General features: G+C 41.0%; 3 protein-coding genes across 3 annotated transcripts; all 3 read right to left on the bottom strand.

Annotated features, from left to right (window-relative positions):
* Nucleotides 1–40,572: 40,572 nt before the first annotated feature.
* Nucleotides 40,573–53,341, bottom strand: LOC138878399 (uncharacterized). The gene is made up of 9 exons (XM_070158076.1): nucleotides 52,933–53,341; nucleotides 51,930–52,564; nucleotides 50,436–50,516; nucleotides 49,683–50,052; nucleotides 49,368–49,613; nucleotides 47,704–47,764; nucleotides 47,092–47,156; nucleotides 40,732–40,922; nucleotides 40,573–40,632 (listed from the first exon to the last, which is right to left on the bottom strand). Exons 1-9 carry the CDS (start codon nucleotides 53,339–53,341, stop codon nucleotides 40,573–40,575), a joined length of 2,118 nt encoding a protein of 705 aa, XP_070014177.1.
* Nucleotides 53,342–53,479: 138 nt separating this feature from the next.
* On the bottom strand, nucleotides 53,480–54,960 carry LOC138878398 (uncharacterized). The gene is made up of 2 exons (XM_070158074.1): nucleotides 54,813–54,960; nucleotides 53,480–54,699 (listed from the first exon to the last, which is right to left on the bottom strand). Exons 1-2 carry the CDS (start codon nucleotides 54,958–54,960, stop codon nucleotides 53,480–53,482), a joined length of 1,368 nt encoding a protein of 455 aa, XP_070014175.1.
* A 371-nt stretch (nucleotides 54,961–55,331) lies between these two features.
* LOC138878397 (uncharacterized) lies at nucleotides 55,332–56,210 on the bottom strand. Its single transcript, XM_070158073.1, has one exon. The coding sequence runs from the start codon at nucleotides 56,208–56,210 to the stop codon at nucleotides 55,332–55,334; it is 879 nt and encodes a 292-aa protein (XP_070014174.1).
* Nucleotides 56,211–72,089: the final 15,879 nt, after the last annotated feature.

Below are 72,089 nucleotides of genomic sequence, written 5' to 3'. Positions count from 1 at the left end.
ACCAGGTATTCACAACTACTAGCACGCTCCATAGTAACCTTTGAATAAATGGTTGATAAGTTCGTAACGGCCCACGCCGGAGCCAAGAAGGTCGAGGCGAGAGTGAACGACATATTTGCTATTAAACAATCTCTGGGATCTAGAGGAACTGAGGGACTTCCTCGCTCGGTTCAACCGAGTAAGAATGACTTTTCCAAACGTATTCGAAGGGATGGCGGTCGTAGCTTTTTAGAATGGGTTGAGTAGGGATGGTTCGAGAGCAACTAGGAAACTATTGAGTCGGCTGATGAAGTACCCCCAACCACTTGGGACGAAATCCATAATGTTTATTATGCCGAGATCCATGTAGATGAGGAAAACCTCACCGGAACAACTAAAGACTAACCTCGGTACAAGCCGAAACAAGAAAAGATCAAAGCGACAATGCCATAAAAGATCATCCAATCCCACCACCTAACATGGAAAAACATCAGCCATATATAAGGGCGGCCACTGCGCCCTCTCCCTGCTATGAAAAAGGGTTCATCTAGGACAAGAACGGGAACTCATCGGAACAACCGAGTAAAGTGGCCGCTGAATATGATATCATACCCGAATACTAGAAAGTCCGACGCCCTCTGTGAGTTCCACCAGGAATGAGAACACAAAACTGAGAATTGCATCGCCCTAAGGCAAGAAGTCATAAACATGTTACGACAAGGTCACCTCAAAGAGTTATTAAGCGATATGGGACGAACCAACTTTTCCAAAGGACGTGAACACCAAGGACCGCTAAAACCGCACTCACCAGCTAGAACCATCAATATGATCATTGGAGGCAGTGATGACGCTTCCATCAACAACGTGAAATTCACTAATACTCACAAACTCAAGCGATCAATCACCCGTGAACGGTAAGACGAACTCGAAGAAAGTATCATCTTCGATAAGTCGGACGCCGATGGTTTGACATTTCCTTATAATGATTCCCTTGTTATTACTTTACGTATTTTGGATACTAATATCAAATGCATTATGATAGATGACAGGAGCAGTGCCTGCATTATCCATCCCCGAGTGCTTGCCCAAATGAGTCTCGAAGATAAGATAGTGACGCGCTGCATTACGCTAACTAGTTTTAATAATGTAGTTGAGCAAACATCCGGAGAAATGACACTCCCCGTTTTGGCCGGCGGCGTGAATCTGGAAACAACATTCCACATCATTGACCAAGAGACCACGTACAATGCCATAGTGGGACGACCGTGGATACACCCCATAAAGGTTGTCCCTTCCACCTTATACCAAGTCGTCAAATTTTCAACTCTATGGGGAATATAGAACATACGAGTGGAATAATGCACATCACAGGAATGCTACCACATTGCTCTAGATAGCACGGACACCCGGTAAAAAAGGGACAAGGAAAAAGAGGCGTAACAATCAACAAGGCCAAGGTCGCAACATGGCAATAGCGGGGACAGCATCACAGACCCCGATATGGTCGAAGTTGTAGGATCAACCATAGAAGACCTCGACCCCGTTCAATTATACCTTAACGACCACACCAAGAAGGCTTACACCGGCTGCAAACTTTAGGAACCAGGTAAGTTCCATCAATTCTTAACAGCTAACGCAGATTTGTTTGCTTTTAGCCATGCAGATATGCTATGCATCCCAAAGGAAATCGCCCCACACAAACTGAACATCAACCCATTCCACCCCCCAGTGAGACAGGTCAGGCATAAGTTCAACCCCGCAATTAATGATATCGTACGCGAAGAGGTGAACAAATTGTTAGAAAATGGTTCCATCAAGGAGTCGAAGTATCCCAAGTGGGTCGCCAACGTGGTCATGGTGGAAAGGAAGAATAGGAAATGGTGGACGTGCATGGATGTCACAGATTTGAGCAAAGCATGCCCCAAGGATTCGTCCCCCTTACTTCATATTGACCAGATCATCGATGGATCGGCTGGGTATGAACTACTGAGCATCTTAGATACTTACTCAGGTTATAACCAAATCCTCATGGAAGAAGAGGTCGGGAGAAAACCACAGCCATCCCCCATCAAGGGACGTACTACTACAGCATCATGCCCTTTGGGCTATAGAACGCGGGGATAACTTATCAAAGGTTGGTGACAAGGATGTTCAAGGACCAGCGTGGAAAAATAATGGAAATCTATATAGACGATATATTAGTCAAGTCCAATAGGAAAGAAGACCACATCTACCATCTAAAAGAAACTTTTGACATACTTAGATTGTACAAAATGAAGCTGAACCTGGAAAAGTGTGCCTTTGACATGGCCTCAGGAACGTTTCTAGGTTTCCTGGTATCTCAGCAAGGGATCCAGGTCAATCCTGACTAAATGAAAGACATCGAAGGGATACCAAAATGCTTAACCACCAAAAAGCAGGTTCAAATGTGGACTGTCCGTATTGCTGCCCTATCAAGGTTCATCTCACGGTCGTCGGACAGGTGCCACAAATTTTTTGGCGTACTTAAGAAAGATAATGGCCTCTAATGGACTTCTGAGTGCGTACATGCCCTAAAGGAACTAAATGTGTACCTGTTGTCGCCACCCTTGATTTCAAAACCGGAGCTGAGAGAGCGCCTCCTTGTTTACTTACCTATATCTGGAGTAGTTGTAAGCGCAGTCCTAGTTCGAGAAAACAAAGGTACATAATCTCCCATCTATTACATTAGCAAAATATTAGTTCATGCCGCGATGAGGTATGCATACCTCAAGAAAACGGCCTTGGCCGTGGTCGTAGCTTCACGAAAGCTTAGATCATATTTCCAATGCCACCCTATCTCGGTCGTCGTAACTTTCCCCTAAGAAGTATTTTGCATAAACCCTGAGCTATTGAGAAGGATGACCAAATAGGCCATCGAGCTGACCGAGCATGATATCACGTACCAGCCACGAAGAGCGATAAAGTTGCAAGTGCTCGCTAACTTTGTCGCCGACTTCATTGCAAAATATAACAAAGGTCAAAAGGGAAGCCGATCCATCTACCACCCAAGCACAAGACCTTTGGGTATTATACGCATTAGGATCTAGCTGGGACTCGTACTCGAACTCCCAATAGGTGAAGTAATTCGCCAGTCCATAAGGTGCCTGGATATAACTAAAAACAAGGCTGAGCATGTGGCCGTAATTGCAGGTTTGAGACTAGCACTCATGTATGGGGAAAAACTACGCAATGATTCCCAACTCATAGTCAACCAAGTCACATGGACTTTCCAAATCAAGAAACAAAGATTGCAAAAATATCAAACCAAAATCTGCAAGTTGCTGCCCAAGTTTGACGAATGCCAGCTCGACCAAATTCCTCTAGCACAAAATGCTAAAGCAGATGGCCTCGCTAAACTAGCCGCCGCCACCAAAAACATCACAATTAGAGACAAAAACGTGGTCCACCTCCTCAACTCATTGCTAGACCAAGTCAAGGTAAGAACCATAAACTTAACTTGGGATTGGCGTAATCGTATTATTACATACTTGTATGACGGTACACTCCCAAATGATAAAAAAGCAAAGAAACTGAGAATGCAAGTGGCCAGATACAATATCCTCCATAACGACCTGTAGAAGAGAACCTATAATGGCCCATTGGCAAAATGCCTGGGCCCAAGTCAAACTCGACCCTTACTTGAAGAAGTCAATGAAGGTCATTGTAGGGCTCATTCCGTCAATCGAGGACTGATCAGATGCCCCATACGAGCGAGGTATTACTCGCCCACCTTGAAAAAAGAGCCGCATACTTCGTGAAAAGATGCGAGCAATGCCAAAATTATGCCCCAATGATTCACCAAGTCGTCGAACACCTCCATTCAATCACCTCACCTTGGTCGTTAATCAAATGGGTAATGGATATCGTGGATCCCCTCCCGGAAGGGCGAGGTAATGTATAATTCCTTTTGGTTTTAACTGCCTATTCTATAAATGGGTAGAAGCAGTAACATTCACCCAAATACGGGAACAATAAGTAATCACCTTTATATGGAGAAACATCATATGCTGGTTCAGCCTTCCCAAAGAGATCAACTGTGACAACGAAGCCCAATTCACGAGAAAGAAAATCGCCGAGTTCTTTGACAAATGTCATATTAAAAGGGTAATCTCGACACCGTACCACCCCGCAGACAACGGGCAAGCAAATGCCACCAATAAGCCGATAGTGAACATTATGAAGAAAAAGCTTGATGACGCCAATGGACTATGCCAGAAATACTACCAGATGTAATATGGGCTTACCGAACAACTCCAAAGATAAGCACAGGAGAGACACCCTTGTCTTTGGTCTATGGGACCAAGGAAGTAATACCAGTCAAGGTCGAAGAATCCAGCCTAAGGTACTTCCATGAGAGCGGTAAAAGCAACGACGAGAGCATAAGGCAAGAGCTCGACGAAGTGGACGAACAAAGAGATATGGCCTATATAAGAATGATCTCCCAAAAACAACAAGAAGAACGCTATTATAATAATAAAGTAAAGGTCAGGCCACTCAATGTCGGGGACTACATACTTAAAGCTAAAACACAAGCTAGCAAAGACCCCAGGGAAGGCAAGCTGGGTACAAATTGGGACGGTCCATACAAAATCATAGCAAAGGAAAATAAAGGGTCATTTCAAATAGAAAATATGGAAGAAAAAACTACTGAGCACTACTATCACGATCTCCTACTCCTCCACCGCCTTGGTCACCAGTACCATCGCTATCACGATCCCGCTTGTCACCATCGCCTTCACCTTCCAGGTAGGAGGTATTGTACCATGCAACCTTCTCAAGTCGATCCACACCTTCATCATCACCTTCTCAATCAGCAAGTGTACTAGGATCATATCCACAAGCGAGTAGGGCTTTGCGGGCCTTCACACGAACACCTTCAAGGGCTTCATCAGAAACAGACCCCGCCGCATGCAAATCTCGAAAGATATCTAGCTGAGCCTCGGCATAGATCTAGTCATAATATAAATCCCGATGAATGTTAGGGAAATTAGAAGTACGGGAAGAGGATGGTTGTGCCAAATATCGGGCCTTCTCGGACTCTAAGACAACCACTCGATCACGAAGAATAGAGGCCTCTCTTTCCAACTCCCCGATCCTTTCGTCAAGTCATTCTTCCTTAACCCTTGCTGTCACTAAGTCATTCTCTCGCTCAGAACGGAGAGTCCAAATCACCACCCCAAGGGACTGCACCATATTCAGAGCCTCCGACCGCACTGCTTCTCCAACTCTTCCACTTTCTCGGCGATGTCGCCATTAAGGACCTCCATATGGAATCAAAATTCCTCCAATTCCTTTTGCAGCTCATCCACTTGCACTTGAAGGTTGCCGCACTGGGCCTCTACAGCTCTGCTACCTTAAGCTCTTCTTCCCTATTCCTCAGTATACCCTCAAGGACGCTACACTTCTCGATGACTCTCACCAGCTCGTCATCCTTCTCCTTCAATTCATCGCGAAGAGCCTGCAAATTTTTGCCCTCGCCAAACCGCCAATGAAACTCCCGGTACTTCCCGCGGTAATCAAAATATTTGTTTTTTAACCACTCAAAAATTTCCCTACGCCTATCCTCCCTTTGGGCACTTTCAATCTCCAAAATCACAGTCTGCAAACACACAATGAAAAAAGAAGTAAGGCAAACATGAAAATGCCCCTGCTAACAACGGAAAAAAGAGGGGCAAAACAGCAAGCAATCACCTAAGAGCAAGACCTACTATACTTCTCGACAAAGTGACATCGTCCAATTCTAGGAGGGTCTTACCCTCTATGTTGGAGCAAAGAGGGCCGATGGCAGGTACCACATTCTCCGTATTCTTCAACAGGTCACGGTCCATGGGGATCGCAATGGTCCTCATAGACCCTACCACCCTTACCTCGAGTTGGGTAAACCCTTCCTCCATCATCCTTAGATCGCCAGCATCCACGTCTGAACCCATTTCATAGCCTTCTTCGGCAATGCCTATTCCTCTCCCATCGCCCGTCAAAGAAGCTTCTTCAGCTGGCCGCGATGTCGATGGCTCCTTCTACCGTGAAGTATCAAACGTTCTAGTGGCCAGTCCTTCGGCCTCCGTCATCACAGAAGGGAGAGACATACCCTCGTCGGCCTCCGCCGATCTCAGAATCTCAGACACCGACCTGACATCATCTTCAATGATAATGGTCGCCATCTCATGCAGCGTAAAATCACCCGCTACTGAGTCCACGGCTCGGGCGACCCCGTCGCTGATATTCATATATCTCCTCTTACGAGGGATCAAGTCCCCATCACCTGGCAACCTCTTCTTCATCTACGAGATGATGCAAAGGAGAAGCCGAAGGCTCCACGGCCGAAGTCTCCAAAGATAAAGAAGGAACATATACCGGAACAACAACAGAAGGGACCGGGGAGTGAGCAGAAGTTGTGGTCACAGAAAAGGTTAGAGTCGAAGAGGCGACAACTTTTCTTTTATGGAACACAGTTGCAGGAGCTCTTGACCTCATCGAGGACCCTCTAGATGAAATTGAGGGAAGTACAAAGGGAAAAGAAAGTCAGCCAGAGTAAACCGCAAAAGAGGAATGATTAAGAGGCTAAATGAAGAACTTACCAGTCAAGGGAGGAGCCGGCCCAAACCTCTTGAAGAAGCATGGCTATCACGACCCAACTCCATGTCAGGCCGTGATGGCGTCCATCACCGTTCCTAGACAAGCCAACAATGAACAACTTAGTGACTTCCCATTTTTAGTAAGTGATTCCAACGACTAACTTTTCCATAATAATTTTAAACATTTGATAAATAACAAATTTTTAAAGCAATCAAAAATGGAAACAAACTAAAGGGAATCATAACTGTAGAAATGCAATCCAAAAATCAAAGTCTACTAATATGTGCCAAGATCTAGCGCCACAAGTGCGTGGGGACCTAGTAGAATATACAAAAGATTACTATCCTACTGCCTGAAATAGAATAGATAAATAGAAGCAAAAGAGACACTCCGGCATGCTACTAAACGGCTCGAAAAAGGGCAGCTCATCGTGAAGTCTCAAACCAAGATCAAGTATGCGCGGTGGGCGGGTAACTAGATGCACCGGCTCAGATCCTGTACAATTAAGTACATAAGCGTAGTAGGAGCACATAGACAACATGTACCCAGTAAGTATCCTGTCTAACCTCGAAGAAGTAGTGACGAGGGGTCAACTTAGACGCTTACTATGGGCTAACAATAATATAATTAAAGTGTTGTGCTAAGCATGGATATCATGAACAATACTAAAAGCTCAATAACAGAAAGTGATAAATTCTTCTTTCACAAATATATTTTCAATTTCAATCATATCATTTAACATCTCATATTTCAAGATATTTAAGCAGTATAAATCACGGAGAGCTTCAAATACTCAACATACACAAATTATGCCAAGGTCATACGGCGCAGTCCATCTTAATATTAAAATGTGCATTACCGGAGGGTCGAACGACGCGAATCATAAATGCATCTATATACTACCAAGGCGCTCGGCGTGATTCACAAATAGCAACTATTTTCAAAGAAAACACCAATATCACATTTATAGTCAAGCATTCCATTAAATCTTCAAATATGTGAATTTAAGCTCTTACACTTCCTTCATGAAATTTCCGATTTGACTCAAGAAATCAAATTAGCAAGTAAGGGCGCAAACATTTCAAATAAGGCATGATAGGTCGTAAACTAGCCGGACAATACCATACTAGTAGCTATGTACGACTCTCATCACCTCATACATATGTAGCCCCCACAAATAGGTACACACATTTTTTTAACTCATCCATGGAGTTAATTCCCTCTTACAAGGTTAGAACGGAGATATACATCGTCTCGAAGCCTACTTCCCAACTCAACAATGCACCCAAACCTCCAAATTAGATGCCAAACGACTCGAAACTAATCAAACATGCATAAACTAATCAATTTATGCTCAAACGTTCATATTTTCACTATTAAAGTGACCACCCAACCCGAACTGCAAGATTCCTAAAATACACCCCCTAGGCCCACATGCTCGGATTCTAGAAATTTTCGAAGAAAGTTGTTACCTATAGCCTTAGGAACACAAATATATAATTTTTACTAAGTTCCATAACCATTTTTGTGGTCAAATCTCTTTTTTCTTTCAAAACCTAGGTTTTCATCTAAACCTTGATTTTCCCTAATATTTACATGTTAATATACCCATAATTAATGTATTTAACTCATTTTTTGTAGAAATTACTTACCTTAAAGTGTTAGGTGAAATCCCACTTCCAACAGTTCTAAAATCTCCTAGGAGAATTAAGTGAAATAAAATAATGGCCTAAGTCCTGCATTAATAAAGCTGGACATAGCCCTTTGATGTCGCATTTGCGACACCAGGTTCACAAATGTGAGGGTCGCAAATGCGACAAAAGACTCGTAAATGCAAAGCCCGGGCTTCAGCGGTTGGGGTTGCAAATGTGACCAAAGAGTCGCAAATGCGATTTCTGCTAGGATCGCAAATGCGAATACTGCCTGGGTTGGGCTTCTTCGCAATTGCGAAGCCCTCATCGCAAATGCGAGGTTCGTATTTGCGAGACCTGCAGCTGTTGCCAAGAACACCAAAAATCTGGTGTGTTTTCAACCCTTTCTACACATGTGAAACTCACCCGAGCCCTCGAGGATCCACCCCGAATACGCACACAAGTCTAACAACATCATTCAAACTTGCTTGCACGACCGAGACATCAAAATAACATCAAAAATCACAAATTGGACGCCAAAACGCATGAATTTACTCATGAACTCTAACAACTTCTAACACACTTTCGTGTGTACGATTCCTATCAAATCAACTCCGAATGATGCCAAACTTTGTTTGCAAGTCTTAAATGACATTACAGACCTACTCCAACTTTCGAAATAGAAATCCAAACCCGATATCAAATAGTCCACCCTCGGTCAAACTTTCCAAAAACTTCAACTTTTAACTTTCGCCAAATGACTCCAAATCGACCTACGAACCTCCGAATCCACTTCCTAACGCACTCCTAAGTCTAGAATACCAATATGGAGCTATTCCCAGGATTGGAATCCCAAATGGATGCCTAGAATGTAAAAATCCATTCTAACCCAAACTTATGGAATTTGCTCAAATTGCCAACTTTCACTATTAGGCGCCGAAATTCCCCTCGATCATCCAAAACCCAATCCGAACATACGCCCAAGTCCAAAATCATCATATGAACCTATTAGAACAGTCAAATCCTGATTATGATGTTGTTTTCTCAAAATATTGACCAAAGTCAAACTTGGCCTTTTAAGCCAACCTTAAGGAACCAAGTGTTCCGATTTCAACCCAAACTCTTCCAAATCCCGAACCAACCATCCCCGAAAGTCATTAATCTGTATAAGCATGTACAGGAAGTCTCATTTAGAGGAACAGGATTCTAGGAAGCAAAACGACCGCTCGGGTCGTTATATACTCCACCTCTTAAACAAACGTTCGTCCTCGTACGGGTTTAGATTCATACCTGAAGTGCTGAATAAGTGTGGATATCTGCTCCACATGTTCCACTCGGACTCCTAAGTCGCGTCCTTGACTGGTTGGCCCTTCCACTAAAACTTTACAGCGGAAATCCTTTTGGACCTCAACTGGAGATCCTGTCTAGCAAAAATGGCAATTGGCTCCTCCTCATAACCTAAGCTCTCATCTAGCTGAATAGTGCTAAAGTCTAACAGATGTGGTAAATAAGCGTGATACCTTCAGAGCATAGAAACATGAAATACCGGATGAACCCCTAATAGGTTGGGAGGTAAAGCAAACTCATACGCAACCTTCCCTACTCGCTTCAACACCTCAAATGGGCCTATAAACCTTGGGCTCAACTTGTCCTTCTTTTCGAATCACATAATCCCCGTCATCGGTGAGACTTTCAAGAGAACCTTCTCTCCTACCATAAATGATACATCACGCGCCTTCTAATCCGTGTAACTCTTTTGTCTGGACTGTGATATGCAATGTCGCTCCTGAATCAACTTTACCTTTTCCAAGTCATTCTTCACCTGATCAGTACCATATAACCTAGCCTCGTCGGGCTCAAACCACCGGATAGGAGAACGATATCGCCGACAATATAAAGCCTCAAATGGAGCCATCTCAATACTGGACTAATAAGTGTTGTTGTAAGAAAACTCGGCTAAGAGCAAGAACTGATCCCACAGCCCTATAAAGTCAATCACATATGCTTTGAGCATGTCCTCCAGGATCTGAACTGTCCGCTCTAACTGCCTGTTAGTCTGTGGATGAAATGCCCTGCAGAGCTCTACACGGGTCCCCAACTCACTCTGCACGGCTCTCCAAAAATGTGAAGTGAACTGAGGGCCTCTATCTAATATGATGGAAATAGGCACACCGTGAAATCGAACTATCTCCTAAATATAAATCTGGGCCAACATCTCTATAGTATAGGTAGTCACAACCGGAATGAAGTTTTCCGACTTAGTCAACCTGTCGACAATGACCCAAACTGCATCAAACTTCCGCAAGGTCCGCGACAATCCAATTACAAAGTCCATAGTGAAGCGCTCCCATTTCCACTTAGTTATAGTCATCTGCTGAAGTAGGCCACCTGGCCTCTAGTGCTCATACTTGACCTACTGGAAATTTAGACACCTAGCTACATACTTCACTATGTCTTTCTTCATCTGCCGCCACCAATAATGTTGTCTCAGATCACAAGACATCTTCGTAGCACCTGGATGAATAGAATACCAAGAACTGTGCACCTCCTCTAGAATCCTCTCCCTCAAACAATCAACATTAGGAATGCATAGACGACCCTGGAGTCGCAGAACGCCATCCTCGCCAATAGAAACCCCTTTGCCACTACCTTGTAGTACTGTCTCTCTGAGAACTGCCAAGTGCGGATCATCAAACTGCTGAGCCTTGATCATCCCCAAAAGTGAAGACTGGGAAACAACACATGCAAGAACTCAGCTAGGCGCTAAAATATCCAACCTCACAAGTCTATTAGCCAAGGAATGAATGTCCAAAGCTAGTGGCCTCTCCTCTGCTGAAATGAATGCCAAGCTACCAACACTCTCTATCTTCCTGCTTAAGGTATTCGCGACCATATTAGCCTTGCTCGGATGATAAAGAATGGTGGCGTCATAATCCTTCAGTAACTCTAGCCATCTACCCTGCCTCAAATTGAGATCTTTTTTCTTGAGCAAATGTTGCAAGCTGCGATGATCAGTATAAACCTCATATGATACCCTATAAAGGTAATGCCTCCAGATCATAAGAGCATAAACAATCACGGCTAACTCTAGGTCATGCACAGGGTAATTCTTATCATGAATCTTCAGCTAACGTGAAGCATATGCGATAACTCGCCCCTCCTACATCAATACACAACCCAAGACAATGCGTGAAGCATTGCAATACACCATATACATCCCCGAATCGGAAGGTAGCACTAGAACCGGTGTTGTAGTCAAAGCTGTCTTGAGCATCTGAAAGCTCGCCCACAATCATCAAACCAATAGAATGGGTCCCCCTTTTGGGTCAATCTAGTCAAAGGTGCTGTAATGGATGAAAGGCCCTGCACAAACTGGCGATAATAACCTGCTAACCCCAGGAAATTCCTGATCTCAGTCACCAAGTGGGACATGGCCAACTCTGAACCTACTCAATCTTCTTGGGATCCACCTTAATACCCTCTCCTGATACAACATGTCCCAAGAATACCACTGACTCTAGCCAAAACTCTCACTTGGAGAACTTAGCATATAACTTATGTTCCCGCAATGTCTGAAGCACCACTCTCCAATGCTGCTCGTGCTCCCCCAGGCTATTTGACTAAATCATGATGTCATGAATGAAGAAAAAAACAAAGGAATCAATATAGGGAATAAACACTCTATTCAGCAAATCCATGAACGCCGATAGGCTATTAGTCAAGCCGAAGGACATCAACAGAAACTCATAATGGTAATATCTAGTACAGAAAGCGGTTTTCGGGACATCTGAGTCCCAAATATTCAGCTGATGATACCCTAATCTCAAGTTGATCTTAGAGAACACCCGATCACCCTGGATCTGGTCAACAAATCATTAATGCATGGAAACGGTACTTGTTCTTGATGGTAACTCTGTTCAACTTCGGCAATCAATGCACATCCGTATAGTCCCATCTTTCTTCTTCACAAATAACACTGGTGCACCCCAAGGTGATACACTTGGTCTCATAAAACCCTTTACTAAAAACTCCTCAAGCTTCTTCTTCAACTCTTTCAGAGCCATACGGTATAGTGGGAAAGACATAGGCTGGGTACCTGGAGCCAAATCAATACGAAAATCAATAACATGATCTGGTGGCATTCCTAGAAGGTCAGAAGGAAACACATTGGCAAATTCCTGGACTACTGGCACTGAATCAATCGTCCGAGACTCTACTGTAGTGTCCCGAACAGAAGCTAGATAAGCCAAAAAACCCTTCTCAACCATGTGTCGAGCCTTTAGAAAAGAGATAACCCGACAAGTTATACTAACGGAGGAACCCTTCCACTCCAATCTCGGCAACTCTGGCATCGCTAAAGTGACAATGTTGGCATGGCAATCAAAGATGGCATGATATGGGGATAACAATTTGCATGTCTAGGATGACCTCAAAGTCGATCATATCAAGTAACAGAAGGTTTGCTATAGTCTCGTAACCACAGAATGTGACCATACATGACCGATTGATCTGATCCACAACCACAGAATTGCCCACAAGAGTGGACACATAAACAGGAGTACCCAAGGACTCATGAGGAATATCCTGGAAATGAACAAACATATATGATACATATGAATAGGTAGACCCTGGATCGAATAATACTAAAGCATCCCTACCATAAACGGAAATAATACATGTGATCACGGAATCTGAGGCCAATGCATCTAGTTTGGCCAGAAAAGCATAGAATATAGCTGAAGTGTCGGCTGGCTGGCCTCTACCTAACTGAATAGTAGTTGGCTGACCTCCTCCTACCTAGCCTCCACCTCTAGGATGGCCCCTATCATCCTACCCTCCGCCTCTGGGCGGCCGGACAGCCAGTGATGTAATCATGGGCTATTGACCATACTGCACTGCATTGCCCTAATGCCTATGGTAAAATCTCCTCATGTGATCGAGATCTCTGCACTCGAAACAGCCCCTCATTGCAGTGATCTGCTTCCCTGATGTCTGACCCTAATGGCCTATAGACCCACTAGAAGAAAATTGAATAGCTGGTGGGTGATATGAACTCGCCAGCATGGCACTAAAATAGGAGTTGGGAGAACCCTGGTGGCCTGAGTACCCAGTGGAAGAACCCTGGATGGCTGGTGGGTGGTAAGAAAACTCTGGCATGTCTTTGAAATAGGGGCATGCTGGAGCACCTCGAGGAGGTGGTGGTGCTGAATATGGGGGCCTGCTTGGCTTACCCCTCCCAAACTGACCTTTGCCCCTAGCTGGGGCACATCTAAACTTTCTAGAGAAATGAGCCCTCTTGTCCTGCTGCATCTGCTCTTTACCTCTATGATGGTAGCCCTCAATCCTCCGAGCAATATCCACTACCAACTGATAAGAAGTCCCCATCTCAACCTCTCGGGCCATATTGGCCATAATACCGGAGTGCAACCACATAACCAACCTATGCACTCTCTTTGCATCAGTAGGAAGTATCATAAGTGCATGGCGAGACAACTCAGAAAACCTCACCTCATAGTCGGTCACTTATATCTAACCCTACTCAAGCTGCTCAAACTGATACCGCAACTCTTCACTCTCATAGGGTGGAATATACCTATCCGAGAAAAGCTGTGTGAACTGGCCCCAAGTCATGGGAGGAGGACCCGTTGGTCTTCCAAGAAGATAAGACTGCCACTATCTATGGGCCCTGCCCTCCAGCTGGAAAGTAGTGAAGTCGACCCCATGACACTCCAATATCCTCATTTCGTGCAGTATGTCCCTGCATCTATCAAGCATCCTTATGACGCTCGCCGTCGAAGACAGGAGGGTGTAGCCTAGTCCATCTGTCCAATAACTTTTGCGAGTTGCCTTACGCAGCTGGTCGAGGCTTCGGTACCACTGCTGCAACTGGCTGGGCCCCGTTCACAGGTAGTGTACTCGGAGCTTGATACATTATAGATGCATTCCCAGAAGCCTGAGCAGTAGGGGTCTGTGCTCCCCCCTGCCTGAGATATGGCTGGGTCTACTAGAAATAAACCAGCCTGGGTCATAGAATCCATGAACTACAGCATACAGGCCATGAACTCCTGAAAGCCTGGTACTGACATGAAATCTACCCAGGCTGGCTCTACTGTGGGCACCTCACCTTGCTCCTCGACGATGGGATCCTCCACTGGATCCGCTGGTTGTGCTACTCGGGGAACTCTGGGGCGCCCTCATCCCCTACCTCGGGTCGGTGCCCTCCCCCGGCCTCTACCTCGGCCTCCAACAACGGGGGGAGAAGCTACTGCCGGGTCTAGAGCGACCGCCGTATGCGTCCTAACCATATGTTAGAGAATAAAAGAAGGAAACTTAGTATACCATCAACTGCACGATAGAAGATAAATAAAGAGTATTTTCCAAACACTCTATAGCCTCTCGAAGATAAGTACAGACGTATCTGCACCAATCTGCAAGACTCTATTAGGCATGCCCATCACTTGTGAGACCTACATGAACCTAGTGCTCTAATACCATGTTGTCACGACCCAACTCCATGCCAGGCCATGATGGCATCCAACACTGTTGCTAGACAAGCCAACAATGAACAACATAGTGACTTCCCATTTTTAGTAAGTGATTCCAACAACTAACTTTTCCTTAAATTTAAAACATTTGATAAATAACGGATTTTTAAAGCAATCAAAAACGGAGATAAACTAAAGGGATTCATAACTGTAGAAATGCAACCCAAAAATCAAAGTCTACTAATATGTGCCAAGATCTAGCATCACAAGTGTGTGGGCAACTAGTAGAATATACAAAAGATGACTATCCTACTGCCTGGATAAGAAAAGGCATATACAAGCAAAAGAGAAACTCTGGCATGCTGTTGAACGGCTCGGAAGGGGGTAGCTCACCATGAAGTCTCGAACCAAGATCAAGTATGCGTGTCGGGAGAGTAACTAGATGCATTTGCCTCATATCATGTACAACTATGTACATAAGCATATTATAAGTACATAAAGAACATGTACCCAGTAAGTATTCAGACAAACATCGAAGAAGCAGTGACGAGGGGTCGACTTAGACACTTACTATGGTTAACAATAATATAATTAAAGTGTTGAGCTAAGCATAGATATCATGAACAATAGTGAAAGCTCAATAACAGAAAGTGATAAATTCTTCTTTCACAATTATATTTTCAATTTCAGTCATATCATTTAACAGTTCACATTTCAAGACATTTAAGTAGTATAAATCACAGAGAGTTTCAAATAATCAACATGTGCAAATTATGCCGAGGTCGTACGACCCGGTCAAACATAATATTAACATGTGCATTGCCGGAGGGTCGAACGGCGCGAACCATAGATGCATCAATTTACTACCGAGGCACTCGGCCTGATCCACAAATAGCAATTATTTTCAAAGAAAACACCAATTTCACATTTATAGTCAAGCATTCCATTAAATCTTCAAATATGTGGATTTAACCTCTTACACTTCTTTCATGAAATTTACAATTTGACTCAAGTAATCAAATTAGCAAGTACGGGCACAAACATTTCAAATAAGGCATGATATGGGTCCTAAACTACCCGGACAATAGCATACTAGTAGCTACGTACGAACTCTCTTCACCTCGTACGTACGTATCCCCCACAAATAGGTACACATATTTGTTTAACTCACATATGGGGTTAATTCCCTCTTACAAGGTTAGAAAGGAGACTTATCTTTTCTCGAAGCCTATTTCCCAAATCAAGAATGTGCATAAACCTCCAAATTTGATGACAAATGACTCAGAACTAATCAAACATTACATAAACTAATCAATTTATGCTCAAAAGTTCATATTTCTACTATTAAAGTGATCACCCAACCCGAATTGTAAGATTCCTAAAATTTACCCCCGGGCCCACATGCTCGGACTCCAAAAATCTTCGAAGAAAGTTGTTACCCATAGCCTTAGGAACACAAATATATAATTTTTACTACGTTCCATAACCAATTTCGTGGTCAAATCTCATTTTATTTATCAAAACCTAGATTTTCATCTAAACCCTTAATTTTTCCTAATTTTTACATGTTAATCTACCCATAATTTATGTATTTAACTCATGTTGTGTAGAAATTACTTACCTCAAAGTGCTAGGTGAAAACCCTATTCCAAAAGCTCCAAAAATCGCCTAAGAGAATGAAGTAAAATGAAATAATGGCCTAAGTCTTCTGATGTCGCATTTGCGGCACCAGGTTCGCAAATGTGAGGGTCGCAAATGTGAAGCCTGGGCTTCAGCGTTGGGGTCGTAAATGTGACCAAAGAGTCACAAATACGACTTTTGCTAGGATCGCAAATGCGACATAAGTGTCGCAAATGCAAACACTGCCTGGGTTGGGCTTCTTCACAATTGTAAATCCCACATCGCAAATGCGAGGTTCGCATTTCCAAACAATCTCTCGCATTTGCGAGACCTGCAGCTATTGCCAAGACACCAGAAATCAAGTGTCTTTTCAACCCCTTCCACACGTCCGAAACTCACCCGAGCCCTGGGGCTCCACACCGAATACTCACATAAGTCTAACAACATTCTATAAACTTGCTTGCGTGATCGGAACACCTAAATAACATCAAAAACCACAAATTGGACGCTAAAACGCATGAATTTACTTATGCACTCTAAGAACTTCTAAAATACATCCGCGCGTCCGATTCCTATCAAATTAACTAGGAATAACGCCAAACTTTGCGTGAAAATATTAAATGACATTATGGACCTACTCCAACGTTCGAAACTGAAATGTGAACCCGATATCAAATAGTCCACCGTCGGTCAAATTTTCCAAAAACTTCAAGTTCTAACTATCGCTAAATGACTCTGAAATGACCTACGGACCTCCGAATCTACTTCTGGACACGCTCCTAAGACAAGAATCCCCATATGGAGCTATTCCCAAGCTCAAAATCCCAAACGGATGCCTGGAATGTAAAAATCCATTCTGACCCAAACTTTTAGAAATTGCTCAAATTTCCAACTTTCACTATTAGGCGTTGAAATGCCCGTGGGTCATCCAAAATCCAATCCGAACATACACCCAAGTCCGAAATCATCATACGAATCCTGATTCCAATGTCGTTTACTCAAAATATTGACCAAGTCAAACTTGTCCTTTTAACCCAACCTTAAGGAACTAAGTGTTCCGATTTCAACCCAAACTCTTCCAAGTCCCAAACCAACCATCCCCGCAAGTCATAAATAAGTAAAAGAAAGTATGGGTAGTCTCATTTATAGGAGCATGGTTCTAAAAAGCAAAATGACCGGTCGGTTCATTACACCGGCCACTCACGAATACCTGCAATGTGGGGGAGGAGTCGGGATGACCCAAAGGAGGAGGCGAGGTCTTGGCTGCATAGGAAAATAACAAGAGATAAGAATACACGATTGACTAGGTACCTTCATGCAAAGAAGTTAGGCACTTGTGAGTGCAATTCCAAGCTTCAGGTAAGCCTTCAACGTTGGCCACCACGTCCTTAGTTTTAACAAAGAAAACATCGAGCCAGAACTAGAGGTTAGCCTTGCCGTCCATCTTCACTATCAGGCACTTGCCTCCTCGGTGGTGAATGTTTAGCATCGTCCCCCTATTGAATCTAGGGGCGAATAGGTGCATGTTGCTTCTAAATGCACACGCAAGTATACGTGATCGTACAAGTAATATAGGATTGTAAGTCCAAATATCATATCCACGTGGACTTGTGATTAACTATTTACTAAATTAAACTAAAACAATTAATCTATTCAAGCAATTTCTGAAGTATTGATATTTAACTAAAACTAATCTAGAGTAGTAAACTAAGAGATTAGGGGAAACAATTTGGAAAATTAGAGATTGATTCAATAAGAGATAATATTCTAGAGCAATGGGTTAGCTAACAATCCCGTTGCATTTTTTACTTAAATATTCTAATTAATTTATCTGGTTTATTGATTAACAGGGTTAACATTGCTCGTAGCTTTTTTCCGAAGTACTACTCGCCTATTCAAACTAACATAACGCCTATATTCCTATGGAATTAGGAATAACAAAAATGCTTTTATAATTCCTGTATAATAACCAAGCAAGGGATTAAGTATATTCCTATCCTAATCGCAAATCCGTTCCCGATGCTCGAGTTCAAGATCTTTCTCTATTCAATCTTATTTGCAATCTAAAATTTCCTCTCCCGAGTTCAATCCTAAAATTCATAGATAGTATTCAATTGGTGATCAAGAAATCAAATAATTAAGAGCAAGATTAAATAAATAAAATAATATGATAAAATAATAAGAACAATTCAAGCTTCAAAGTACAACGTTCATGTACCACCCAAAACACTAGAACTTATAACTATGAGATTAAAGGAAGAGAAGAGAGGAAAAACTAGTTAGAAGCCTCCTCCTAGCGTGGGTTGTGTTTCGTCCATGTATTCTCCTTCAAAGTATGTTATTTCCCCTCTAAATTAGGTTTAGGACCTCTTTTGTAGGAGTTTAGACCGTGTAGGGCTGAAATAACATTGTCCCAGACGAAATAGGAAAAATCCCCACCTCCAGCGTCCAGGGCAGCGCCTTGCGCTGGCCCTGGTGCTAGATCGAGTGAGATTTGCCGTCTCCAATTATTTAGGTATGTTTTATTTTCCTTCTTTAATTCTTTGCTTTGAATGTATTTCCTTTGTTTCTTTGTCTTGCATTTGGGGGAACAAACACCAATCTTTTTTTTCTCCTTTGTTTGCTTTCTTTATTTTTCTCCAAATCTCTTTATCTTCACACCGCTTTTTTCCTACACAATTAAAATATAATATTAAGCATAAAATGATATAATTAATACTCAAAAGACGATTAGAAGTACTAGAATTTCAGACAACAATGGGTGAATATATGCATTTTTGGCCGAATATCACAACCCCACACTTTAACTCTTGCTCATCCTCGAGTAAGCATTGAAATCACTCTCAATAAGTCAAGCCTAGAAACACCACCATTTTGTTTGCTACAAAAAAATAGGCCCTATAGCAACTTAAATCATACGATATGCACTTCCTCATCATCATGCAAGACATACAAGTCACTAACAAACAACAAACTTCTAACCTCCTAACCTCATAGACGAGCTCTAACTTACCAAATTTAAGCTCGCTCTCCTACTCTGTCAAAGAAGCTAATAACATCACCTATCTATCATGAAATAAGTGCCCTCACAAGAATAAATAGTCCATACACTCAAATGAAAGAATGAATATAATTTAAGGACTTAGCATCAAAGAACAACTCTCGCACTCACAAACGAATTCACATGTATGCACAAAGAACCATAGGCTTGCCCATTATATACATATCTACTAATTAAGTATGCTCGAATAGAATCAAATAGCACTTCAACAAGATGTAATGTTGGTTAGGGGACGGGTAGGAGAACTATATAATAGTAACTTACACTTCCCTAAGCACTTTGCACTTTTAGACTTCACCGCCCATTATTTTCCACTCTTCACTTTATTTTTCAGTCCTATCTTCATCTATTATTTCACAAGTATTTCCCTCATATCAAGAACCTTTCATTTTTTTTCAAAAGTTTTTTTTTTTCATGTCACATTCTTTTCAAGAGGAACTTTTCATTGCTTTTCGCTATCGTTGGTTACCATTTTTTACTTAATCATCCCTTTCTTAAAATTTATCAATTAATATCATAGTCTAAACAACAGTGCTCGAGGAAGCAGGATGCAAAAACTAGGGATTCAACAAAAGGATCAAGGCAAAAATACAGCTTCTAAACAAAAGGCTACAGGTTTAAAGGGCTAACTAGTGGTACAATTAAAAAGGCTAAAATTCACAAGACATATCAAAGAAATCCTACTATCATCTTCTAAATAGAGCGACACTTTTATTTCGCTTCAATAACATGCAGGGCAAGTTCTAGACTAAGATGCAAAATATGGAATATATGTAACAAATTTGTAACGATCCGGCTGGTTGTTTTGAGAGTAATATCCCCAATCCCCTATTAACTACTTTTCCTATATCTATTTCTGCTTATGTGACTTACCAGGAGGTCTCATTTTGGTTTTTGGGGTGTTTTGGGATACTTAGTCCCTAAAAAGGAGGCATAAGTCCAAGGATTTGGACTTTAGTCAAAAATTTTGATATTGGTTTCGGAATCCGATTCCAAAAGTTGGAGTAGGTCTGTAATATTGATTTTGACTTGTGTGCAAAATTTGGGATCAATCGGATGTGGTTTGGTTGGTTTCGACATCGATTGTCGAATTTGGAAGTTTCAATTTCTTTAAGTTTGAAATGGAGGATGATTCATTGGTTTATCATTGTTTGATGAGATTTTAGGGATTGAATAAGTTTGTATGGTGTTTTATGATTGGTTGGTATGTGTGGTTGAGGTCCCAAGCGCCTGGGGTGAGTTTCGGGGTGAGTTCTAAATGAGTAGGGGGTTTTCGGCACTCTAATGTTGTTCTGGAGGTCTTTGGAAGTAGGGAGCTCAGGGGTATTTTGCGGACCGCACAATTTTGTGTGTGGCCGCGCTCCAGGTCACAGAAGAATGTGCAGACCGCACAATTTTGTGCGCAGCCGCACTCAGGAATTATTAGATTCGCTGGTCCGACTTCAGAAGCTTATATCTTTTGACTGACAAGGAATTTTGAGATGATTCAAAAACAAAAGTTGTAGCCCCTAGTGTGTAGTTTTCAAAAATTGAAACAATTTATAATTTAGACATCTGTAGAGAAATTTATGGCAAAAATACTAAAGTCTGGCAGTGCAGTCACCAAGAGAGTACGGCCACACAATTTTTGTGTGATCGCAGGAGTTGGGATGTGCGTCCACACGTGGAATTGTGTGGAATGCACATTGAGAGTTTAGAGGATGTACTATATAGCCGAGGTTTAGGTTATTAATTCATTTTTTGACTTTGGGAACTCGATATGAGACGAATTTTAATTTTCAAGAAATTCATCAGGGTAGGTGATTGTAACTCGAAATTGGTTAATATACATGAATATATCACTGATTTCATCATTTAATTAGTACTTTGAGATGGAAATTTGGCAAAAAATTGTAGAAACTTCATAAACTACAAATTGAGGATTTGAAGGGCGAGTTGTGATCGGAATTGGCTAATTTTGGTATGGTTAGACTCGTGAGTGAATGGGTTTTCATATTTTTTGACTTTTATCCAATTCCGAGTCGTGGGCTCGGGGAGGCTTTTTGGGCACTTTTCTAATTTCTTGCTTTAGCTTTGCTTTCATTAGCTAGATTAGTTTCTTGTAGCTATATTTACGTTATGTAATTGATTTGGCTAGATTTGGGCCACTCGGAGCCGAATATTCCTGGGAAAGGCATTGTGACTATTTTACTGAGCTTGGTTCAAGGTAAGTGGCTTGCATAACCTTGTATGGGGGAACTTTCTTTAGGATTTGTTATTGTTTTGATATGTGAGCGTCGCGTAAGTGAGGTGACGAGTACGTACACAGACTAATTGTTGGAAAAACCCAATTTTCACTAAGTAATAACCTGTTCTCCTTCTTATTTGAGTTATATCAGCATGTGTAATATCCTGTTAGCTTAGAATAGCATGTCTACTTGCCATAATTACTTATCTAAACTATGTGCAGCATGTTTAGTGAACTTTCTGTTTTTCCTTGACTTGTACTTAGTCTAAACTGTAGGATTTTGTGCTGAAGCTGTTGTTTCTACTATTTGAACTGCATATTACTTTGGGACTATGGAACGGTATTCCGTGAGATCCCCTGCACTACATATTTACCTTGGGACTATGGAACGGTATTCCGAGAGATCCCTTTTACTGCATATTTACTTTGGGACTATGGAACGATATTCCGGGAGATCCCCTTGTACTGCATATTTACTTTGGGACTACCAAACAGTATTCTGGGAGATCCCTTTGTACTGCAATTACTAGGGCTACGGGACGGTATCCTAGGAGATCCCCTGTTGTTATTTTCTGCGTACCGATCTTTTGACTTCTACGTTTTCATTCCTGTTAATTACAATCTTTATTTTATAATGATATTTCATTTCTGCCTTATTTTTTTATATATTTGCCAGTAGGTCCCTAACATAATCTCGTCACTACTCAATCGAGGTTAGGCTTGGAAGTTACTAGGTACCATTGTCGTGTACTCATTCCCTTTACTACACATGTTACAATGTGCAGATCCAGGTACTAGCTATCAGTCTCGAGTCTAGTTGCGTGGCTACTGCTTCAGGAGACTTCAAGGTACATCTACCCGCCTCAGCAGACCTAGGAGTCCCCTTCTATACCCCATGTTCATTTTTTCCTTCTTTCTGTAGAAATGATGTATAGAACAGTTAAGACTCCTTAGAAGCTTGTGACTTACGATATTTCGGGTTTTGGGAAAGTGATTATTATATATGCCGAGTGGCATTTTTTTTGCTTTTTAAAAATATTTTTTAGTCATTATCTTTGTGTTTTCATTTCATTTCTGCAATATTAAGCTTACCTAGTCGTAGGGACTAGGTGTTGTCACGATAGTTCATGGAGGGAGAATTTGGGGTCATGACAAGTTGGTATTAGAGCTCGAGGTTCATAGGAGTCGTGAGTCACAAGCCGGTTTATTAGAGTCTCGTGGATCGGTATGGAGACATCTGTACTTATCTTCAGGAGGCTATGGAATTGTTAGGAAAATTCCACTTTATTTGATTTCTTGTCTTGCCAACTTATTGACTTCGAAATTCTAAACTTTTGTCTTCTATTCTCTCAAAGATGGTGAGGACACGTATATCCGGAGATGATAAGGAACTCGCACCCCCTATTAGGGCTGTTAGAGACCAGGGCCGGGGTAGAGGCCGAGGATGTCCACGTTGTGTAGCTAGAGCACCTGCACAAACTGCTATAGATGAGCCACCAGTAGCTCCAACCGGAGCACATGCACCTGAGTTGCCTACTACTACTACTACTGCACTAGCTCTTCAGGAGACCCTTGCACAGTTCCTGAGCATGTTCAGCACTCTAGCTTAGGCAGGGTTGATTCCCCTTGCTCCAGCCACATCTCAGGCCGGGAGAGGAGCACAGTCTCCTACCGCCCGCACCTCAAAGCAGCGGGTTAAGGTTGATCAAATTCCAGAGGTTATACTGGTACATCTTGTAGCCCTAGTTTAGCCCGAGGGTAGGGCAGCAGTTTCAGAGGAGGAGCAATGTAGGATTAAGCGGTACCAGAAGTACCACCCTCCTACATTCAGTGGTCTAGCATCAAAGGATGCTCAGGGTTTTCTGGAGGGTTACCACCGTATTCTCCACACGATGGGCATAGCAGAGTCGAGCTGGGTTTCTTTAAGTGCATTTTAGCCTCGAGGAGAAACGTATCAGTGTTGACGTGCTTATGAGTTGGGCAGCCCGGCTGAGGCAGCTTCTCTTACATGGACTCAGTTCTCGGACATCTTTTCGCGGGAGTATGTTCTTCAGAGCCTCAGGCACACATGGTGTGCAAAGTTTTAGTAGTTGTGCCAGGGTGCAATGACTGCTTTAGAGTATGTGGTACGTTTTAGTGACTTGGCTAGACATGCACTGGCCTTGGTATGTACAGTTCGAAAGAGGGTTTATCAGTTTATTGAGGGACTCTATCCCAACATCAGGACTAGCATGGCCCGGGAGCTAGAGATGGATATCTCGTATCAGCAGGTAGTGAGTATTTCTATGAGAGTGGAAGGCATGCTAGCTCGGGATAGGGAGGAGAGAGAGACCAAGAGGTCTCAAGAGTCTAGCCATTATTCTAGTGCACGTGCCCCAACTGCAGTTTGTCATGGTAGGGGCTATGTAAGTCTCCCTGTTCATTCAGCTCTTCCAGCAGCCAATGGTATTCCAGCTATTCCTAGGCCTCAGGACCTTATTATGCACCTCCAGTATCTAGTGTGCCTCTTGCATGGGGTGCTTTCAGTGTTCAGTCCAGTAGAGCTGGCCTAAGTCAGCCACAACAACCATACCCTCCCAGAGCTTGTTTTGACTGTGGAGACACTCTCCATGTGGTGTGGGATTCCCCTAGACTTACAAGGAGTGCACCTTCATAGACTTCTCAGCCACAGCATGCTCCACCGGGTCCTCAGGCCATGATTCCATCACCAGCTATTACTCCACTTGCTCAGCCAGCTCGAGGTGGATGTCTGGGAGGTAGAGGTCGCCTTAGAGAGGAGGCCGGCCCGATATTATGCCCTTTTCTGCTCGTACAAAGGATGTTACTTTCAATTCTGTCATTACAGGTATTGTTCCGATCTGTCATAGACATCGGTTTTGTTTGATCTAGGCTCTACTTATTTCTATGTGTCCTCTTATTTTGCCCCGCATTTGGGCATATCTCGGGATTCTTTAAGTTCCTCTATTTATGTGTCTATTCCTGTGGGAGATTCTCTTTTTATGGAACGTGTGTATCGGTCGTGTTTGATTACTCTTAGTGGTTTTGAGACAAGAGTTGATTTATTATTGCTCCGCATGGTAGATTTTGATGTTATCTTGGGCATGGACTGGTTGTTGCCCTATTATGCTATTCTTGATTGTCACGCCAAGACCGTAACACTGGCTATGCCAGGCTTACCGTGATTAGAGTGGAGGGGTACCTTAGATTAGACTCCCGGTAGAGATATTTCATTTCTTAAAGCTCAACGAATTGTTTATAAGGGGTGTGACATGTAGCTAGCATACGTAAGAGATGTCAGTATTGATACCCCTATAGTCGTGTCAGTCCTAGTAGTAAGGTATTTACCTGATGTGTTTCCAGCTGATCTTCCGAGCATGCCGCCCGATAGAGATATCGATTTTGGTATTGATTTATTGTCGGACACTCAGCCCATCTCTATTTCTCCTTATCGTATGGCCCCTCCTGAGTTGAAGGAACATTTATAGGAATTGCTTGATAAGGGCTTCATTAGGCCCAATGTGTCACCTTGGGGTGCTCCTGTCTTGTTTGTGAAGAAAAAGGATGGTTCTATGCGTATGTGCATTGACTATCGCTAGTTGAACAAAGTTACAGTGAAGAATCAGTATCCTTTTCCTCGTATTGATGACCTATTTGATCAGTTACAAGGTGACAAAGTGTTTTCGAAGATTGAATTATGTTCAGGTTATCAGAAATTGAAGATTCGGGAGCTAGATATCCCGAAGACAGCTTTCAGGACTCGGTATGGTCATTACGAGTTCCTTATGATGTTATTTGGGCTGACCAACTCCCCATCAGTATTTATGAATTTGATGCACAGTGTATTTCGGCCCTATCTTAATTCATTCGTCATTGTGTTCATTGATGACATCCTGGTGTACTCCCCAAGTCGAGAGGATCATGAGCAGCACTTGAGGACATTGCTTCAGACCTTGCGAGAGAAGAAGTTTTACGCAAAATTCTCAAAGTGTGAGTTCTGGTTAGATTCAGTGGCATTCTTGGTTCGTCTAGTGTCGAGTGAGGGGACCAAGGTGGATCCGAAGAAGCTAGAAGCAATACAGAGTTGGCCCAGACCATCCTCAACTATAGAGATCCAGGATTTCTTGGTTTAGCAGGCTATTACCGTTGGTTTGTTGAGGATTCTCATATATTGCAGCACATATGACCAGGTTGACCCATAAGGGTGCTCCATTCAGGTGGACATACGAGTGCGAGGAGAGCTTTCAAAAGCTCAAGACAACTTTGACTACAGTCCTAGTAATGATATTGCCTACAGGTTCGGAGTCTTATACTATTTATTGTAATGCATCGTGAGTTGGCCTTTGTGCGGTGTTGATGCAGGACCGTAGGTTAATTGCCTACACGTCCATATAGCTGAAAGTGAATGAAAAGAAATATCCTGTCCACGACCTTGCGCTAGCATCTATTGTTCATGCCTTGAAGATTTGGCGGCATTATTTGTACGGTGTTCCTTATGAGATCTATATTGATCGCCAGAGTTTGCAGCATATATTCAAGCAGAAAGATCTTAATTTGCATCAGTGGAGGTGCTTAGAGCTCCCTAAGGATTATGATATCACTAATCTGTACCATACTGGGAAGGCCAATGTGGTGGTTGATGCCTTGAGTTGTAGGGCAGAGAGTTTGGGGAGCTTAGCATATTTACCAGTAGTAGAGAGGCCATTGGCACTGGATGTTCAGGTCCTAGCCAACCAATTCTTTAGATCGGATATTTCTGAGCCGAGTCGAGTTGTGGCTTGTGTGGTCTCCCACTCTTCTCTTTATGATCGTATCAGGGCACGTTAGTATGATGACTCATATCTAATTGTCCTTAAGGACACAGTTCAGCACGGTGATGCTAAGGAAGTCACTATTGCTGATAATGGTGCATTGAGGCTGTAGGTCAGGTTATGTGTGCCCAATATGGACGAATTGCGGGAGTTGATTCTTCAGGAGGCTCACAGCTCACGGTACTCCATTCACCCAGGTGCCACGAAGATGTATCAGGAATTGAGACAATATTATTGGTGGCGTAGAATGAAGAAAGACATAGTGGAATTTGTGGCTCGGTGTCAAAATTGTCAGCAGGTGAAGTATAAACATCAGCGGTTGGGTGGGTTTCTTTAGAAGTTGTAGATTCCAGAGTGGAAATGGGAGCTGATCACTATGGATTTTGTTTTTGGACTAACACGTACTCAGCAGAAATTTGATGTAGTTTGGGTGATTGTGGATAGACTGACCAAGTAAGCTCATTTCATTCCTGTGATGACTACTTATTCCTCTGAGCAGCTGGCTCGAGTTTATATCCGCGAGGTTGTTAGGCTTTATGGCATGCCGGTATCTATCATATTTGATCGGGGTACGTAGTTTACATCACGGTTCAGGAGGGCCGTGCATCGTGAGTTAGGTACTCAAGTGGAATTAAGCATAGCATTTCACCCTTAGTCGTACGGATAATCCGAGTGCACTATTCAGATTCTTGAGGTTATGCTTCGTGCATATGTGATGGAGTTTGGAGGTTCTTAGTATAAGTTCTTGCCCTTGTGGAGTTTTCCTACAACAAAAGTTATTAGTCCACCATTCAGATGGCACTGTGTGAGGCTCTGTATGGTAGGCAGTGTCGGTCCCCAGTGGGTTAGTTCGAGCTGGGAGAGGCTAGGTCATTAGGCACAGACTTGGTTCATGATGCTTTGGAGAAGGTTAAGGTGATTCAGGATAGACTTTGCATAGCCTAGCCCAGACAGAAGAGTTATGCAGATCAGAAGGTTGGGGATATGGCATTCATGATTGGAGAGCGAGTCTTTCTCCTTTTCGCCTATGAAGGGCATTATGAGGTTTGGAAAGAAGGGCAAGCTGAGCCCAAGGTTCATTGGTCCATTTGAGTTGTTGCAGCGAGTTGGGGAGGTTGCTTATGAGCTTTTTTTGCCTCCCAGTCTAGCAGGAGTTCATCCGGTATTCCATATTTCTATGCTCTGGAAGTATCACGGTGATCTATCTCATGTGTTGGATTTCAGCTCAGTCCAGTTGGACAAGGATCTAATTATGTTGAGAAGCCAGTGGCTATTTTGAATAGGCAGGTTCGAAAGCTAAGGTCAAAGAATATTGCATTAGTAAAGGTTTAATGGCGAGGTCAGCTGGTCGATGAGGTGACTTGGGAGATCGAGCAGGATATGTGCATCTGTTATCCTCATCTTTTCACCACTTTAGGTATGTCTCAATGCTCGTTCGAGGACGAACGATTGTTTTAAGAGAGGGAGGATGTAACGACCCGACAGGTCATTTTGAGAGTAATATCCCTCATCCCCTATAAACTACTTTCCCTATATCTATTTCTGCTTGTGTTACTTGTCGGGAGGTTTCGTTTTGGTTTTTGGAGTTTTTTGGGACACTCAGTGCATAAAACGGAGGCCTAACTCTTAGGATTTGGACCATAGTCAGAATTTTTGATATCGGGGTCAGAATCAGATTCTAAAAGTTGTAGTAGGTCTGTAATGTTGATTTTGGCTTGTGTGCAAATTTGGTGTCAATCGGATGTTGTTTGGTTGGTTTCGACATCGGTTGTCTAATTTGGAAGTTTCAAGTTCTTTAAGTTCGAATTGGGGGATGATTCATGATTTTAGCATTTTTATGTGATTTGAGTGTTCGACTAAGTTTGTAAGGTGCTTGAGGATTAGTTGGTATGTTTGGTTGAGGTCATGGGGGCCTCGAGTGAGTTTCGGGGTAAGTTCTGAGCGAGTAGGGGGGTTTTCGGCACTCTAATGTTGTTTTGGGGGTCTTTGGAATTGCAGACCGCATATTTTGGGAGTGCTTAGGCAAAAGGGAAGTGCGGACCTCAGGGGAATTGTACGGACCGCACGATTTTGTGTGTGGCCTCACTCTGATCAATACCAACTCCACACTACTAAAACGTAGGAAGAGAGGGTCGCAATAGCTTTTACCCGGTATGAGGGTCGGGATCGATTTCCACAGAGAGCTAGGAATGGAGTCGAGTATCTATCTAGACTAGAGTTGTGTAATTTTTCCAAATGTCACTTCCATACATTTTTAGGTTTTTGATTATAAACTACTATTATCAAACTATTAATTGAAACTAGATTATGCTACGATATAACTGCTAAGTTGTATCTAATGGGAAGAAAGGCACTAGGGTCGTGACATTACCTAGGTAGCTAATTGACGGGTAGATGTTACTAAAGTTCGATTGACATAATTGGGGCTTATGCTATAACCGTTGCACAATTTTACCCACTCTCACACCTCTCGGTAGAGAGAGTGATTTTGCCCAATTGACTCTCTCGAGACCAAACGGGTAGGCAAATTATCTCAAGCAACTAGGGTTCAAGTTGGGTAATTACTCTCTCGAGGTTTAACCCTTTAATTGGGACTATCAATTCTCTTAAGTCCATCCCAATTCCTTGTTGGGTCAATTTTGGAGACCTAGGCTCTCTTTCTCAAGAAGAGCCAAGTCAACTTAGCACAAACCAGTGGTTACAACAACCAATTCATAGATTAAACTATAAAATTGACCCAAATAACAAACACCCATAGTCAATCTAACAATAAATGGCAACACCCATCAATTACTCACACTAGGGCTGAGCCACAATCCTAGCTAATGGGTTTAGCTACTCATGCTTGAAGAAGAAAATAGAGAAATAGATGAAGAACAAGTCATATTAATTAAATGCTAAATGAAAATACAAGAATCTATCGTTAATTTGAATCTAAGATGCAAAAAATGGCTGCAGATGGGGTTCCCACGAGCGCAGCTAAGTTCTGGATATATTTGATGACCTAAAAATGGTAAAATGTTCTATTTATACTAAGCTGGAAAAACTGGAAAAAAATACCAATGCGGGGTCAGCATGGGCCGCATAAAATGGACTGCGACCGCGCTAGGCTCTTGGACTTCAATTCTGGGCTCCTTGACTTGGGCTCCGCGGACCGCGTAGAATGGACCGCGACCGTGGAGGCAGCTGGCGTTGTCCGCACAACCGTGACCGCGGACCGCATGGCTTGAACTTTGGCATTTTCCATCTCTCTAAATCTCCCTTCCGCGGTCCTCACAAAAAGGTAGCGCGGTCGCGGAGCCTTCACCGCGGACCGCGAAATGTGTACTGCATTTGCGTTACCTGAAGCCCATTTTTGCCAACTCTCTGAATCTCTATTCCGCGGACCGCACAAAATGATAGCACGGCCGCAGAGCTTTCACTGCGGACCGCGACATGTGTATTGCGACCGCGTTGCCTGAAGCCTGGTTTTGCCTTCTCTCTGAATCACCTAGTGCAGCCGCATTCGACTTTGTGCAGACCGCACTAGGCTTGTTTGCCCGTTTTCCCTCAGTTTACTTTGTCTTTGATACTTGAGCAGATTTTACTCCTTTTGAGCCCATCTTTGACATTTTGTCACTTTGTCGATCAAACCTGCAATCAAGCAAAACTTATGGGCCTTTTGGGACTAATTTTTAACAATTTATAATCAAAGCATAGGCAAGAAGGAGCATGAAACTCGCTAAAATCCCTACTTATCAACTCCCCCAAACTTAAGCCTTTGCTTGTCCTCAAGCAAACAAAATAAGACTCACCCTTTAAGGGAAAATCCAAGTATTTCCAACTATCCTAAAGTAACCTCAACAAGCATCAATTGGGACTAACAATTGCCCTCAATACGAATGAATCATTAACAACATTTAAATTGTAAAAAACTATGGATCAAGTGTGACACAAGAGCTTCAAGAGTTGACTCATTACATCAAAGAACTCTCTCAATTACTTTGGTCATTGTGTAACCCAAACTCACACGTCCTCAACTCTCCGTAAGCAAACCTCACCTTTTATAGTATTAGCACACAAACGAGGTTAATGGAAATTCACTCATCTCTCTCAAGGAAAGGTCACAAGTCCGGCTCTAAGTACCATATGCTTTCCCCTCATAGTATCCACTAATGTAAGTGTCCTTCAACTCAAGATCATATAGGGCTTTTGCGGAGTCAATGTGAAGGCTTTTGGTTCAGGTTAGGAAAAGTTTTTGGTTTAAATGGGTTTCATCTTCCCTTAAGCACTTCTTTTGATTCATTTGGCACAATTCTCTTGACTCTTTGAGTATCTCACTTCTTTTTAAGGGGTTAGAGAGACATAATGTCACTCTTTTTTATTGCACTTCAAAGCGTTTCTCCTTTTTCAACTTTTTCCACACCTTTTTCTCTTTTGTTTTTCTTGAATCCCTTTTTATTCTTTTTCACATTGGGCTTTATTTTGTCTTTTTCTTTTCTTTTCTTTTTCATTGCCTTCCTTTTCTTCGCTTTAGTAACTCTTGCCACTTTGTTCCCTTTGTCGTCTCTCCCCCCAAACTTAGACTTTTGCCATTGCTCAAGGGAAAAGCGGGTGCCAAAAGAGGGTATATTTTAGAACGGATATAGGCTTATAGTATTGGTTCTTGAAAGAAAAAGGTTTAAGGCTCAAAAGGGTTAACTAGGGAGTATATCATTGGTGGGCCATGGAATTATTCAACTATAATTTGGATCAAGGAGAGCCTATAATCACTTCTCAAGCCAAATTTCACTTAAGATTACGCCTCAACAGACATTCAGGGCAAGTTCTAGACCATTGGCTCGGGACTTGGACTCACAGTTCGATTTCTCACCACATAAGCTCAAGGATTGCTAAAAACATAGAGTAGGGGGACCACAACAACCTTAGATACGATTGAGCACACAATGGTCCCGAAAGACCATATGATGATTGTTTGGTCAACACAAGAGTCTCAAGGTCGCGACTTTCACCATCCTAAACACAACAATTGTCTTTGACCATGGGATCAAAGGCAACTGTGTTAGGCCCAAGTGAAGCTTTGCTTGAGGTAATATTAACTACAAGCTACCAAAAATAAAAATAAAAACGGACTTAAACCCTTAAGAAGGTTGTCACGCCATCCATCATCGGGAAGAGCCACTCGAATCACCAATACTCCACCTTTGGAAAGAATCATGGCATTAAGAAAATCAATGGCTTATTGAGAGCACCAAAAACGAAACAAAAAGGTACGAGCCTATCTAAGAAGCTAAAATGAAAAAAAATTACGAAAATAGAAAATAGAATAAATATGTACAATAGGGGATTTGAATATACAACGGGGGATGAATATATACAATAATGTAACTTTATATACAGACCAAATGAAAGATAAAAAGTGTGATTAAAGTAACAAAACGTAAAATTATATACAGACCAAAGATGAAAATCAAAATGACATAAAATGAAATAATATATACAGTCATCCAAAAATGTAGGGCGCGCCCCCTTAAATAAAAGCTGGCATTATCCCCAATGCAAACTAAACAATTAAGCACCCAAAAAGAATATACGGAAAGGATATGGGAACTCCCTAAGTCCTGTCCGTCTGCATGGGATCATCAGTGGTCCATGTGTCCTCTGTATGCACGGGAACCTCAGACTGGTTCCCAGTCTCCTGCTGCTCAGCTGCTGGGACTAGGGCCTAGACTTGAATGGGCTGAATATCAGGAACATCCTGTGGCTGACTGGAGGGAGCCTCCGGTGGGTCCGCCAACTGGATGATAGCCTCATCTGCACTAGGGAGCTTCCTCTTCTTCTTTGGAAGTATCTGTGTCTACTCCTATTGTGGCTCTGTTGTTGGTACTGCTGCTGGAGCTGGATCCTCAAATAGCAAGTCTAAAGGTAGCTGGTCTACCTTCAATTTGTCCACATCTCTAAGCTCCTTCACAGACTTCTTGGAAGGCTGTGTTTTGCACAGCTTCTTGTGCTCCCTGCAAGCTCCTTCAGGGCCTTGCCATGTGAATCTACTGCCTTACCCAAGGCACCCTGAGTACTGATGATCTTTTCTTGGTTCTCCAGGATCTTCTTCAATGTATCCTCAATGGCCTGTGGAATCTGTGCTGGCTGCGGTGCCGATTGAGTTGCAATGGTATAAGTCAAGGTGGACAACTTGGATGACGCAGCTGACAACCAGTTGTTCAAGCTATGAAGTGTATGGCTTAGCTGGTGGGCAGCGATAGGATGGGCCCGGGAAGATGGAATCCCCGGGCCAGTTGAAGTAGAGGGACCAGCAGTAGTGGAAGGTCTAGGAGGCATGTCAGCAACTGTGGAAGCAGGATTAGTGGAGGGCTTAACCGCAACCGGCTCTTCGAACTGGCCGGTTGGGGCAGAAGCAGGCGGCTTGTAATTTTTGTCCTTGGGGTTGTCTGACCCCTTCAAACTGTACCATGAAAACGAAGACACAGGTTTAACCTTGATGTCAAAAGGTCTCGTCTCTACCTCCAGGTCCCGGAAATACATAGTGAGGGTGCTGGGAAAAGGGTAGTTCCGGTCATGCTCAACCCCCACTGCAGAAATGATGTGGGACATCACATTGTCCATGTTGATAGGGTATCTCGCCAAAATAGATGCAACAAGAACAGCTCGGGCAAGCGGAATAGTCTGATCATGGGTAGTGGGGTCGAGCTGACTGCACACAAAAGTCAACCAGCCCTTAGCCTCAAAGTTAAAGGTCCTCCGAAGTATTTTGACCCCTGCTTGCAACCACTCTGGAACCGTACCCGGGATTGCCAGGTATGAAGCAAACCACGGACGAACCTCCTCGCCCATTGCCAACTTTTTATTGTAAAGGGACTCATCTTCTTCATTGAACCCCAGGTATTCATTTATTTAGTGCCTTTCAGGTAAATACCACATTTTTGTTTTGCACTTTGGTCACTTTAGTGCCCTTCAAGATGTGGGCCACATTGATATAAAACTCCTTGACCATGTGCTCATTCGCCTTCAGACAATTATCTTTAAAGTGCTCCCAACCCACTCGAGCTCGAAACTGTCTATGTACATTGGGGTGTAGGGGTAGAAGGTCTCTGTCAATGAAGCTCCTCTCAAAAATCAACTTTCGTGCCGGCCACTATTCCCTAAACTTGTGGAACGCCACCTGGCTAACGAATATATCTTCCCAAACAGCGGGATTTCTAGTCCATTCAACACCCCCAACCTGAGGCACACCACCCCCAGGTAACTCCCGATCTCCCTCATCACCTCTAGCACCCTCTCCAGATATTGACACTGTGTGAGAGGTAGAGTATTCATCCCCACTACCTGTCGCTGAGCCCTCAGACGACCAAAACAAAATGTTAATTGAAGCTTGAGCATCGGGGGAAGAGGGAGGAGTGTCTCTATGTATGACCCTCTCCGGATACGGGATATATAGTGGGACTGAATCTGAAGAGATCTTCTGGGAGGGCTCGTACTCACTCCCCGAGTTGTCAATGGATCTGTCAGCCGCTTTGATTGAATTCCTCATGTCCTTTATGTTTTTTCTAGCCTGGGGAGTGAGTTTTACCATCCTTTGCTTCCCTCCCTAGGAGGAAGCACCTCGGTCGGGTTGTTTCGAGCCTTTGCCTCTTTGTTTGACCATTGTCTGCAATCACAAACATCTAGCTTTGTTAGTATCAACATAGACAGTGAAAGAGATGTGGAAAATGAATTGCAGAATAGAAGCCACAAGCTACAGAACATGTTGCAGAAATAGTGCACCGTGGCCTTTATGCGGTCCGCAGTGCCCCCTGTGCGGCCGCACTCGACCGCGGTCCACACTGAGTCAAGGTCTATAACACCACCTCTCTGAATCCAACCACCGCGACCCGAACAAAGTAGCATCATGGCCGCGGTGGGCCAGTGTGGACCGCACAGAATGCAATGCAGCCGTGCTGGGCAAGAGCTCAATTCCTGAAAAATCCTCACCGCGGTCCGCACAAAGTGGTACCGCGGACCACGTCGAAGCACCGCGGACCGCATAAAAATGACTGCGGTCCGCGGTGGGTGCTTGGTCAAGGCACTGAGTTAGGGTTCTTGGTTTTGCATTTTTGTTCAATTTTTCACCTAACTTTGTCCATACTCAATTTACCCAGTTAATATTACTCCTCAGGCATACAAAACTTAACAGTTAAACTAAACTAACATCAAAATTGAATAATTACAGGGGGAGCCTACACAGTTAATAGAAAATGACATAAAATGAAATTAAATAATTAAAATAACAAGATGTGGTTGAATTGTTACCAGATATTGAGAAGAAGTGAAGAAACACAATGCAAACAAGCTAGTATGAATAAGAGGGAAGATGAACAGTGATTTTTAGATCTCTGAGAATCAATTTTTTGAAAAGGGTAACTGGTGACCTATGAGGTCTATTTAAAGAAAATCACGTGGGACCCAGCCTCACCTACTAGCGCGGCCGCACAAAATGGACCGCGGACCGCGCTAGGTTTGTTCAGAATAAGGCTAAGAAGGCAACCTTTGCGGACCGCACAAAATAGACCGCGGTCCGCACTAAATGGAATGCGGTCGCGGTGGCAAACTTCAGAGAGTACTTCACTTGGACTTCACCAGTGCGGACCGCACAAAGTGCAATGCGGCCGCACTGGCAACTTCAGAGACTGTTCAAATGTTTCCAAAATGTTTTGCATTGTATTCACATAGTCCCTGCACCATCTCACAACCAATTAGCTCAAAAAAAAATCCTACACTACAAAGAAAATGAAAGAAAACAAGAAGAAAAAGGCATGGGTTACCTCCCAAGAAGCGCCTGATTTAATGTTGCGGCACGACACATGTTACCATCATATCACTTTAGATGAAGAAATGCCACCACGTAGCTGTCATCAAATTTTCCAAGATAATGCTTGACCCATTAACTCTGAAAACTTCACCATTTTTTGTTCCTTAGATCAAGAGCACCAAATGGGGTCACAAACACAACTTCAAATGGCCCACTCCACTTTGATTTGAGCTTACCCGGAAACAGACGTAATCGGGAATTGAACAAAAGAACCATATCTCCAACTGTGAACTCCTTACCCCGAGCATATTTTTCGTGAAGGTACTTTATTTTGTCCTTATACAGGGATGAACTTGTGTAGGCATGGAATCTAAACTCATCGAGCTCATTCAGTTGTTCAACACGAAGATTTGCCGCAACATCCCATTCCAAATTCAACTTCCTCAAAGCCCACATGGACTTGTGCTCTAACTCAACCAGAAGATGACAAGCTTTTCCAAACACCAACCGATACGGAGACATACCAATCGGAGTTTTGTAAGTCGTCTGATAAGTCCATAGAGCGTCATCCAACTTTTTCGACCAATCGGTCCTATTAGCATTGACAGTTTTTGACAAGATGCTCTTAATTTCTCTGTTGGAGACTTCCACTTGACCACTAGCTTGAGGATGATGGGGGGTAGAAACCTTATGATTGACACTGTGCTTGGAAAGCAACGTGTCAAATGCCTTGTTGCAAAAGTGAGACCCTCCATCACTAATAATCGCAAGAGGAGTGCCAAACCTTGTGAAGATGCTCTTTTTAAGAAACGCAACAACACTTCGGGCTTCATTATTAGGCAAAGCCACGGCTTCAACCCATTTTGAGACATAGTCAACCGCTACGAGAATGTAAGTATTCCCACAAGAGCTAACAAATGGACCCATGAAATCGATGCCCAAACATCAAATATATCCACTTCTAGAATCGTATTGAGAGGCATATCATCCCTTTTTGAAATTTTGCCCGCTCTTTGGCACTCATCACACCTCTTCACAAAATCGCCCGCATCTTTAAACAAGGTCGGCAAATAGAATCCACAACAAAGAACTTCTAGGCAGTCCTCACCCCACCATGATGGCCACCATAGGGTGAAGAATGGCAAGCCTCTAAGATACTCAATTGTTCTTCCTCAGGGACACATCTACGAATCACACCATCCGTGCAAATCTTGAACAAGTATGTCTCATCCCAACAGAAATCCAAACTATCCCGCCTGAGCTTCTTCCTTTGGTTAGAAGAGAGCTTACACGGGATTATTCCGGTAACAAGATAATTGGCAACATCGGCAAACCATGGCATTCCATTCATTGACACCGCAAGGAGTTGCTCGTCAGAAAATAAATCATTTATCTCAAGGGCGTCACAAGGCCTCCCCTTCTCCTCCAAACGGGACAAGTGGTCCGCCACTTGATACTCACTACCTTTCTGGTCAATAATTTCTAGATTAAACTCTTGAAGAAGTAACACCCATCTAATCAATCTTGCTTTGGAGTTTTTCTTGGTCATCAAATACCTAAGGGCGGCATGATCGGTGTGCACTATAACTTTGGCCCCCATACGGTAAGGTCAGAATTTTTCCATCGCAAACACAATAGCCAACAATTCTTTCTCGGTGACTGTGTAGTTCCTTTGATCCTCATTCATGGTCTTGCTTTCATAGTACACTGGATGAAACATCTTGTGGATCCTTTGGCCCAAAACAGCCCCAACCGCAACGTCACTCGCATCGCACATAAGCTCGAAAGGCAGGCTCCAATTTGGTGCGGTAATGATGGGGGTAGAAGTCAACTTGAGCTTGAGAAGCTCGAATGCTTGCATACAACTCTCGTCGAACAAGAACTTTGCATCTTTCTCTAGCAACTTGCACAAGGGGTGTACCACTTTAGAAAAATCCTTTATGAACCACCGGTAAAAAGCCGCGTGCCCAAGAAAACTCATCACCCCTTTGACAGAAATAGGGGGAGGAAGCTTTGAAATCACCTCTATCTTGGCTTTGTACACCTCAATTCCTCGCTTCGAGATTTTGTGACCCAACACTATACCCTCTTCAACCATGAAATGAAATTTTTTCCAATTGAGTACGAGGTTTGTGTATTCACACCGGGCCAATACTCTATCCAAATTTTTCAGACACTCATCAAAAGAATCCCCAACCATACTAAAATCATCCATGAAAACCCCCAAGATATCTTCCACCATATCGGTGAAAATAGCCATCATGAAACATTGGAAGGTCGCCGGAGCATTACACAATCCGAATGTCATCCAAGAGAAAGTGAATTTGCCATAGGGACATGTATAAGTTGTCTTCTCTTGGTCCTCCGGGGCAATTAAAATTTTATTGTACCCCGAGTAACCATCCAAGAAGCAATAGAAAGCACGCCCCGCTAGACGATCTAGCATTTGGTCAAGGAATGTCAATGGGAAATGATCTTTTCGGGTAACCTTGTTTAGCTTCCGGTAGTCCATACATACTCTCCACCCAGTGACCATGCGAGTAGGAATGAGTTCATTGTTATCATTGGTCACCACAGTCATACCACCCTTCTTCGGCACACATTGCACCGGAGAAGTCCAAGAACTGTCAGAAATAGGATAAACCACACCGGCGTCTAACCACTTGATAACCTCTTTTTTCACCACTTCTTGCATCGCCTTATTTAATCTTCTTTGATGCTCCAAGGAAGGATTTGCATCCTCCTCCAAGATGATTTTGTGCATGCCAAATGCGGGGCTTATTCCTCGAATGTCAGCTAGAGTCCATCCAATTGCCATTTTTTTCTTTTGAAGCACCGCCAAAGTGGCCTCAACCTGCATGTTAGTAAGGCAAGAAGAAAGAATAACTGGTAAAGTAGAATTTGAACCCAAGAAAACTTACCTGAGGTGACGAGGAAGTGGCTTCAACTTCAACACCAGTGGCTCCTCAATTGATGGCTTTGTGGGTGGAGTTTTCCGATTTTCAAGATCCAAAGATAGCTTCCTCGGCTCATAAGAATAAGATCCCATCCTATGTAGGGCATTGACACCTTCCACTCTACTAGCATCATCATTGACATCTATGTTCAAGAGCATTGCTTCAAGAGGATCTTCCACATTGATCATAGCACTGGTATCATCCACAACCACTGCTGTGACAAGGTCTACAAATGAGCACACCTCGATGCTATTGGGCTGCTTCATAGATTTGCAAACGTGGAAAATGACCTTTTCATCTCCCACTCAAAAAGTGAGCTCACCTGCTTCGACATCAACCAATGTCTTCCCTGTTGCAAGGAAAGGTCTGCCCAAGATAATAGGAACCTTATAGTCCACCTCACAATCCAAAATCACAAAGTCGACTGACAATATGAATTTGTCCACCCGGACAAGCACATCATCAATAATTCCCAAAGGTCACTTCATCGATCTATCTGCCATTTGAAGTCTCATTGAAGTTGGCCTAGGTTGCCCGATACCCAAAGTTTTGAAAACTGCGTAAGGCATCAAATTGATACTACCTCCCAAGTCACAAAGAGCTTTAGCAAAATCCGCACTCCCAATGGTGCAAGGAATGGTGAAAGCACCAGGATCTTCAAGATTTGGGGCCATTGAATGCACTATAGCACTAACTTGATGAGTCATCTTTATAGTTTCACAGTCCATGGAACACTTCTTTGTAACTAAGTCTTTCATGAATTTTGCGTAGCCCGGCATTTGTTCAAGTGCCTCCACCAGAGGCACATTAGTAGATAAGCTCTTCATCATGTCAATGAACTTTTTATACTGATTATCATTCTTCTGCTTCGCGAGCCTTTGAGGATAAGGTGGGGGTTGTCTTGGCAAAGGAGCCATGGCTTTTGGCACAACCGGCTCCGGCATATCAATGATGTGTTCCCTAGACGGGTTCACATCATTTTGGGTTTCCACCTCGACTTCTTCCATATCAATCCTTACTTCATTGTTCACATTTACATCAACCACATCTTCAACTACCAAAGGGACTTCGTCCTCTTGCAACTCAACATCGTCATTCACGACTTGCTTTTGCTTAGAGGCATTCACATCACCGCCTCTCCCACTTCTTGTTGTGACCGCCATAACATGATTGTTCCCACCCTTTGGGTTCACTACCGTATCACTTGGTAGGGCACCCTTCGGGCGAGTATTCAATGACTGAGAGATTTGGCCTAATTGCACCTCCAAGTTTCGGATAGAGGTGTTGTGAGAATCCAACTGTGCATCGGAATCCGCATTCCTCTTCATCATCTTTTCGAACATCATTTCAATTCTGCTCATATCATTACCAGAAGAACTAGGACCTTAAGAAGGGAAAGGGGGTGGATTGTTCTGTTGTTAGTACATAGGGGGCCTTTGAAAGCCTTGCCCCTGGTTGCCTTGGTTTCCATTGTTGTTCCACCCGCCTTGATTATTGTTGTTGCCCCAGTTGTTGTTATTTCCATTCCAATTGCCTTGGTTGTTGTGTTGATTACCCCAATTGTTGTTTTGGTTGTTGTTGTTCCAATTACCACCACCTTGTTGTTGATTGCCCCAATTTCCTTGGGGTCGCCATTGTTGGTTTGAAGAATTGCCTCTATTGCCTTGATAGTTGTTGACATATTATACCTCCTCACTTTGGTAACCATAACCATCATTTTGACACCCATCATATTCATCAACAAACTGCTCAGAATTTCCTTGATTTTGTTGCCTCATTTGCCTTCTCTTGTTAACAAGCATACTAACACCCTCTATGGCATTCACTTGGCGAGGATTCTGAACTTGTTGCAACTGTTCCTTAGCCAATTGATTCATCGTAATGGTAAGTTCAGCTATCGCATGCCCTTGATCATGTAATTCCTTGTGCAAATGGATAATCGTCGGGTCACCTTGAGGTACATTTGCTCTACTCTGCCATGCTGAAGAAGTGTCCGCCATTTCATCACGTACATCACGTGCCTCTTCATAAGAAAGTTTCATAAAATTTCCCCCAGCCAATTGGTTAACAATGCATTGATTTGTAGTATTTATGCCTCGGTAGAAGGTTTGTTGGATCATGGCCTCGGTCATATCATTATTTGGGCACTTCTTCACCATCGTTCTATATCGCTCCCAAATCTCATGCAAAGGTTCCGTTGGCTCTTGTTTGAAGGCTAATATTTCATCTCGAAGTGCCGCCATATGATTAGGAGAGAAGAATTTGGCAATAAAATTATCCGCCAACTCATCCCAAGTTATGATGGAATGGTTGGGGAGTCTCTCAAGCCAATCCAATGCCTTTCCCCGAAGTGAGAACGGGAAAAGTCTCAATCTCAACGCATCCTCGGACACATTCGTCTGTTTGCTCCCCCAGAATGTATCTACGAACCCCTTGAGATGTTTGTAGGCATTTTGATTTGCAGTGCCTGTGAAGTACCCACCTGCTCAAGTATGGTCAACATCACATTGGTTATCTGAAAGTTGCCCGCCCGGATTTGGGGTGGGATAATAGCACTTGCGTAGCCCTAGTTCGGTAATACTCTGGGAGCCACTCTTGGAGGAACCGGAGGAGGGTCTGGAATATTGTCATTTGGATTAGCATTGGCATTCCGGCCTCTCCGTTGACCTTGAGGTCCAAGAGGCACCTTATCTTTCTCAAGATCATCTACCTCCTCCCCCGTTATCACATTTCCAAGACGGTCATTAGCATTATTTAAAGCCATGTTGGTACCTGAGTAATGACACAAACAAGTAAGTAACAAAGAAGGAAAGAAGAACAATACACAAAACTAACTAAATAGATAGCCAAAACTGTTAGCTCCCCGGCAACGGCGCCAAAAAGTGATCAACACCAACTCCACAATACTAAAAAGTAGGAAGAGAGGGTCGCAATAGCTTTTACCCGATATGAGGGTCGGGATCGATTTCCACAGGGAGCTAGGAATGTAGTCGAGTATCTATCTAGAATAGAGTTGTGTAATTGTTCGAAATGTCGCTTCCATACATTTTTAGGTTTTTTGATTATAAACTACTATTATCAAACTATTAATTGAAACTAGATTATGCTACGATATAGCTGGTAAGTTGTATCTAATAGGAAGAAAAGCACTAGGGTCGTGACATTACCTAGGTGGCTAATTGACGGCTAGATGTTACTAAAGTTCGATTGACGTAATTGGGGCTTATGCTATAACCGTTGCACAATTTTACCCACTCTCACACCTCTCAGTAGAGAGAGTGATTTTGCCCAATTGACTCTCTCGAGAACAAACAGGTAGGCAAATTAGCTCAAGCAACTAGGGTTCAAGTTGGGTAATTATTCTCTCGAGGTTTAACCCTTTAATTGGGATTATCAATTCTCTTGAGTCCATCCCAATTTCTTGTTGGGTCAATTTTGGAGACCTAGGCTCACTTTCTCAAGAACAGCCAAGTCAACTTAGCACAAACGAGTGTTTGCAACTACCAATAGATTAAACCAAAATATTGACCCAAATAACAAACACCCATAGTCAATCTAACAATAGATGGCAATACCCATCAATTAGCCACACTAGGGTTGAGACACAACCCTAACTAATGGATTTAGCTACTCATGCTTGAAGAAGAAAATAGAGAAATAAATGAAGAACAAGGCATATTAATTAAATGCTAAATGAAAATATAAGAATCTATCGGTAATTTGCAGCTAAGATGCCAAACAATGGCTACAGATGGGGTTCCCACGAGCACAGCTAAGTTCTGGATATATCTGATGACCTAAAAATGGTAAAATGTTCTATTTATACTGTCACACCTCCTTTTTCGCTATACCCCCGGAAGATAGTATATAAGGGAGTTTTTTCCAACTTAAAGTGACAATCGAAATGGGATCATTTTATTAAAAGTTCAGAGTCTCCACTTGGGATAATTTACTGTGTCCCAAGTCACCGGTTTAAATCCCGAATCGAGGAAAGATTGACTCTGTATTACAGTCCGCGAACACAGAAATTCGGGTAAGGAATTTTGTTAACCCGGGAGAAGGTATTAGGCATTCCCGAGTTCCGTGGTTCTAGCACGGTCGCTCAACTGTTATAATTGGCTTATTACTTGATTTTAATACACTTTTAAACCTATGTGAATTTTAACCTTAAAACCGCTTTTAGCTAATTAATTTTTTAAGAAAGATTCAACGTCACCTAAAATACGTCTCTAACCACGTCGCATAAATGTACACGCAGTCCGCAACATATTTTATCTAACATTGTTGAGATTAGGATTTGGGTCACATAAATGCGCACCCGAGTTTAGGAAAGTAAATTATTAAAATAACGCGCCTAAAGCAACTCCGCACATTCAACTTTGCGAGGGCCATTGAAATTCAGCTAAATGGCACGTCTCGATTTCTAAAGGATTGAAAATCACTACACGAGGGCCATGAGTTATGGATTGAACTTATTTGATGAAAAGAGTATTTTTGAGGAATTAAAATTACTATAATCTTTCAGAACATGTATAAGCACCTATTAAAACAAATTAAAAATTATTAAAATCTTTCAGAATATGTATAAGCACACTTATTAAGACAAATATTTAGATAACAACGATCCAAACAGGAGGAACAAAATGCAAAATAACCACCTACAAGTAACGAAACTAAAGGGAAAAATTATTATAAACAACAAGTTAATGATGACGAAACTAAAGGAAAAATTATTATAACGAAACAAAAGCACATTTAGTTAGTTTTTTAGCAAGTTAATCCATGGCAAGTATTATTATGAACAGCAACTGGAAAAATAACCATGAAACTAAGGAAAATTTTTATCGTTTCTTCCTATTCATAAACCAACATCCCAATTTCACACTTCAATTACTAAAATCCAGCGCTACTTAATCAACCAGCTATTTTCGGTACTCTGTTTTATACTCAAACAAGAAAAGGCATGAATATTCATAACAAACACAAACTAACATGTAACCCTGATTTTCGATTAATATCTTTAAAAAAATTCAAATGTATAGTCACATACCTAATAACTTGAAATAAAACAGAAAATCCACGACCAAATAAAGGTCAAAGAGAAACTAGGTATGAAGAATCAACTATTAGTCCAGACAATGTTCAGCAACAGCAAACCCAGCAAGAACAGCTTCAATTCCCAGCCTAAAAGACAGATCGAAACCTCAGAAATCGCGAGGTATTGCAATAGAAATTGAGACCACTCTTATCGTGAGGTATCACAGCAAAATTGAGAGAGATCTGGCCGTTCCCTTATTTGGAAATGAGAGTGAGTTGTTGCTTCTCTTATGAAAAGAAGTAGCTACCCAAGCTCCTTGGATTTTTATGAAGAAGAAGCCGTTTGGGGGGGTCTGTTCTTTGATTTTTGACGGAAAATGGAGGAGAAACTCCTTAACTTCAAAATGCGTCGTTTTTCTCTATCTCCATCTGAAGAGGGAGGTCTCTAGGGTCTAGGAGTGAGGAGTCTATGACCAGCTGGAAGTAAAAGAAGGAAGCAGAAAAGTGAGGTATCAGCAGGAATCACAGCAGAGCAACACCAATTTCAACAAAGCAACTCAAACTCAAGAAGATTGATATGAAGCAGTAGATGAAACAGTCCCAATCGAGTTGGGAATATGACCATTTCAAACCAAGCTTTTGAAAACAAGATTTAATCCATTTTAGCTACCAGAATCAGCAATTACTTTAGAAATCAAAACTTCAAGAAATCTCAGAAAATGTTCAATAGAACAGTAATTATTTGAACCAGTCAGCCAACTTTTTTTTAAAATTTTTTATCTCTTCAATCTCTGTTTTTTCTTCCCTACACTCTATATTCTCTTCTTTTCTCCTCCCCCTTCCTTCTTTCAATTCTGATCTCTATATAGGCAGTAGAAAATTCCTCCTTGGATTCACAAATGCCCTTTCAACAATTTTTAATTAACTCCACTTAACTTAGTTCTTTAAATTAGTCAGTAGTGCATTCTTAAACCCTACCACTTATTGGAAGCTTCCTAATTCAATTATTGACAGTTTCTTTAGGCTAGACTACCCAAATTACCCTCAAAGCTTCTGTTATTTATCACTCTTAAACTCTGAATTCGTATAAACAGGAAACAAACGAACTAATACAAATGCACTTCAAAATTAAGAAAAAATCTAACAACTGAATCATATCAATTCATTGAATTAATCTGCTATAAGACTCTGAATGGAACTAACGACTTCCAAAACATATTCAAAGAAGTCTCGACCAATTCAATTAAACCTAGAGCTTTCTTATATAATTATAAATTCAGAAAAATGCTATTGAAATAAGATTAATGCAGATGAAGGACTAACAGACTTCTGAACGGAAGGACTACTTAGAAGAATACTGGAGAAAGAAAACAAGAAGGAAAGAAGAAGAGTAAAAGGTGAAACAAATTTAAACATGAACAGAAAACAATAAAGGGAACTCACCGGCTAAACTTGAAATTACCCTTGATACTCTGACTCACCCGAAACTGATGCTAATCATTTGTTCTCTATCAAGAACAAATGAACAGCATCGGTTTTGTAGTGAATCGACCTTCTAATCATGAAAAACTAGAGGCTTGGATCGATGCATGTTATCAGGTTCAACGAAAACTGATTTTGAACTTTTAGGGTTCGAACTTAGATTTAAAATTAGACGAGATCCGGTCAGATTCGAAGGAAACCAATGATGGATTTGGTATGAGGGATTTATGGGGGTTATGTGGTGTTGATTTGGGGTCCATTGGGTAATCTAGGGTTCGGGGATTTTGTGACTGGACTGCTTCGATTGAAGATTCGAGAAGTCCTAGGGTGATTCGAGGAAAACTAGCTACAGATTGGGGAAGAGGGTACGGAGAGGGTCTTGGGGTGTTATTTTCAGGTGGGTAGGGGTGGTATAAGGCTGCGCCGCTACCGGAAACGATGGAGGTTTCAGGGGCGCCGTCTCTAGCGTTTGGGTGTTTGGGAGGGATGAGAGTAAAGTGGAGGGGGGATCTGAGGGGTTTGGGTATATTAAAATGGGATGATTAATTGGAGCCGTCGGATGATTGGAATCCAACAGCTCCGATTGAATCCTTATTCGAAACGGGGTCGTTTTGACTAAGTAGGGGCGGTTTGGTTCTGGATCGGGTCGGGGTTGGGTTAATGGGCGACGTAGTGCACCGTTTGATCAAATGATATCGACGGCCCTTATCAAAACTTGTCAAACGACGTCGTTTGGATGGCAATGGGGCTGGACCGGGTAGGGGGACGGGTTGGGTTGGGTCTATCCGGGTTTTGGGAGGGTTATTTGATTTGTGCTTGGGATTTTAATTAAATTGGCCCAACTTCTGATTTCTTTTTCATTCCTTTCCTTTTCTTTTTATTTCAAAAGTATTTTTCTTCTCAAAATAAAAAATAAAACCTTAATTAATCCCTAAACCAAATTATTCTACTAAATTAACTTAATTATCTCTAAATAATAATAACCACAAATAATTGAATACCAAAAAAGAAATTGCCAAAAATTCGAAATTAAAATGCAACATGACTATTTTTTATGATTTTTTTCTATTTTTGTTAAACAAATTAATGTACTAATTGATCTAAAAATATAAAAATTAAATCCTAAACGCAGATGCAATATTTTTGTATTTTTTATGATTTAAACAAAAATGCAAACAATAATAGGAAATGCCACAAAAATAAACAAAATTGCGAGCAATGGAAAAAATTGTTTTGTTTTGAATTTATGGGAATAATTCATATATGGCAAAAATCACGTGCTCACAGCTACCCCTCTTTGCTCGGAAACACGAAGAGTTTTCGTGCAAAGATCAAGTGAGCGGATACGAGCGATTTTTGCCCATTTGAATACTCCGTGGAAAGCATCTTTGAAAGAATCTGACCGAACCTCTGCTTCAAAGGTTTCCTACATATCCTTGGCTATAAAGGAATCAGGTCAGTATAGTTCGGGAAGTTTCGGTAGCTGGGACTACCATGAAGCTGTGATTTCACTGTTGTTGTTGCTGCTGCTACTTACTGACCTCCTTATTACACCGTGACAAAATAAAAGAAGCTAAACTAAGCTATGAACTATGCATTACAAAGATTTATTTTCAAACTTGATCTTGTGATTGTTGTTGCCTTGTTGACTTGTGTTTTCCTACAGAAGTTCTTTTGTTGCTGACTTGAATCGTACTTTTGTGATGCTTTCCCTTTACTTCAATTACTTTCCCTTGTTTTCCAGGTGGATACCCGATTGCCGAACTTTAACCGTCTTCCTTTGATTGTTATTGCCTTTCCTTGAATTGCTTCCTTCTATTCTTATTCCTTTCATTTTTTAGGCGGTTTCTTGATTGCCAATACTTGAATTGTGTTTCCTTCCTATGAAACTCAAATTGCTTTCCCCTTTCAACTTGAATTGTCTTCTTTTGACCATTGTTGTCTTCCCTCTGTTCTCCAGGCGGGCTCCTGATTATTGAAACTTGAATCGTACTCCTTTCATTCGTTCTCCAGGCGGGCTCCTGATTATTGAAGTTTGATTTGTACTTCTTCCCTTCGTTCTCCAGGCGGGCTCCTGATTTCAAAAAAAATTGAACTTGTACTTCTTCCCTTCGTTCTTCAGGCGGACTCCTGATTTCCAACATTTGAATTGTACTTTTTCCCTTTGTTCTCTAGGCGGGCTCCTAATTACTGAAACTTGAACTGTATTCCCTTGCTCTTTAGGTGGGCGCCTGACTGCTGAAACTTGAATTGTATTCCCTTGCTCTATAGGTGGGCGCCTGATTGCTGAAACTTTAACTGTTTTTTCCTTGACTTGTTCTCCATTGTTCCTCCAGATAGGTGCCTCATTACCAATACTTGTGTCAATCTTCCTTGAAACTTGATTTGTTTTACCTTGTTCTCCAGGTGGGCTCCTGATTACTTGATCCTGAACTGCTTTTTATCTTTAACATTCGTGTTGTTCTTCCCTGTTCTTCAGACGAGCACCTGAATTCAACAAAATAGACAAAACAAAGAAAATTTTCTACCCCAATTTGGTAGTCGGGAACCTTTGTGAGTGTTAACTGAATCATGTTACTTAATATCTCGAACAATCTGTAAACCAGATCCCATTATCCAGGAGGGTCCTGAAAATTTCTAGTAAAATGCCCGTTTCAAAGCTGCATTATATTTTCTTCTATTGAACCTTGTTATCTAACTTGGTCCTAAAACTTCATCCCATTATCCAGGAGGGTCCTGAAAAGTTTTAAATTAAATCTTATCTTACAAGTGACGCTTTTAAAGCTAAATTATACTTCCTTATAGCCAAACTTATGCTAAAACTTGTTATCTAATGGAATTCTTAGTGCTACATCGCATTATTCAGGAGGGTCCTGAAAATTTCTACTGAATCCTATCTCAAGCATGCAAACTTCAAAGTTCCGCTTATATTCCCTTGGGGTACGTTTATGCTAGATTCTGCTACTTATGATTATTTTGAATTTTAAACTAAGTCCCATTTTCTAGGAGAGTCCTGAGAACTTTGCGATCAAACCTGCTTGGTGCTTGCTCTTTCTTCACGTAGGATTTCTTCGAAACAAATGAAATTTTTGCCCCTGTTTCAAATCAAAGAAAAATCTTGTCAGTTTAAAACGTGGTGGTTAGTTGTGACATTCTTGCCGAAGGTGCTTCTTCCTTTGTCATGCTTTGCTTTGACTGGTTGCCTTGAGCCGGTCGAGAATTGTTTGACCTTCTGATTGATCCTTAACCCCAGTACCCTAGATGATCTGAGTGCTCTACACCCCAACCGTTGTTTTTCATTTTTGACCTCTGCATCTCCCGCGACATTACTGAACCATTTCACCAATTTAACTTTTGCTTACACTCTATGTCCCACTTTTCATCACACTATCTCTGGCATGTCCTAGCCGCATTTTGATTTGTACAATTTTGAAACTGGTAGTAAACTTTGAAATTCCTTCTTATTTGTTGAAACAAGGCTAACCTTGGAAGAGCTTTAGAGGAGTAAAATTAACAGCAATGAAATGCGACGATTTTGAGAATTAAGAATAAAGAAGAAAATCCAAATTTGGATGACTGTTGGAGAGAGAAAAAGAAACTTATCTGAGTGGAGTAACTGGCACCAATAATCATGGTATGCATTTTGGATTAATCAATCCAGTCTATTTAACCAATCACTTTTCCAATTGTTTTACTTTGTGCTCCAAGATCTCCGCAACCCGATGTTTACTTTCTGCCAGCTTATAGACCTTGTTCGGCTTGCAGTGCCCTGAAGGATTTTCACCGACAAACCTCTCTCATTTTTTCATTCCTCAATTCCTTGTCGCCTCATGGTGCCCGTGAAGGTTTTCACCAATAATACTCTCTCATTTTTACTTTCTCTCAGCTTTCGTCGCCTCTTGGTGCCCACGAGGGTTTTCACCAATAAGACTCTCTCATTTTTTGATTTCTCTTTCTTAAAACGGAGTGTTGCCCCTGATATAAATCCTCTTTACTTGCTTGACTTGTCATCTCTCAAAGATTGATCAGGAGGTCTTTCTTTAGACGGCAATGTGGGCTCTTTGGATATGTTTGGAAAGAAAAGGGTATCAAAAAGGCTCAAAGCAACTTAAATGGGTCAAAATTATAACTTTTGGAATCTGATCTCTTACCACCATCACAACTTCTGCCCCAGTTTCTTGCTTGGGGATTTATGATTTTTATTTTGATATGATATGACCGAGCCGTGAGGCTGCCTACGTATCCTTAACATGAATCAGGTCAAACGTAGTTCACACCTGAATTTCTTTGTTTTCTTGTACTTTCTCTTTTCGCTTCTTTTCTTTTTTTTTCTTTCTTTTTCTTTTCTTCTTTTTCATTATGGATTCCAAAAAAGGGTATGAAATAAAATAAATAAGGCTCAAAAGAGGAAACAAAGGGTAGAGTATTTAGATAGCAGAACAAATTACCTTCGTTATTCCAATCTTCGAAACAATGCCAAGTACAAATAATCAATAATTGAACCAAAAAATCATACATAATATCTCTTGACTGCATCAGAATTGATAGTCATGTCTACCCATTTGCCTTCGATATCTATTAGATACAAAGCACCATTGGACAACACTCTTATTACAATGAACGGCCCTTGCCAATTTGGGGCGAACTTGCCCTTCGCTTCGGCCTGGTATGGAAGGATGCACTTTAATACTTGCTGACCCACTTCAAACTTTCGGGGATGCACCTTTTTGTTGTACGCTCTTGCCATTCTCTTTTGATATAACTGCCCATGACACACTGCTTCCAATCTCTTCTCATCGATAAAACTTAACTGCTCCAAACGGGTTTTGACCCACTCATCATCCTCAATCTCGGCCTCAGCAACAATCCAAAGAGACGGGATTTCAACTTCTGCAAGTATCACTACTTCAGTGCCATATACCAACAAGTAAGGAGTTGCACCCACTGAAGTGCGAACAGTAGTGCGATAACCCAACAATGCCATTGGTAACTTTTCATGCCATTGCTTGGAACCTTCCACCATTTTCCGAAGTATCTTCTTTATGTTCTTGTTGGCTGCCTCGGCTGCTCTATTTTCCTTGGGGCGATATGGGGTGGAATTGCGATGCGTAATCTTAAATTGTTGACATACCTCTTTCATCAAGTTACTATTAAGATTAGCACCATTATCTGTGACGATCGCCTTTGGTATCCCAAATCGACAGATGATATTTGAGTGAACGAAATCGACCATTGCTTTCTTGGTCACAGACTTGAGAGTTTTAGCCTCAACCCACTTGGTGAAATAATCAATGGCCACCATAATGAACCTGTGCTCGTTGGATGCTGCTGGTTCAATTGGTCCAATGACATCCATGCCCCAAGCAACGAAAGGCCATGGTGCCTTCATTGTGTGCAATTCTGATGGTAGAGAATGAATTAAATCTCCATGTACCTGGCATTGATGACATTTGCGCACAAAACTAATACAATCTCGCTCCATGGTGAGCCAATAATAACCTGCTCGGAGAATTTTCTTCGCCGGCACATATCCACTCATATGCGGTCTGCAGACTCCAGAATGTACTTCGGTCATGACAGTCGTGGCTTGTTTAGTATCTATGCATCTCAACAATCCAAGATCTGGAGTTCTTTTATACAAAACTCCTCCACTGAAGAAAAATCCACTTGCCAACCGTCGAATTGTTCTCTTTTGATCCCCCGTGGCTTGCACTGGATATACCCCCATTCTGATGTACTCCCTGATATCATGGAACCACAGTTCACCATCAAGTTCTTCTTCCACCATGTTACAGTAAGCATGCTGATCTCGGACTTGAATATGTAGAGGATCAACATAAGCTTTATCTGTATGGTGCAACATTGATGTCAGGTTAGCCAAAGCATCGGCCACCTCATTATGGACCCTTGGAATATGCTTGAACTCCACTAATCGAAACCGTTGACAAAGATCATGCAAACATTGTCGGTACGGTATGAGATTCAAATCTCGTGTTTCCCATTCTCCTTGAATTTGATGTACCAGAAGATCTGAGTCTCTCAAGACAAGACTCCCTGGACATCCATGTTTGAAGCTAGCCTTAAACCCAAAATTCATGCTTCGTACTCAGCCATATTGTTGGTACAATAAAAACGAAACTAAGCCGTAACAGGATAGTGATGCCCTATTTCAGAAATAAGCACGGCTCATATTCCAACTCCTTTCATGTTAGAAGCCCCATCAAAGAAAAGTTTCCAACCTGGTTTTTCAGTCCGCTCTAGCTCGTCAATATGCATCACCTCTTCATCGGGAAAATAAGTCCTCAATGGCTCATATTATTCATCGACCGGGTTCTCGGCCAAATAATCAGCCAACACTTGGGCTTTCATTGCGATCTGTGTCACATAGACGATGTCAAACTCTGTGAGCAAAATCTGCCACTTCGCAAGCCTCCCTGTGGGCATAGGCTTTTGAAAAATATACTTCAACGGATCCAAGCGCGAAATGAGGTAAGTAGTGTAAGATGACAAATAATGTTTCAATTTATGTGCTAACCAAGTTAGGGCGCAACATGTCCTTTCTAGGTGAGTGTACTTAACCTCATAAGCTGTGAACTTCTTGCTAAGATAGTAGATGGCATGTTCCTTCCTGCCAGTGATATCATGCTGACCCAATACATAACCAAATGAATTTTCCAGGACTGTCAAGTAAATAATCAAAGGTCTCCCTGGTTCTGGTGGAACCAACACAGGTGGGTTTGACAAGTATCCTTTTATCTTATCAAATGCTTTTTGACACTCATCAGTCCACTTAACCGCAACATCCTTCTTCAGCAATTTGAAAATAGGCTCAAAAGTTGTCATGAGCTGAGCAATAAACCTACTGATGTAGTTCAACCTCCCTAACAGACTTATCACCTCAGTCTTGTTCCTCGAAGGCGGCAATTCTTGGATAGATTTGATCTTTGATGGGTCCAACTCAATGCCTCGACGGCTGACTATGAATCCCAATAATTTTCCGGATGGAACACAAAATATGCACTTGGTAGGGTTAAGTTTGAGGTTGTACCTGCGAAGCCTCTAGAAATATTTCCTCAAATCTCCGATGTGGTCGGCCTGCTGCTTCGACTTTATGATTACATCATCTATGTATACCTCAATCTCCGTGTGTATCATATCATGGAACATAGTAGTTATTGCCCTCATGTAAGTTGCCCCAGTGTTTTTCAAACCAAATGGCATTACTCGGTAGCAATAAGTTCCCCATGGCATGATGCATGCCGTCTTTTCCGCATCTTCTTCATCCATTAAAATCTGATGATACCCTGCATAGCAATCCACAAAAGATCCAATTTCATGTTTGACGCAATTATCGATCAAAATGTGGATATTGGGTAGTGGGAAATTATCCTTTGGACTTGCTTTGTTGAGATTGCGGTAATCAACGCATACTCTGATCTTGCCGTCCTTCTCTGGTACTAGCACAACATTAGCTAACCAAATGGGATATCGTGTGACCCGAATGACCTTTGCGTCCAACTGCTCAGTGATTTCTTCCTTAATCTTCACACTCATATCAGTTTTGAACTTTCTCAATTTTTGCTTGACGGGAGGGAATGTCGGGTCAGTGGCTAATTTGCGGACCACCAAATCAGTGCTCAAACCTGGCATGTCGTCATATGACCATGCAAAAATATCTTTGTATTTAATTAGTGCTTTGATTATCTCTTCCCTGATCTTTGGTTTAAGGTGGACGCTTATTTTATTCTTTATGATATTATCTGTGTCCCCTAAATTTATGGCTTCTGTATCATTCAGGTTGGGTTTAGGTCTTCCTTCAAAGTGATTTAATTCCTTACTAATCACTTCAAAAGCCTCATCCTCATCATATTCTGATTCGTCATCACCCTCTACTTCTTGAATTATTATTTCAAAATCAGATTGATGTTTAAGACTGGGCTGAGGATTCCTCATGCATACCATGTCATTAGAACCAGCGTAAAAAGAACTGTATAGAAAAGAAAAGAAAAACAAAAAGGAAAACCATCAAGAATGATGAAGAAAGGGAGATTGCATTTCGTTGAATGATAAAAGATAACAAGGTTTGCACACTCAAACAGACTGAAAGATAACAATATGGATTACAACCCTGGAATAACCCAGACAAACTGAAGGAAAATCAAAATAAACTACCAAAACTCCTTCCGAGTGGGGAGAGGAGTAGACTTCCAATTGTTAAGCTTTGTTTTTGGCCCGACAAATTGCACTTCCGTGTTGCTATAACCTTTTCCAATTTCTACCATGTTTACATCGTCGAACAATTTCTCAAATTTTTCAATTAATTCCTTGTTAGGATCAATCATAGAACTGGGAATTGGTCTTACTGGGCGACTTCTAGTACCGGACATGACAAATGATCTAGAAAGAAGTGGGACCTGCTTTGGAAGGACCCATGCCCTCTGTTTCAATTTCCTGGATCTTTTTATGTATGTAGTTGTGGGCTTGAATCCCAAGCCAAATGTTCCCAAGTTTTTAGGGAGGGACACCGGCTGTATGATGCCCTGTAGAGATGAACCCAAACCTTTGCCTGGATCAAAACCATTCTTCAATATTTCAAAGGCCACCCTGACTGATGCGGCGGTTATCTTCGGATTTGGAATGTATTTTCCCTCTGGAACTTTCTCGACCAACATTGTTTCAAAAACCTAGTAGACCCACGGGCCCTTATCATCTTCCATTTCAATGAACGGCACAACGGTATTGCTATGAGCGCACAAATAATCTTCGTCGTGCACAACTATTTCCTGTCTATCCCATTCAAATTTGACCATCTAGTGAAGTGTTGATGGGACTGCTTTAGCTGCGTAAATCCATGGTTGACCTAACAGCAAATTGTAGGAAACAGCTATGTCTAGCACCTGGAACTCCATTGTGAACTCAACTGGCCCTATTGTCAGTTCTAGTACTATATCCTCAACTGAATCTTTTCCTCCGCCATCAAATCCCCGTACGCAAATAATGTTCTTATAAATCCTCTCATCTTCTACTTTCAACTTGCTTAGAGTGGAAAGAGGGCAAATGTTCGCACTAGAACCGTTATCGACCAATACCCAGGTAACCACGGAGTCATCACATTTCACCGTAAGGTAAAGAGCTCTGTTGTGCTCAGTACCTTCTACAGGCAATTCCTCATCAGAAAAAGTGACTCTGTTCACTTCAAAGATTTTGTTGGTTATCTTTTCCAGATGGTTCACGGTAATTTTATCGGGAATGTGAGCCTCATTCAAGATTTTTATTAAAGCTCGATGGTGCTCGTCTGAGTGGATTAACAATGACAATAGTGAAATTTGAGCAAGTGTCTTCCTTAATTGTTCCACGATAGAATAGTCCTGCACCTTCATCTTCCTCAAGAATTCCTCTACCTCTTCTTCAGTTACAGCTTTCTTTACCAACACTGGGTTATCTTTGGAGATCTTAGCTTTTTTCAACTCCTCGGGGGCAAAACATCTTCCCGAGCATGTCAAACCCTGGGTTTTGCAAACTTCTTCTTTGATTTCTTTCCCTTTGTAAGTCACTATCACCCGTTCGTAATTCCATGGAATAGCCCTGTTGTTGACTATTGGTAACTGGGTTACCAGCTTGATAATGACATGATCTGTGCGGGCGCCCTCCACGATTATGACAGGTTTGCTTGCCACTCCTGGCACAACCACTTTCATCCTTTCTTGATTTGCTGCAACATCACTCGAAGACCGCTTCTTAAATATTACGGATGGTTCACTACTCCTTTCTCTTGACTTGAGCACTGATTTCTCACTTGTTGATTGTTCAACTGTCTTGACACCACTAGACCGAATCATCATGACAGTTTGTGATGCCTTCCTGGGCTCCCCTCCCTCATGCACTATTTCAATCATATTTGCCTCCTGATGGGCTGGCATCAGATTCCGGTTGATATTGGGCGCATCGGCAGCTTGAACTTCAATTCGATTGGTATCAATAAGCTCCTGGATAGCACTTTTTAAGTGCCAGCACTTCTCCGTGTCATGACCTGGAGTACCAGAACAATACCCACGGAATAATCAAGATTTTTCGGGGGAGGATTTGGCAATTTGGACTGTATTGGCCTCAGCATGTCCAGTTGTCTTAGCCTATGGAAAGAACGGGTATATGACTCTCCCAATGGAGTAAGGGTTTTCTTTTTCTGCAACCTTTCATCCTTAAATGCTTGATTAGGCCGGAAACTTGGTCCAGGAGGGTTTCGGTAGGCTCGTGGGGTGGATAAGTGTTTTGGGGAACGGGCGCATGCCATTGCGCATGGGTGGGAGGTTGGTTGTATGTTTGGGCATGGTGGACAGAAAAATGAGGTTCTGGTGGGGGGTAGTAGTGTTGGGGTGGATTATATGGGCTGTGAGGGTAACTTTGGTGGTGGGGTCGAGGCTTATTGTGGTGAGATGAGCCTAAGGATCTGAACCAAGTTCCTGAATCAAACATTGCTACGTCCTCTCTCTTCTTTTTCCCAATTCCTCTTGTGTCGCCCTGAATAACCTGAGTGGTTGCCTTAATAGCCGAATAGCTCATGATTTTATTCGACTTGAGCCCCTCTTCTACCATACCTCCCATCTTCACTACTTCATTGAAGGATTTTCCTATAGCTGAGACCAGATGGCCATAGTAATTAGGTTATAAGGCCTGTAAGAAATAATCCGCCATCTCAGTTTCTTTCATTGGAGGGTCTAATCTTACTGCTTGCTCTCTCCATCGAAAACCATACTCTCTGAAACTTTCACTGTGCTTTTTCTCCAGTTTTGTCAAGGACAGTCGATCTGGAACGATCTCAAGATTGTATTGGAAGTGACAAGCGAATGCTTGCGCCAGATCATCCCATGTATACCACCTTCCGTGATCCTGTCGGGTGTACCACTCCAGCGCCGATCCACTCAGACTTTGACTGAAATATGCCATCAACAATTCATCTTTTCCTCCAGCTCCCCTCATCTTGCTACAAAAACCTCTCAAGTGTGTTACTGGATCACTGTGCACATCGTACAAATCAAACTTGGACATCTTAAACCCTGTCGGTAATTGCACATTTGGAAACAGACACAGGTCTTTGTAAGCCACACTTACTTGACCTCCTAACCCCCACATGTCTCTGAATGATTGTTCTAAGCTTTTAACTTTTCTGAACATCTCCTCCTGTTTGGGATTTTTGGATAGTTTTTCAGCTTCTGCAGGGAGATCAAAACGGGGAGTATAAGTTTCTGAAGCTTTGAAAGTGGGCTCTAGGGGGTAGTATTGGTTATCCTGGGCTTGGAACACAGGCTCACTAGAAGATTGGTGTAGTGTAGCAGATGGGGATGCTACGAAGACAGGAGTGATTGGTGGAGCTTGCGGGGTTTGGGAGGTGGTGCCTTGGTAGTGATGGTAAATAAGAAATCCTGCAGATGAATCAACAGTAGGATGTTCCTGGGTTTGAGTCAATGGCGGGATGAAAGCAGGGTTGGCGGTGTAAGCTGGTGGGGGTTGCCCTTTTGCCCAGGCCTGGTACATTTCGGCCATCTGCTACTTCAACTTATACATCTCTTCTTTTATCGAATTAACATCCAATTCTTCCACCTCTCTTGAAGGATCGATGCTACTCGCATCAAGTTCTTGGTTAGACATGATCAATTTGCCTTTGGACCTGGTGTTATATGGATGGGTTGCCAGAATGCTCAATAAACTAACCACCTGCCTTAGTTGTAAATATCAACAACAAACTCGTTAGCGATTAGAGCTTAACAGATTGGTAACCGCATATTTGTGAAATGCAATGCACCTAAGTAATTAATCATTTCTATCATGTATTTGCTCGATTGCTTGTGTCATCCCGACTTTTCATTATTTCCATGTGCAACTTCCCTTTTTCCCTTTTTTTTTCATTCCTGCCTTTCTTTGTTTGACTTCTCTTTGTTTTTTTTATTCTCTCATTTCCCTTTCTTATTTTGTTTCATTTTCACAGTTTCTTATTTTCTTTCTCTTTTCTTTTGGTTATGATCGAATCCTATGGAAATTGCCTACGTATCATGACCCCGCATGAATCAGACTGAGCGTAGTTCTAGTGTGTAAGTGTAAAAATATATAGTAAAACATTTTTGGGATTTTCAATAAAAACAAATACTTTGATTATAATGACTCAAAAACTAACAGACTCTGATGAAAAGACAAAAAAAACAAACTAACATACTTCAATAAAAGTAAATACAGGCTTGAAAACAAATTGACAGACTTTAATAGAAAGAAAATACAGACTCCAGTAAAAATCACAAATACATTAATGCCTCAAATGCTCCTAGGGCCCGCGGGACATCATTCAGTCTCACCACGGGCCTATATGCAAGATCCCTTTGAAGCCTCTCCAAGTCACTCATTATCTGTCGGACAAACGTCATCACTGCCACAAAAAAGTGGTGTGAGTCATATCCTCACATGCTTGGCATTTCACAACAATGTAGTCGGCGATGATTCTGACCCGCTCTCGGATTCTACCCTTTTCCTGAAGCAGACGCCCGACCTGTTGATTTCGGGCTTCTAACACCTGAGTGTCGTGAAGATATTGATTTTACAACTGCTGCATTTCTTCCTCCATCTGAGCCATCAAATTATAGTAGTGTTCCCTATCAGCTTTAAAGTCCTTGGCCTGCTTGGCTGCCTTATTCTCGAGGGTAGTCATTTTTCTCTTCAGGCTGGTGATTGTCCCTTCATACTTTCTTTTCTTTTATTGCACAAACTTTGCCCGCTCTTCCGCCTCCTTTTCCCATTGTGCCCGGAATTTGGCTAGGTTGGCCTCAGACTTTTCCAAGTCATCTTGACACTCAAGGGCTTTCTTTTTCAAACTGCTTACAAGCATTTCATCCGCTCGGCTTCTTTCCGGGTTTCTAGCAGCCGTTCTCATTTTCTGAATTTGGGCTTTGAGTGTTTCATTTTCCTGAGTTAGTTTTTCTTCTCACCTTCATCCGCGGCGGCTTGCAAACCATTCTCAAACTGAAGGTCCATGACTTGCTTTTCTAGCCTGCCTATGGTGGCTCTGTACTCATTTCTTTTGCCAGCCAATCCCATTTCTCTTGTGATGCTCCGACAAATTCTTGAAGATGGGGTCATTTGGCCGGCCTTCCAAACTCAACTTCTCTTTTATACCAGGTAAGATATCCTGGTGCAACTTCACCTCTGGACAGATCACGCACTCGAGTGTTCGCCGTCAAGTACTGACATTCGCTCCAAATTTGGCAGACTGCTGCTTCATGAAACTGACTATCGGGACCAATCTCGACCACATGGCGACTAATATCTTCATCCCTGGGAACCATTTGACATCTCCCTAATTGTCTCAAACCCCGGTATGGGGTATAAGGCTGGATACTCCTAAGATCCATCAAAAGGAAATGAGGCCCGGTAGCTGGCATGTATATGATCCCATCTACGGGAAGCCACCCAAACGTCCACTCTATTTGACTTGTACTGATGGAACGGAGATGTGATACCCATTCTATAACCCCTTCTAGTAAGCTGATCCCATCAACCCTCGTATACAATTCCTCTATGAAGGTTTTCTCTGTCGACCCATAACTCAAGAATTGAGGACGATGGACGAGATGTTCAATCATCCACATCTACAGCAACAAGTTGCACCCCTCAAAAAAGCCTCCTCCGGCTTTGCAGTCTGTGAGAGCGCGAAAGATTTCAGCTACTATCATGGGTGCAAGGGTGCTTTTTGCCTTAGTAAGCAAAGTACTGACAACCCCAGCTATGTCGATATTTCCATCTTTCCTAGGAAACACCAGAAGTCCCAAGAAGACCACCATAAAAGCAAAACACTTGGGTTCTTCCCATTTGAGGCGGTTCCCCTTGCTACAAATTTTGTTTTCTGGATTGTTAAGCCCTCCTATGTGGCCGTATCTCTGGTATATGAACTGCGGAGTAGAAAAACCGGCTGCCAAATCTGGGTTGTGGACCCCCTGCTTATCTTTAAGGAGTCTAAGAATCTGTGCACAGTGACGACTCTTGGAGCAACCAGATACTTGTGTCTTAGAGGAAGCTCATCGCTCCCAATATAACCAGCTATTTCTTCCAAAGTTGGGGTGAGTTCAAAATCAGAGAAATGAAACACGTTGTGGTCCAGGTCCCAGAATGTAACCAACGCCTTTATGATATCTCCTCTAGGCCTAATCTTCAACAACCCGGTGAGACCTCCCAAATAGTGATTGACCTTGTCTTGCCCTGATTTACCCAGATCATCCCACCACATATGCAACTCCAAAGGGATCTTGTTCATGAATGTTATTGGCAAATTTTTACTCGTGCTCATTCTGCACATTTATTAGGGTGATTAAGTAAAAATCATGATTGATTTTGACTCAAACTCAAAGCTGACTCTTTTTTTCAGACCTTCAAACTAAAAACCCGGCTTTGCAAATACGGCCTTTAAGCACTTCCGGGGGAAGATTTTAAGGTTGTGCTTGCTAACCGTCCCAAAAATTTGAGAAAGAGACCAAAGGCGGTTGTTCTTACAAAAACAGCCCTCTGGCGTTCTTTTAGGGACATTCGGCTATTTTGACAAGAAAGGCAACCCCTTACTTATTTACAACAAAGTAAAAAAAATTGGTTTTTTTGGGCAATTTTTTGCAAAAGAAAAGTTGGACCCGATGGGGGTTGTCTACATATCCCATATCCGGTAAGAATCAAACTAGCGTAGTTCGAGCAATTCTGACAAAACAAAAACCAACTCTTTTTTTTAAAAAAAAACACAAAAATTTTCTCTTTTTTTTCAAGATTTCAGCAGAGTTTCGGTATATTTTGGACATTGGTTTTCTAAAACAGATAATTATCTCTCTCAGTCCCCACATTGACTTTCCTTTTCAACTTTTCCTCTATGAGCCAGTCAACATGCAAATCCGAAGCAAATGAATGCACAAGTAGCAAGTAAGATGCCTCAGGATGGTCTTTTCATTTCGGGTACACCTGTCCTAGATAGACCCAACCCCTGTGTTGAGTCTCCAAAGTCAAATGCGCATGATGCAAACAAACGTTCCTACTAGGGATCTGGTATGAGGCTGAGTTATTCTAGGTTCAAAACCTAGGTATGTGTTCTAGACTGTGTACCTGAGCGGACAACTCGAGCCGAGGAGAGGGCTACATACCGGGAACCAAAAGGTCATTTGGCTTAGTAACTTGTCCGACCCTTTTTCTTATTTCAAGGTATGACACTAACAGAATAGGGAGTCCAGCGAGCACATCCCTGAAGATGAGAAAAGAAGGGTTTCATAGCAGTTTATATACAGTTCAAATAATATCAAAACGGTAAAAAGCGGCATTTAGCACATTAGGCTCAAACATGTAATAAAATCAGATAATATATAAAGCCAATTACAACAATTATTCTAAGCTCGAATTCTTGAAACCTGAACCAGAGATTCTGGGTTCGTTCCCCAGCAGAGTCTCCAGAGCTGTCACACCTCCTTTTTCGCTACACCCCCGGAAGGAAGTATATAAGGGAGTTTTTTCCAACTTAAAGTGACAATCGAAACGGGATCATTTTATTAAAAATTTATAGTCGCCACTTGGGATAATTTACGGTGTCCCAAGTCACCGGTTCAAATCCCAAATCGAGGAAAGATTGACTCTGTATTACAGTCCGCGAACACAGAAATCCGGGTAAGGAATTTTGTTAACCCGGGAGAAGGTATTAGGTATTCCCGAGTTCCGTGGTTCTAGCACGGTCACTCAACTATTATAATTGGTCGCGTTACCTGAAGCCTATTTTTGCCAACTCTCTGAATCTCTCTCCTGCAGACTGCACAAAATGATAGCGCGGCCGCGGAGCTTTTACCGCGAACCGCGACATGTGTATTGCGACCGCGTTGCCTGAAGCCTGGTTTTGTCTTCTCTCTGAATCACCTAGTGCGGCCGCATTCGACTTTATGCGGACCGCACTAGGCTTATTTTCCCGTTTGCCCTTAGTTTACTTTGTCTTTGATACTTGAGCAGGTTTTACTCCTTTTGAGCCCATCTTTGACATTTTGTCACTTTGTCGATCAAATCTGCAATCAAGCAAAACTTATGAGCCTTTTGGGACTAATTTGTAACAATTTATAATCAAAGCATAGGCAAGAAGGAGCATGAAACTCGCTAAATATCCCTACTTATCACACTCCAGGCTGCAGAAGAAAGTGCGAACCGCACAATTTTGTGTGCAGCCGCACTCAGGAATTCTCAGATTCGCTGGTCCGATTTCGGAAGCTTATATGGTTTGATCTACAAGGAATTTTGAGATGATTCAATAAACAAAAGTTGTATCCTTTCGTGTCTAATTTCCATAAAGATAAAAAAAAGTCATCATTTGGACATCTGTAAAGAAAGGTATGGTCAAAATACTAAAGTCTGGCAGTGCAGTCACAAATGAGTGCGGCCGCAAAATTTTTGTGTGACCGCAGGAGCTGGGATGTGCGGCCACACTTGGAATTGTGCGGAACTCACATTGGGAGTTCAGAGGATGTAATATATAACTGAGTTTTAGGTTATTATTTCATTTTTGGACTTTGGGAGCTCGGTTTGAGACGACTTTTTGTGGGTTTTTCAAGAAATTCATCGGGGTAAGTGATTCTAACTCGGATTTGGTTAATATACATGAATATATCAATGATTTTATCATTTAATTAGTACTTTGAGATGGAAATTACGGAAAATTTTGTAGAAACTTCATAAACTACAAATTTAGGATTTGAAGGTCGAGTTGTGGCCAGAATTGGCTAATTTTGGTTTTGTAAGGCTCGTGAGTGAATAAGTGTTCATATTTTGTGACTTTTACCCGATTCCGAGATGTGGGCTCGGGGAGGCTTTTTGGACCTTTTTCTAATTTCTTGCTTTATCTTTGATTTTATTAGCTAGATTAGTTTCTTGTAGTTATATTTACGTTATGTAATTGATTTGGCTAGATTTGGGTCACTCAGAGCTGGATATTCATGGGAAAGGCATTGTGACTGATTGATTGAGCTTGGTTCGAGGTAAGTGGCTTATCTAACCTTGTGGGGGGAACTCCTCTTAGGATTTGGTAGAATTTTTATATGTAAGCGTCGTGTACATGAGGTGATGAGTATGTGCATGCGCTAATTGTTGGACGACGGAACGGTATTCCGGGAGATGCCCTTCTGCTGCATTTATGTTTCGGAATACGGGACGGTATCCTAGGATATCCCCTGTTGTTATTTTCTTTATGTTGGGCTTTTGACTTTTACGATTTCATTCTTGTTAATTACAGTCTTTATTTTACAATGATATTTCATTTCTGCCTTATCTTGTTATATATTTGCCAGTAGGGACCTGACCTGATCTCGTCACTACTTGACCGAGGTTAGGCTTGGCACTTACTAGGTACCGTTGTGGTGTACTCATGCCCTTTTCTGCACATGTTTTCGTGCGCAGATCCAAGTACTAGCTATCAGCCTCGAATCTAGTTGCATGATTGGTGCTTCAGGACACTTCAAAGTACATCTACCCGTGTCCGCAGATCACGGAGTCCCGCTCTATCCCCCATGTTCATTTTTTTCTTCTTTTTGTAGAAATGATGTGTAGAATAGCTAAGACTCATTAGTAGCTTGTGACCTGCGATATTCTGGATTTTGGGAAAGTGATTATCATATATGTCGAGCGACATCTTTTCTGCTCATTAAAAATATATGTTAGCCGTTATCTTTATGTTTTTATTTTATTCTGCAATATTAGGCTTACTTAGTCGTAGGGACTCGTAGGGACTAGGTCCCGTCACGACAGTTCACGCAAGGAGAATTTGGGGTCGTGACAAAATCCTCACTCTACATGGCACAAGTATCAATAAAGATGGATCAATTCTACTCTAAGACAGATTGGATCATAGCGAATGATAAAATAAGAATAAGCTATATATAGAGTCAAAACCCTGAGCTTAAGTGTCAAAAAATCTGCTATTTTATTTATTACACAAGTACTCAGAGGAAAGTACTACTCAAACTCAAACCTAAATACGTTAGTATCAAACAAGTCACAAAAGTTTTCTTCTTCCTCTTTCATTACTTCTAAAAAAAGAAAAAAAATCTAATCCTAAAAATAAAAAAAGTTTACCCGTTTCAAATTACATCCCCTGGATAAGAACCGATTCAAAAAGAAAAACCAAGGGGGATTATAATCTAACTAAAACTAACTAGAACAAAAAGAAAATATTTTTGAATTTTTTTATTGGACCTTAATCACTCAAAAACGTTGTCCATAAAATTCATCATCATTAAAAGTCCCAATTTTTTGATTTTTTCATTATTTATTGATTTCTTATTTTAACAAAAACTACTACACTAAGAACGAGTACTACAACTAAGCTAATATATCAAAAAAAATTACACAGACAATCTCCTCACTCCACACTTAAAATTATGCAATGTCCTCAATGCACACTATAAATAACAAGAGGGTAAACGAGACTCCCTGGTAGGCCAAAGGCCGAAGCCTTAGCAGCTCCCGGAATACTCAGACTTCTCGCAGGTATGGTCCTTTGTGCGGGTACCTCACACTTAGTTCAAACCACCTGCTCAATTTTTCACATGTCTATTGGATTTGATTCCACGCTCCTACTCCTACAAAACACAAAAATAACACTACAGAGATAACATAATAAAAAAAACACAAGTAAAAAGAAAAAATAGAATTGTGTTGCCTCCCAACAAGCGTTTGATTTAACGTCGCGGCACGACGCCATCACTTTCACCACTTTTCCTTCCACTTTAAGGATATAAATTGAGACCCCAATTTTGCCTCAATTTTTCTGTCACGTTCATAGGGCGGTGGTATGAAAATAAAGAAATCAAGCAATAGATATCGCATGTTGCGCTTCTTGGCCCTTAAGTGAGGAATATCGTTTTGCCTTTTTGGTGTTGCAAATTTTAGAATATAAGGGTCTTGTTCTTCATCTATAAATATCTCCAAACGCTTGATATCCATGTCTCCATCCAAACATAATGTAGAAAAATCATTAGAATGATGACCAACACACCCCAACTCCAAAACTGCATTATTTTTGACATCCTCAATAATGTATGCTCCCTCAGCCTCGACATCATCAACAAGAACATGGTACAATGCTTGGTATTCTCGTTTTATCTCCTCAATTTGGCCTAGAAAATCTTTTTCAGCTTCATGCAACTCATCACTAAATTGTTGGTCATTACACGCATCAACCTTTACACTTAATTGAGCCTCCAAGTCGCGAATAGACCTGCTAAATTGGTCGATCTCTTGTCCCAGTTTAGCTCTTCCTTCTATAAAGTGTTGCATCCCATTTGTTATTTTCTCACAAAAACCTCCATATTCCTCTAATAATTTCCTGTGCATATCAAGAATGCGAACACCGTGTTCCACATTATCCAATTCGTTACTCCTGTCAAACTCATAAGAATTATTAGAATCAACATAAGAAGGGATTGGAGTAGGATAACAATACTTAGGACAATTAATCCAATTACCACCACAAATAGTAAATGATTGAGATGGTGCACACAACCTGGGAATATTTTTACAATATTGCCATAAGTGGGGTCCTTTACAATATGGATAAGGATCACAAAAATAAGAATACTTACTATCCACCACTTTTCTTTCAAAGATTCCATGTAAAAAATATATTGCTAACTACACTAAACGAAAATTAAAAGCTTAAATAGATAAAAAAGTAAAAATCTAATCTAGTAAAATAGTTATTTTTCAAGTCCCCGGCAACGGCGCCAAAAACTTGTTGCTCCCAAACTCACACGCAAATATACATGGTCGTACAAGTAATATAGGATTATAAGTTCAAATATCGTACCCACAGAGACTTGTGATTAACTATTTACTAAATTAAACTAAGACAATTAATCTGTTCAAGCGATTTTCTAAAGTATGAATATTTAACTAAAACTAGTCTAGAGTAGTAAACTAAGAGATTAGAGGAAATAATTTGGAATATTAGAGACCGATTCAATAAGTGACAATATTATAGAGTTATAGGTTAGCTTACAATCCCATTGAGTTTTTCACTTAAAAATTAATTTATCTGTTTTATTGATTAACATGGTTAATATTGCTCGTAGCTTTCTCCCGAAGTACTACTCACATATTCAAGCAAACTTAACGCTTATATTCCTATGGAATTAGGATTAACAAAAACGTATTTATAATTCCCGTATAATAATCAAGCAAGGAGATTAGGTATATTCCTATCATAACCACAAATTTGTTCCCGATGCTCAGGTTCAAGATCTTGCTCTATTAAATCTTATTTGCAATCTAAAATTTCCTCTCCCGAGTTCAATCCTAAATTCATAGATAGTGTTCAATTGGTGATCAAGCAATCAAATAATTAAGTGCAAGAATGAATGAATGAATAAATAAATATGATAAAAAAATAAGAACAATTCAAGCTTCAAACTAAAACATTCAGGTAGCACCCAAAACTCTAGAACTAACAAACTATGAGATTAAAGGAAGAGAAGAGAGAAAAAACTAGTTGTGTTCCTGTTCATGAATTCTCCTTCAAAGTATTTTAGTTTCCCTCCAAATTAGGTTTAGGACCCGTTTGATAGGAGTTTGGACTTTGTAAGTCTGAAATAACCTTGTCCCGGATGAAATAGAAAAAATCCCCACCTTCAGCATCCAAGCCAACGCCTCGCGCTGGCCCTGGCGCTAGATCCAGTGATCTTTGTCGTCTCCAATTCATTAGGTACGTTTTATTTGCCTTCAATTCTTTGGTTTGAATGTATTTACTTTGTTTCTTTGTCTTGAATTTGGGGATACAAACACCAAAGGGTGTCCTCACTTTTTTCTCCTTTTTTTCGTTTTTTTTCTTTTTTTTCTTCCGCATTTTATTCAATTTTGCTCCAAATCTCTTTATCTCACACCGCTTTATTCCTGCACAGTTAAAATATAATATTAAGCATAAAGTGAAATAATTAATATTAAAAAGACGATTAGAAGTACTAGAATGTGAGACAACAATGGGTAAATATCTGTATTTTTGGCCGTATATCAGTGCATCAAGTGTTGAAGTGTGTTCTCGACCTCGGCCAACTCCACAAATTTGGTAAGGATCCTTATGATCTTATAGACATACGACGTGAGTTGGGCCGGGAAAATACCATAGAAGCTACAAAACTCCTTCGACAGCGGAAGGAGAAGAAGAGTGTAGCCGACATAAAAGGGGTAGGCATAGAATGCGCAGTACCCAGGACAGTAGACCTGCACCACATCCCACCGGCAGGGATCAACTCGACACTATCGGGAAGGCTGTATTTAGCCTTAAGATCTAACAAATCAGCCTCATTCATCGTCGACTTAAACATTTCGGGCTCAACTTCAGGCAGTTTTGAGAAATCAGACATGGTATCGGGGTTACGAGGGATTATTTCCTTCACCTTCGGGAAAACTCCATCCTCAATGGCAGCGGGAACACTCTCCGTGTGAGGGGAAGAGCTATCGCTAGAGAGACCAGGTCACTGTTACACCCCCGTACTTTAATATTAGGATAACTCGTAGTAATTCATATGAGCTTGAAGGAATTAAGAAAATGGAATTATTTGCCTTAGTTATTTAAGAACCACGAAGCACTGTAGCAGAAAATGTGACTGATGTTGGGTATATAGAACAATTTCTTTCTAGATCTATATAATTACTTCAATCGTAGGAGAGCTCAAAACAAGAAAAATGGACATGAGAATCGTCTCTTTACCTACAAATGGGAAGAAATATATGGCAAATTGTGGGACAATTGAGCCAATTAACCCTTTTCTTAAAGTTCTATTTTAAAACTTATAAAATGTTTCACTCTTGAAATTAGAGCGTCTAAAGAATGAGTTCTATCGTTTTTTTTTTTCAAATTAGAATTGTCTATAAGAGGGATTTCCCTCATCATTGATATGTGTCAATGCTGTTAATCTATAAAGATAGAGTTAGCATATATAAATGAATCCACTAGTATAATATAAATAGTCTTGTAAGTAAATGACAAAAGCAAAATTAGAAAATTATTCATATATCAACGACGACAAAAAAAATATTAATAATAATAATAAATAATAAATAAAATAAAAATTATTCAATATATATGACTTTTCAAATCTTAAATCAATGATGAGGTTATAAAAGATTTGTAACTATATTATTATAAGACCTCGTAAGTTTAACAACCTTGATACCGTTATATTATGTTAATGTGGTATTTTCTTTTAAGTGAAATATTTTAGTAAAAGTTTTATAAGTATAATTTTGGATAGTTACCATTATTACTATTTTCGAATATAGATTTTCAGTGGAACATTTTGTAAAAAAAAAGTTTGATAAATATGATTTTATATAATTATTAATATTACTACTTTAAATTATACTCATGATATGAGAAAGTTTATGAGATTTTCTTTATTGTAAAGATAGAAATTATTTTCTTACAAGAAAAGAAGGTTATCTTTTTATCATTTTAAGAACTAAGCGTACCAAAATTTGTACTCTTTATATAAGATTAGGAAAATTTGAAGTGGAGAAAATATATGCATTTTTTTATATGGTTGTTTTAAATAATAATGTATGTATGAATTTATTTTACAGGGTACTACATGACCGTAATAGTACGGTGTATAAAGTGTATTATAGAAAGTTGTATAAAGTGTATTAAAAATAAGTAAAATTTTAAGTGACTTTAGATAAATTCTTAATTATGTGGGTAATTGATTAATTACCAGGTAACGGGATATTACAACAACAACAACAACAACAACAACAACGGCCCAGTATAATCCCACAAGTGGGGTCTGGGGAGGGTATTATGTACGCAGACCTTACCCCTACCCCGAGAGGCAGAGAGGTTGTTTCCAGGAGACCCTCGGCTCAAGAAAGCAACAAGAGACAATATATTAGTACCATCAATAGACTCATAATAAAATAATAGCAATATAAGAAATACGAAATAGATGGATGGTATAATAATAACCAGCAGATAAAGCTTTGCCTCAGTAGATGACCAGTAGCATCCTAAGACTAACTCCTAACTGGCTAGTCTCACGCTAGAGCGCTGTAGAAATATTCACAACTTTCCTCTAACCTACAACCTTAATGCTCGACCTCCACAATTCCTTGTTAAGGGCCATGTCCTCAGTAATCCTAAGTCGTGCCATGTCCTGCCTGATCACCTCTCCCCAATATTTCTTAGGTCGCCCTCTACCTCTCCTTGTGCCCATCACAGCCAGTCGCCCACACCTCCTCAACGGTGCATCAGTGCTCGTCCTCTGAATGTGCCCGAACCATCTGAGTCTTGCTTCACGCATCTTGTCCTCCATGGAGGCCACGCCCACCTCTCGAATATCTTCATTCCTAATCTTATTCATCCTTGTACGCCCACACATCCATCTCAACATCCTCATCTCTGCTACTTTCATCTTCTCGATATGTAATTTCTTAACCGGAACATTATCTAATTAATTAAAAAAATTGGATAATGATTAAACCAGCCCAACATGTGGCAGACCCCAAACCTCATGACTCTTATGTCATTAAATAATGTTGTATTCTGGGTCGGGCCCGGGCCTAAATGGGCCAAACGGGTCGGTCTTAACGGGCCTGGGCTTAGCGGGCCTTGGCTCTGGCGGTCCCGGGCTTCGTGGGCTCAACGGGTGGAACCAGCCCGTGACGGGCCTAAGCCCATATGGTCCTGGGCTAAACGGGCCAGGCTCGTGGCCTTAGCGGGCCTAACGGGCTTTTTTATTTCCGGGCTTTTTTTTAAAGTTTTTTTGTTTAATGCAATAGTATATATATTACCTTATATATTTTCTTGTAGTATATATTGTATGTTATGTATATATATTATAGCTTATATATTTTCTTGTAGTATATATTGTATGTTATGTATATATATTCCCTTATATATTTTCTTGTAGTATATATTGTATGTTATGTATATATATTATAGCTTATATATTTTCTTGTAGTATATATTGTATGTTATGTATATATATTCCCTTATATATTTTCTTGTAGTATATATTGTATGTTATGTATATATATTCCCTTATATATTTTCTAATAGTATATATTGTATGTTATGTATATATATTACCTTATATATTTTCTTGTAGTATATATTGTATGTTATGTATATATATTATAGCTTATATATTTTCTTGTAGTATATATTGTATGTTATGTATATATATTCCCTTATATATTTTCTTGTAGTATATATTGTATGTTATGTATATATATTATAGCTTATATATTTTCTTGTAGTATATATTGTATGTTATGTATATATATTATAGCTTATATATTTTCTTGTAGTATATATTGCATGTTATGTATATATATTCCCTTATATATTTTCTTGTAGTATATATTTTATGTTATGTATATATATTACCTTATATATTTTCTAATAGTATATATTGTATGTTATGTATATATATTACCTTATATATTTTCTTGTAGTATATATTGTATGTTATGTATATATATTCCTTTATATATTTTCTTGTAGTATATATTGTATGTTATGTATATATATTCCCTTATATATTTTCTAATAGTATATATTGTATGTTATGTATATATATTACCTTATATAGCTTATAAATAATTGCAAGTTAAAGACAAAAACATATTGCAAAAAGATATTCAAGGGCATGTCTTATAATTTTTATTACCAAAAATGGCATATCTTTCTTAGTCTTCCTCCCCCAATGGAATGAGCACAACAAGGTACTAATACCACCATTAAAAAGAAAAAAATCTAAAAGAAGATATGCCAAAGTACAAGTTACACCATAATCTACATTGTATCTATAACAAATTTCATAAATCCTTCAAGGTTCGGAGGAGGTTGCGTTGGTGGTGGTGGAAAAGAAGCTTGTTCATCACCACTTCCGGGCGAAGCAGCATCCTCCGCAAGTTCCGCCATCATTTCTTCATAAGCTTCATCTATCGCCGGTTGTGATTCCGCAATTCCAAAGTTTCTTCTTTCCGAGCGGATCTAATCTCCGAACAGTACAGATTTTTCCAAGCTCTCCCTCATTGACGCTCTATGATCACCTATTTGAAGTCTTTCATTTCATTTATAGCAAGTTGATAAATTTCCCCACTCTCCGAAAATTCAACAAACAAATCACATAGTGCTGCAATGTAAACTAAACAGTTTGAAATAGTAGGACAATATTGCCCAGAAAATGCATTTGTAGCAATTTGAAAATATTCTAAAAAATCTATAAGAATTTTAACATTCGTCCAATCTTGAGTAGTAAGCATTTCATCATCATCCTCACCACCTACCCCAGCATTAAACGTTGCATTAATTGGGTTTCTATATTCATATGCAACTACTAAACTTTCGTCCATACAATTCCATCTAGTCGGGCAAGCTTTAGGAACCTTTCTTTCTCTAAGGCCATATTCATCACATTTATTAAAATATTCTCTAAGTCTACTTCTACGATTTGAATAAAAAAGCCAATTAACAGTCATTCTAACCTTTTCAATTTCTAAATTTAAAATTCGCATACCATCACAGACAATTAAATGATAAATATGACAAATACATCTAACATGGAATATATTCCTAAATGCGGGATTTAGTGTTGTTGTAAGTATGCCTATAGCACTAGTGTTACTAGAAGCATTATCCATAGAAATTGTCATTATTTTATCTCTAAAGCAAAAATATCTACAAATATCTGCAACAGTGTTAGCTATAAACTTACCTGTGTGACATGAATTAATTATTCTATACGCAATAATGCGTTTTTGCATTGTCCACTCCTCATCTATCCAATGACTTGTAACAGTTAGATAATCACAATCATTACCACTTCTACCAATATCAGTAGTAATAGAAATCCGATTAGTTATATGAGTAAATAAATACCGCAAATATTGTTCATATTCATGTTTATATTTATAAATATCGCTCTTAACTGTTGCGCGAGGCCAACCTTTATAAGTAGGATTAAAAACTCTTCTAATATAATGCACCCAATTAGGATTAGAAGGAAAAGAATAGGGTAAGCACATAACGGTAACCATCTTTGCTAATTCTTCACGATCTCTATTTGGATCGTAATATAAAATACCTCCGGTCACAGTGTTAATTCCTGGTTGAACTAGATTTGAACCTGTACTAGGGTTAACATCAGAATCTACATGTGTTCCCTCTAGATGCGCTTTCATTTGTAAATATCTAACTTTATCTTTAGGGTGTGTTTTTATGTGTCTAGTCAAACTACCCGTGCCGCTACGGTCTCCAGTATATTTATGCGCCAGTAATTTCCCACATGTTTTACACTTAGCCTTATTTTGTTCTCTTACTTGAGTAAAAAAATTCCAAACTAATGATGTTTCTAGGCGTTTAGGAGGTTGTCTATTAAAACTAGGGGTTTCTACAGGTGGGTCGGGCGGTACATCAATTGGGTTATTAAAAGGACTAATAGGTGTATCATCTAAATTCGGTTGGGTTTCATCTTCATCCTCATTTTCCTCATCATTTTCAATGATAGTTTGATTAGGATAAAGATCATTCATAGTTTCATCATCTAAATTTTGACCTGGTGCAACATTATGGCAAAATTGACTATCGAAAAATTGAAAACAGGGGTTATCACTATCAAGAATAAATGGAGCAGCAGGACGTCTACCAGGTCTGGGTCGGGGAGCCGGGGGAAGGGTAGTAGGTTGGCCACTACTTTCACCAGTTTTAGCTTTACCCTTACCACTAAAAATATTTTTCAAAGAAAATGCCATATTAATTATAATTATACTAAATAAAACTAACAAAACTATAATGTGACGACCCGAAGGGTCATCACCGTAGTTCTTCCTTGTTCCGCACTTTCAAGGCCTTGAAAACCTCGCTTTTAGTTGCCTCGATTGGCGTGCACAGTTCGGGCGCGTAGCCGGAAAGTTTTTATGTTAGAATATGTGAATTATGTGAAACATTTGATGAATTTTGGTATTAATATGCATAATGTTGACTTCGGTCAATATTTTGGGTAAACGGACCCGGACCTGTGATTCGACGGTCCCGGAGGGTCCGTAGAAAAATATGGGACTTGGGCATGTGCCCGGAATCAAATTCTGAGGTCCCAAGCTCGAGAAATGAATTTTTGAAAGAAATTGTTTTTCTGAAATTTGATATGAAATTTGAAATGAAAAGGAGTTAGAAAATATAGGTATCAGGCTCGTATTTTGGTTCCGACGCCCGGTACAAGTCTTAAATATGTGTTAAGCACTATCTGTAAAGTTTGGCTAAAAACGGACGTCATATGACGTGTTTCGGACTAAAAATGGAGAATTTGAGTTATGAAAGTTGAAGAAAGAAAATCATGTGTTTGAGGCTTGATCCTATGTATATGATGTTATTTTGGCGATTTG

Source organism: Nicotiana sylvestris, chromosome 9 (genome assembly GCF_000393655.2).
Source record: "Nicotiana sylvestris chromosome 9, ASM39365v2, whole genome shotgun sequence".
NCBI lineage: Eukaryota > Viridiplantae > Streptophyta > Magnoliopsida > Solanales > Solanaceae > Nicotiana > Nicotiana sylvestris.
This window is presented reverse-complemented; position numbering and strand designations above follow the sequence as displayed.

Coding starts and splice junctions, on each gene's coding strand:
- LOC138878399 (XM_070158076.1), bottom strand. CDS start 53,341: ATGTTGGTCGAGAAAGTTCCAGAGGGAAAATACATTCCAAATCCGAAG. Junction 49,614..49,682: donor ACTTCGGAAAATGGTGGAAG/GTTCCAAGCAAT, acceptor TTCGCACTTCAG/TGGGTGCAACTCCTTACTTG. Junction 40,923..47,091: donor AAAAAGCAGTTCAGGATCAA/GTAATCAGGAGC, acceptor GTCATTACTCAG/GTACCAACATGGCTTTAAAT.
- LOC138878398 (XM_070158074.1), bottom strand. CDS start 54,960: ATGGCATGCGCCCGTTCCCCAAAACACTTATCCACCCCACGAGCCTAC. Junction 54,700..54,812: donor ATTGGGAGAGTCATATACCC/GTTCTTTCCATA, acceptor CTGGTACTCCAG/GTCATGACACGGAGAAGTGC.
- LOC138878397 (XM_070158073.1), bottom strand. CDS start 56,210: ATGGCCGAAATGTACCAGGCCTGGGCAAAAGGGCAACCCCCACCAGCT.